The sequence below is a fragment of the Mytilus galloprovincialis genome, chromosome 2, assembly GCF_965363235.1.
Source record: "Mytilus galloprovincialis chromosome 2, xbMytGall1.hap1.1, whole genome shotgun sequence".
Taxonomy (NCBI): domain Eukaryota; kingdom Metazoa; phylum Mollusca; class Bivalvia; order Mytilida; family Mytilidae; genus Mytilus; species Mytilus galloprovincialis.
In genome coordinates this window covers 50174177-50230094 of record NC_134839.1, presented here as the reverse complement: position 1 = coordinate 50230094, position 55918 = coordinate 50174177, and the positions used below count along the sequence as shown (strand labels likewise).

General features: G+C 31.8%; 2 protein-coding genes across 6 annotated transcripts; both read right to left on the bottom strand.

Moving 5' to 3' along the window:
- Positions 1–524: 524 nt before the first annotated feature.
- LOC143063784 (3-oxoacyl-[acyl-carrier-protein] reductase FabG-like) lies at positions 525–15264 on the bottom strand. The gene is made up of 9 exons (XM_076236162.1): positions 15166–15264; positions 14557–14696; positions 13275–13367; positions 12404–12542; positions 9190–9230; positions 8442–8511; positions 5996–6032; positions 1490–1553; positions 525–718 (listed from the first exon to the last, which is right to left on the bottom strand). Exons 1-9 carry the CDS (start codon positions 15200–15202, stop codon positions 560–562), a joined length of 780 nt encoding a protein of 259 aa, XP_076092277.1. The 5' UTR covers positions 15203–15264; the 3' UTR covers positions 525–559.
- A 2742-nt stretch (positions 15265–18006) lies between these two features.
- LOC143063782 (70 kDa neurofilament protein-like) lies at positions 18007–40123 on the bottom strand. Of its 5 annotated transcripts, none has more exons than XM_076236158.1 (12): positions 39148–40123; positions 30606–30792; positions 29010–29105; positions 27672–27833; positions 26278–26403; positions 25457–25677; positions 24609–24623; positions 22104–22261; positions 20333–20478; positions 19942–20046; positions 19129–19245; positions 18007–18695 (listed from the first exon to the last, which is right to left on the bottom strand). In XM_076236158.1, exons 1-12 carry the CDS (start codon positions 39729–39731, stop codon positions 18657–18659), a joined length of 1956 nt encoding a protein of 651 aa, XP_076092273.1. In that variant the 5' UTR covers positions 39732–40123; the 3' UTR covers positions 18007–18656. The 5 variants fall into 5 exon arrangements, with proteins under 5 accessions (XP_076092273.1, XP_076092275.1, XP_076092274.1 ...); XM_076236160.1 differs by lacking the exon at positions 22104–22261 and adding an exon at positions 21925–22022 and having other exon boundaries at positions 39148–40113; XM_076236159.1 differs by lacking the exon at positions 24609–24623.
- Between the last annotated feature and the right edge of the window lie 15795 nt (positions 40124–55918).

The following is a 55918-nucleotide window of genomic DNA, read 5'->3' as shown; positions in this document are numbered from 1 at the left end:
TCAATAAACATCTAATAGAAAAAACATACTTGGCAACACGAACCCTACTAAAACGAGGGTGACCCAAGGTGCTCCGGGAAGGTAAATAACTCCTGCTGTATAATTATGTGACACGCGTCATGATGCTCATGATAAATACATTTGAATTACACCCAAATTTTATGGTTAATATTGTTTTTTCTGGTTGTTAACCTATTGGCTTTGTTGCAAGACAGTAAGTCCTAACCTTTTATTCATATGTTTACATTTTGCTTCAATGTTTTGCATTACATGTATATTTAAATGTGAAACACGAATCCAGATTTTTTTTTATAGATGACGGATGTTCAGTGGTTACCGATTCTTGGTGTGGTTCATTTATAGCTGTTTCTAGCTTTTTATATAAATTAGACCGTTGGTCCGTGCCATGATTATTTACCAGTACTTACAATACCTGGATTACTTTCATTGAAATCCATAACGTTACTACAGACAGGGATTTGTTCTGTAAAATTATGTGTAATTAAGATAAAAAAAAGTCAACATATTGGGAAGGCTTTTAATATACACATTCATATCATTATACTGGAAGTCCACAATGGCGTCCAGAATCGACAAAGAGTAAATGTCCGGTAGTAAATGATGCCTCATCAGATGCTAGAAATCGTATTGCCTTGGCAACGTCTTCGGGTTTGCCCGCACCACCAAGAGGTTGTAGCACTTTCAACCGCTCGAGATACTGAAAAAGAACATTAAAGAACTTGAAATATGTAGTTGAGTTTTACCATAAAACCCTGCCGGTAGAAAAGCACTTTCTACTAAGCGGGGTGCCATCGTGGACCAGTTCATAAGAAGCGGTTCAAACTCAAATGTAGAAAAAAAAATGTTCGGTACTGAATTTTATGCGGACGACACATTCATTGGCCATCTTTAATAAGATGGTCAAGTTTGGGACGAATACTTAAAATATTTAAAAGCATTGAAACCAACAGGCCCAAAAATGAATTTTAAAAAACTGAGAGACCTACAACTTTCAAGTTTTACTTGTAGTACACTTCGTTGGAATTTTATACGACTTCAATACAAGTAAGAGGTTTCTCTTGCTATAAAACCAGTTTTAACCCACCATTTTCTACATAGGTGCTAAGTCAGGAATATGACAGATGTAAAACCATTAGCTTGATGTGTTTGAACTTTAAATTTTGCCATTTAATTAGGGACTTTCCACTTTGATTTTGCCTCGGAGTTCGGTAATTTTTGTTATCTACCTTTTGCAGTCATAATATTAACAAACAACGGATACGCATTATAGATACTAGTAATTGATTGTTTACTGTATGCAAAGATTAAGAATCCATTTTGCAACAGTGTGCGCTTGAATTGTCATAGAATCCATGGTAGGTAAAATATCAAGGGGGAGCAGTCACAGCAGTATATTGCTTACTAGGAAATAGATGACATCAGTCGAATGATTATTATAGAATATGGTTTGTACGTGTATTGTACTTACATCTGTAGCCATGGAGCTTGGCCATCCAGCATTTTCGGCGAATGGTGTCAAAATGAATCCCGGGCTGCACAAAAAAATATAAATGAAGAAAAACAAATGAAAGTACAATTTACGTAATGCCGAGTTAACAATTATTTTGGTAACAAAAGATAATGTGGACAAATCCCTTTTGTTATTGTGATGTATTAGTACTCGCCGACGTCGCCGCTGAGTTTTTATGTGTATATGTTTGATTTCGTCTGATTTTTACATCAGAGGACCGTCAGGGCCTCGGGTGTATTTCCATCGCCTAATTTTCCACCTAATTTGAATATATCCTTATAAGGAATATGCATATATAATTAGTTTTGGAATGATAACCGAGTTTTAAAAATTATTGATCCGCACATTATAGGTGTGCAAAATAAAATTATTTATCGCTTCTTTTAAATTCATGTTTTCAATGGATACTTAGAAAATTTATGTTTATTCAATACCAATTAAAAATATGGAAATGTTTTGTCGTTAGAAATATTAGATTATTAGTCAAACAATCTTTAATATTAATGACGTAGCAAAAAATTGTTGTTGCGGATGAATACCACCAATGTGCATTCATCATCAAGAGCGAGCTTGAAGAAACACGAGAGAGTCGATCAATACAGGAAATTCCCGATTTATACACAGAAAGGTAATTTATATATTTTAATTATTTGATTTTAAGTTAAACTTGTTTAAAACCGTTTGTAGAATATTTGTCTATCATATTATCGTAGCAAAACCAGGAATATTTAATCTGGCACAATATGAAAATAAGTTCTCTGTTTACGTTCCCTGTCGCCATTTTGAAAATACCAGCTGATTGAGTTGAAATAGAAGATATATTTTTCTATACTTCGTAATATGTGAATATGATTTTCGGAAATATAAATAACACATTTATACATTTTTTTAAATTTGTTCTTGACAATTTTTAGTTCATTAAAAAAAAATATAGGGACAACAGAGTTGGTGTATGTGGGTTCGATTCCCACCCTAGGCATTCATTTATATTGGCTGGTGCAAAGCGGACAGTTTAGCTTAGTGGCCCCACACGGACTCTGTTGTTCATATGTTACTTTAAAAAATCAGGCGGCCTCGTTCAGGTCTTGCCATCTTTATTTTTCTATTCGAAATTCAGACACAACAAAACCATTGAATAATTGTGAAAATTATACCACAGATAACTATGGTAAAACTTTAATTGTTTTTGGCATAATTAAACTTGGCTGCCATCCAAGATCCAAAAAGTTTTTATACTGATGAATTATATATATCAGATTTGGATTCTTTTGGTTACAAAACATTTTGGATGGTAGGTATAGCTAAAGGCTTAAAGCTTTCAGGTCTGAAAATTGCCCAAAATCATCACATTTTGACATATTTGGAACATAAAATGTACTTTTATGAAAAGAACTGATTTATTGAGTGTTAAGACTTTTGAAATAGACCCAAATTACGAACCAAATTGAGAACTTTTTGGAGTTTTATAGTTTAGGCCACTTTGGGCAATAAGTGAAACTTGTCCTTTGAATCAGTGGTTTCACAATAACCATAATACTAAGTATCTGTTAGAAGATAGCTCTTTTACAGTACATTGTTAAACTTAAAGATAAATATATACCAACAATGACCAATATTAATGATGGAATGATATTATACATGTATATATACTGTTTTATATTGTTACATGTACATGTACATTCATAAATGAAAATTAAAACCAAACTGTTGTTGACAACTTGAGACACCAGCTCTAGACAAAATGATGAAAAAGAAATAAAGCTTATAACCATACAACATTTTTACAATCAGAAAAAAACTATACATTTTAAAATCAGTTAGAAATAGCCATGAAATGTCAAATGTTAAACAATATATACAAGAAAACTAATGGCCACATCAATGTACAAACGGGAAATCAAGATATACACCAAAAAATCACAAGGCCTGTTTTACAGGCTTCTTACAAAGGACCGACACATTCATATGGTAGTTGTGTTCTATATGCATAGTGCAAAATTTTCTCATTGCTAAACCAGTGGTATCCAAAGTATTAAATCCAGAACAAAGTAAAAAAGACTAACAGTTGAAAAACTATCCAGATGTTGTGAAATTCAATTAACAAAAATACCATCATTAGCAAATGGCTATCTACATGTACATATAATACATTGTAATACATGTATTTACAATGAACCATTTAATAATTAGAAAACAGAACCTACAATGTACATGTATAGCTGCTGCTGATTTTTTTTTTTTTTTTTTTTTTTTTAAATATAATGGATAAATGATTGACTGTGTTACAATAAAACCAAGATAACTCAGTGAAGCTATTTATGAACATTTAAAGAGTTTGTGTTGACTGCAACAAAAATCTAGAATAAGGGATAGTAATCTTGCTGTGCTAACATCCATTTAATTAGCAATGATCCAAAAGCTAAATGTTTCAGAAAAAAGACCTTGATACTACATGTACAAACATTGTTAATAAATGCCATTTGTAGAGCAGGATCTGCTTACCCATCCGGAGCACCTGAGATCCCCCTCAAGTTTTGGTGTGGTTTATGTTGCTCAGTCTCTAGTTTTCTATGTTGTTTCTAGTGTACTTTTATTTGTATGCATGTCTTTTTCAGTTTTAGCCATGGAATTGTAAATTTATTTTCGATTTATGAGTTTGCTGTTCATCTGGTATCTTTAGACCCAGGGTTTCCCCTGGATCGATTATTTTTTTAGCCACCTCTTTCGCCAAAACAATATATTTTTCGCCACTTTATTTTTTAATTAACCACAATATTACAACTTATCTGTTTTGATATGATTGTTTTGAACCTCTTTTTCATAGTTTAGTGATGAGTGACTATATAGCTACTCGAAGAGTTGTTTGCTATGTTGATGCTCTATTATAAGTTATACTAGAACACACCCGTGATATCGCGGGTCCGTGACTGAATTAAAGTCTGTAACTATGCGCAAGCCTTATTTTAGTATTAGAATGGCCATCTGATAAAGTCATGCAGATTAAAAGATACAAAGTTTTCTCTGCTATCAGAGTCTTTCTGTTTGAACCCGTCGAACTGGAACTTATCAATTATTGGTAATATTAATTATTTAGAAAGCAAAAGTTCCTGGAATGGAATATTTTTTTAATCAACAGCATTGTCCTTTATTAGTTATAAATAAAGTTGAATTCTTTGATTCGCTGTTTAACGCCATGCCCGCTAACAAATTGTAAACTGTACCTATACGTCTTATTTTTTGTCACAGATTTTTAGTATTCGTATTGTTATCTTAGAAAGTCTTACTGATTAAAATACTACAATAGGTAACAATTTGATAATTTAGTAGTGTCAACCCTGTGATTATGACCCGTGTATATAGCATATTAATCATGAATACACCGTTTGGTGGTGCGCCTGATATGCGGAACGTACAGATAAGGTAAATAGGTAACAGGTGAATATACTATTGGTATCGATATCGGACTCGACCCGGAACTTCTTAATTATTGGCAATATTAATTACATGGAAAACAAAAGGGCCTAGAGTGGTGTTATTTTTAATCTACACCTTTGTACTATATTAGTTATATATAAAGTTGAATTCTTTGATTCGTCGTTTTTACGTGATGACGGCTGACAAATTGGACCTCGTAATTTTAGTATTATAGATGCTAACGATTTTTGTATGTGTGCAACTATGGTCATAATGCCAATCTAACAGTTCTCATTTGACCACGTAATCATTGATAATTCACAAAGTTAAGTTTCCTAGTTCAAGTCAGTATCTCAGATATGATAACAAATTATATTTAATATTTGTACTATATTGTATGGTGAACATATCTGTCTGGTAGGTATAATATAAACACCTGTCATTTATTAATAATTCAACATAACTTGAGGTCCTCTGATGTTCAGTACTTCAGTACTTTGATTATTGTTTGTTCCAATATTTTACTGTAACACCATTGTCCCAAGTTTGGAGAGGGTTGACGCCTTCAAACTAGTTTAACCCCGCCACATTCTTCTTATTTGTATAAATATTAAGAAGAGTCTAAAATATGTGAAACATCGTAATGCTATCCATGTGGTTGCAGTAATTGTAGCCTAGGATTAACGGCTCACTGCTCGACAGAAGACAGTCGCAAAGCAAAGATTGGAGCAGGTTACATGTACCAGACAAGCAGTAAAAGGTGAACAGACTTACGTTAGTCAACAATTGGAAAGAGTTTATACAATTACATAAAAAGCTATTATATATAAATCGCCCCTATTCTGGAAAAGTTGTGAAAATATTAACAGGTAATTTTATTTTACTATTAAAGATCAGCTGACCATGTAAAACTTCGTAATTAAAAATAAAATTAAAAAAAAACAACACTGAAATATGTGATGGGATGCAATCAATTTTGAAATCTCGCTTCACCTCATAATCTCGATCAGTTGAATAAAACAAATATAGATAAAAGAATAATATACCTACTTGACCGAGTTAACCCGTACTTTCTGAGGAGCCAATTCTGTAAAGAATACACCCATAATTAATAGATTAAAGCCGCACAATTTTGCAAAAATATGTGTTATCTTTATTGAATCATTGGTGTTAACAACATTCTATATTTTTGTACATTAAACATGCAAAAAAAAAATAATAATTAGGAATATGAGTGCACTGCACTATGGCATGGCACCTTAGGTTTGACGTCCATGTCGTGCATTGTCGTATTATGTATTTTAGTTACAGGAAAAATTGTTTTTTGTTATTGCAAAGAACCCCAAAGGTTTACTATGATATCTAAATATAGTCACATTGATCTTTATTCCGATGGTGCACTGATGCTCAAAAGACAGTTTGGTTACTGGTCGTATAAATACGCAGTCCTTTTTAACCTTTATTATCCTTTAAGTAAGCCCGCTGAGTACTTTGGTAATGCATACTATGTATGTGACTTCTCTTACTCAGAATCAAGATCATGGTTCATGGTATGCATACCATACATTTTTATTATCAATCGAGGAAATTTTATCAAACAAGAAAAGAAATGAGACAATCTTTCTTTTTAAAATGCTAAAGATACATTTATAGATATTCAAAGCTCTGACAATTCCATATTAAAAAACGTTATAAACGACTAAATCCATCACAGCCGTTAAACACATTACATAGAACATTTAAAATTGAGCATCATGAACCCAAAAGAAACCAAGAGGGTAGAGAGTGAGGCCTTTAGTAATAGTTAAAGTTCAATGATAAGTTAATATTGATATAAAAACCTCCGAACAAAAAGGGGTGTTCAGATCCCCGAGCCCGAAGGTCGAGGGGATTTGAACAGCCCTTTTTGTAAGGAGGTCTTTTAATATCAATATTAACTTAATCATTGAACTTTTACTGACTTACAAACTGGCAAAAATGTAAGAAAAGTACATGAAAAGCACCTGCAGAAACCTAATTCCCCTGAACTGGACGAGTCTAAATATGTTCAACTTGCATGATAGTTAAACAGTACTCAGACGGATATATACAAATAACAGTTACAAAATTGAAATGAAAACGGACGGATTTAATGGAATTACATCATATAATTATTTATTTATGATAAAAAAAAAAATAGCTTCTAAATAACACCAATTGATAGTTTTATAAAATTAGGGGGTAAATTTATACTTTTTTGCCAACTTTTCAAAATAACGATTTCTTATTTAATAAATCACGCAATCAAAACCCCATACAGACCTCATTCATAACTGACCAATGAATCATAGTATGCCCCACAACTTAATGCTATATATATACTTGATGTTTTTGATCTGTTAGTATTATAAAACAGTAAGTAAACTCTTCCAACAATTGGCTTTTTAAACAGCTTGTTTCAGAACTTCTAATCGAACCGACCTAGATGCATAATATTATCATAAATTTTAAATGCAATAGGTTGGTCGTACAATAGGAGGCCGACAGTGAGGTTGGACGTGAAACTTTAAAATACCACTGGAAAATGAGGGTAATTATATATTGAATAGGGGCAGAAATTTAGACTAGAAACAGCTGGCAATATTCGGACCACTCAAATAATAGGTGCAAGAGTTTTTAATTTGCCGAGAACGTTGATCCATAAAATCTACCCTGAAGTCGACCATAAATATAGGAAGATGTGGTGTGAGTGCCAATGAGAAAACTCTCCATCCAAATAACAATATGTAAAAGTAAACCATTATAGGTCAATGTACGGCCTTTAACACGGAGCCTTGGCTCACACCGAACACAAGCTACAATAAAGGGCCCCAAAATTACTAGTATAAACCCATTCAAACGGGAAAACCAACGTTCTAATCTATATAAAAAGCGAGAAACGAGAAACGCGTATAAATAACATAAACAAACGACAACTACTGTACATCAGATTCCTGACTTAGGACAGGTGCAAAAATTTGCAGCTCCATGTTTACGTGTAGGTTAACTTACAATATAATTTCACGCATCCAATTTAGGTTAGATACTTTTAGCTCGCTTTTGTAACTGTGAGAATTCTGTGAAGGTGAATTGTGTATTGTATTTTAGTTTTTGGTATGATATTCTGTACTACCGATCACTACTGTCTCCTGGTTGGTCTCGTGTGGGGGTGTTCGCCTCGAGAGCGAGAGGTCATTTGTTCGAATCCCAAACGGATTTGTAAGGTTTGTAACGTTCAGTAATTAAATAGCTTTCTCCTTAAGTTTGGAGAGTAGGGCCTTTACGTTCAGTAATTATATAGCTTTCTCCTTAAGTTTAGCTTCTTTCTGTTTATAATACCATTATAGAATTTGAGTACACTATATGTGTCTCTATATATATACATTGACCATTTTTATTTACTACGGCTCTTTTATTTATGAAAAAAATACAACAATCTTTTATGGGAAAATTAATTTCATACGTTTAAAAAACATACCTAATGCTAACAAGCGTGTAAACATATCCAATGCAGCTTTTGAGATACAATAGGCAGATAAGTTAGGACCCTGCAAAAGTAAAAAATCTATTTGTGAAAAAATAAGACTCCCATCTAAATTTTAGTACACTTTGTAACAATAAAAACATAACAATTATATTCAGCACAAATATCACATCATGATTGTAGTGCTGGAAGTAAAATGAATAAAACAAATTTAATTAAACAGCAATCCGGCAACAAAATAAAGCAGGAAAGGCATATAACGTTCTAAATAGATTGTTTTTTGTGAATTTAATTTGTTTTTTGTAAATTTAATTTGTTTTTTGTGAATTTTATTGATTCGTCTACTGTGAGATGTTTCCTCTCTCTCTGTTAGGTACCCGACATGTCTATGAATCGTCCACCAGACTTAATAATTGTTTTATTATATGTCTTGCCGTGACATAAATGCTACATGTAAATGCTATAAGCACCTGAAAAAAGTAAAATCACAAAAATACTGAACTCCGAGGAAAGTTCAAAACGGAAGGTCCCTAATTAAATGGCAAAAGCAAAAAATAAAATACAGCAAAAGAATGGTCAACAACTGTGATATTCCTGAGTGTACAGGCACTTTGGTCCAAACTTTTTGGTTATGTTTAATATGCAGCTCAGTTTTTAGATTTCTACGTTGTGTTTTATATGATTTAGTTTGTCTTCTGTTCGTTTTTTGTGTCTCTTGGGCAAACTTAAAATATGTACTTACTGCACGTTGTCCCGCTATACTCGAAACATTCACGATGGACCCTGAAAATCGTTAAATAAAATAAATTACAACAACTTCAAATGATATGATGTATACAAAAAAATAGACAAAGTGATGCCCCCGCACTCCACTCTGAAGTAACTGTATTATAACAAAGTCAGTGTGAGACTTTCTTTGTATTAGTATTGTGTCTTGGAGACACAATTGATGCCCCTGCAGATGTAAAGTTTTATTTAAAAAAACACAATGTTTAGCATGGGAGCGCATAGGTTTATGGATCACTGTAGGACTACCTCTTGTACAAATAAATACTCCAAAAAATGACAAACTCCAACTATCTCCCAAAAGAGCAAATATTAAACAGATATATCATGTTAAGGAGGGGTATTTGCGTAAAATACCAGTCGAGAGAATATTTAATTTCGCGAGTCGTAAGGCGAGGGAAATTCATTCTCAAGACTGGTATTTTTTGCAAACACCCCTCAAGAACATGCTATATCTGTGTAATTACACCGAATTTTAATGTTCAAAAACGCATTGATGATCGTGACGATACAAGCGTCCAGTCGGATAGAATATTTTTTGGCAAATACCACGGCAGATCTAGAGAGGGTATAAAAGGCATATCCTTTTTGCAAATACCCCGGCGGCGTTAAAAAAGGAACGATATTCATTTGATAACAGTAAATTGGTGAAAAATACATTGGCTATCAACCAATCAAAACGCAAGATTCTTACATAAGGTGTAATTAAAATAAAAATCCTAACGCTGACCACATGTACTACAACCTGCAATATATCATGTACAAACTGACAGCAAAGTGAAAACCTCCTAGAATTCAAACTATAGGAGGAGCTTACTCGAAAAAAATGACAAAGTTCAACAACCTCCCAAAAGAGCAAAATTAATAAAAATTAAAACCTTGACCACATGCACACCTTCAAGATATGTACAAACAGACAGCAAAGTGAAAACTTCCTAGGATTCAAACTGTAGGAAAGGTATGCGGAATAACTTATTCTATATACCCATAATGGGAGGGAGGGACGGACGGAAGGACGGTAGGACAGGGGTAAAACAATATGCCCTCAACTTTCAGTTGTGGGGCATAACAAACCCGTTCGTCCATAGAGATATTTGACTAATAGTTAATTGTGATATTGACGCAAGTTTATAATGTTGCAAATAATTTGACGCCTATGGTGTAATGAATATCGCGAAATATATAGCATTTAATTTATGAAGTCGGGTTAAAACGTCTATTTTCAATGTTCGTTTGTTGTATGCCGTTTAGATTTTTAAATGATTTTAACGGAATTAAACATGGTACGTTTGTTGTGGTTTTAGTGGTTAACATACAATTTTAAGGATTTGGAAGTTAGCTGCACATCGGTGGAAAATATTGAAAGAGTCAAAGTCCTAAGGAACGGAAAAAAAAAATCTTCAAAACAATTATGCCACTTTGCAATTTTTAGAGTAGCTCAAAAAAGTAAAAATCTAAATTACAAGTATTTATTTGTTAAAATTTTTCATGTTTCACATATTAATTTAATGCTTGATAAGTATGTATATGACAAGATTCAAAAGTTACGTTAACACTAAATAAAATAGATTAAAGAATCAAATGGCTGGATTGAATGGGATACAGTATGGTATATGATGTACATTAATACAATATATATAAGGATTATAAATTGAAAAATTTACAGAAAAATGGAGAAATTTGTTTAAAACACTCTGAAAAAGGTGCACAACCTCAAAAGGGTTTGCAGGCTGCATATCTTCAATAAGTGTGCAGTCTTTCTTTGAAATTCAGGGATCTTAGTTGACAACCATAGTTGGTTAAACCAAACATGGTACTAGCACTCATTTTCCAGTTGAAACCGCCCGCCATACCCCACCATACTTACACCCAGTTTTGCAAATACACCTAAAAATGAATGCATAGAAAACACACTGTGTCAAAGAATTACTAAGCTTGTTGTTTTCTAAAATTTGAAAAGTAGTTATCTCCCTTTGACTTGCTATTCCTCATTTAAAAACACAATTGTGTATCTATCTTTTTCACGTATTGATTCTCAAATGTAAAAGGAACTTTACGGGGAAATATTTCAGAATTTTACAGTAAGACAATTGAAATTTCGTTTGATAAAAACATTTTTTTAGATAAATATGTAAAATATAAAAGCTGGCCAACGTGCAATGCATGTGACGCGGCTCGAAAGATACTTGACATTGCGTGTTCATTAAGTACTGTAACATCGCAGTGGCGGATCAAGGGGAGGGGGGCTGGGTCCGGGGTTTTGACCCCTTTTTTTTGGACGATCAATGCATTTGAATGGGGACATGTAGTTGGAACCCCCCTTTTGTCCTGGGTTAGAAAACCCCCTGTTTAAAATGGCTGGATCCGTCCCTACATAGGTTCGGAAGGTAAAATAATGTATTAACTTTGGATTAAAGAAAGGATTGTAAGACTAAGTGGTAATCGTTTTCAGCTTATGACATGGCGCAATTACAAAATTAAAGCAAACACAACTAATAAAAAAAATACTGTTTGTCAACGCTCAGTTGTAATCCGTTATTTGTAAAAAAAAACTTCCAGTAACAATAAGCAAATACTGAAACCGTAAGAAAACATGTAAAAAAAATCAAAAAAAATCATAGATCTGAAAGAAAAATAATAAATGTTGAAACAATTATTTCGGGGCCAATATAGCCGACTATGCGGTATGGGCTTTGCTCATTCTTGAAGGCCGTGAGGTGACTCTATAGTTGTTAATTTTTTGTGTCATTTTTGGTCTACTGTGGAGAGTTGTCTCATTGGCAATTATACCACATCTTCTTTTTTTTTTATATCTAACAATTTTAAATGTTTCTTTGTGAATTGTTTCAGACATTATATATACTTGAACTTGTCAGAAGTTCCACATAATATACAATGTATACATTTGATTATTATGATTATTTTTTAAGGCAAAAGGAACAAATTATGGTATATGTTTGTGTTGATAAATATTAAGTGTACTGCCCGAACAAGGATTTACTGGCTGAATCTTTGACATATAAACGTTTTGGTCTCTAAAAGGATGCTATCACTTGAAGATATCAGGTGGTAAAAAGTTTCGTTGCAATATATATTTTTTGTTGTGCTGATTAGTGTGTTTAAGCAATGACAATTCAATCAATCTAAGATGTTTAATTTGTTCTACTTACCCTGGGTTTTAGTAAGATGAGGAACACACAGTCTTGACAAATTGTAAATAGATTTAAAGTTGACATTCATTATATCGTCTAGAGTAGCTTCAGGTGTTGCCATCACATTACCCAGGGTTCCTTTACCTGCGTTATTTATCTGAGAGAAAAAAAAATAGAAAACAGAAGACAGTTTGTTGTATAGCAGTTGTAGATGTGTTGTCATGGTTGTAGTGTTCTATCAAATCAGTTTTTATCTGAACCTTTTTCATTTTAATTTTCCCATATGAAGAATGCATATGGGAACTGCAACTGGTATGAAGCATTTTTAAAAACATATCATTTCTTTAAAGAGGTCACTGCTATTTGTTTGTACGTTTCTCTATTATGAATGTTCTTGTGTGTGTTTGTGCTGTATTTCTGTTTTAGCGATATGTTTTAACATTGTCATAAAGCGGGAGGTTTGGAATGCCATTAAACCAGGTTCAACCCACAATTAACTTTTTAAATGTCCTGTACCAAGTCAGGAATATGGCAGTTGTTTTCAGATTGTTCGTTTCTATATGCATTTGCGTTTGTTTTTGTTGCACTTCAGTGATCCTTTTGTTTCTGTGTTTTCCTGTTATTATTGATGCGTTTCTCTCGGTTTTGGTTTGTATCCTGGATTTGTTTTCTTTCTATCGATTTACGACTATATTGTCTTTATTTGTTCTTAATTGGTTTTCTTTTGTAAATGATTTAAATTTTGCAAACATTCACAAACATAGTGTTGTTCGAATCGATAATGTTTAACTCTGTCGATGGCTTTTTGACAAAAATAACTGTTATGTTTTACTTCTGTGGAGCTGTTTTTTTTTTTTGGTTTTCTATCCAAGATTAACATATAACATACCAACACATCTATTCTCCCAAATTTCTTTACTGTTTCATCGACTAATGTTTTCAAATTGTCCTCACTAGTGACGTCACACTGAATAACCAAAACCTGAAAAAGATGATACATTCGTGCTAAACCCAACACGCATTACGATTTAGTAATTTATTCAGACTAGTCACCAAAATAAAAGTCATACTTAATCAAATACATTCTTCATCATTTCAAAATGGAACACTTATATTTTCAAGATAAATCTCAACGATATTTTGAATGTGTAGCAGATAAACTTAATGTTCCTCGTAATCATCATCATCATCTTCATCTCACAATTAATTTCATCTTTAATGTCATAGATTTCTTAATATTGTACTAAGCGGCTAGACCTTTTTAAACTAATCAGTGCTTAATAATATACATTCGGCGAATAAGATTCGTAAGAACCATGTCATTATATATATATATGTGTACCAGTATTAAATTTTTCTATTAAAACTGCATAGCAAGTTTAAAAGCGCAAACATCATTAGCATTAATATGAGTTGTAATTTAATTTTATTGAGCAGTGTAGTTAAACGTCCAGTGGCAAATATTTAATATTTAACTTGGAAGAGAATAAATCAAATATTATTCGGTAGAAAGAAAAGTTTAAAATGCCTAGTATGAACAAAGGCAATATAATGTTTGATAGGGACAGACACTGTACCCGTTTCTGTTTCGGATGTATAAATACACAATAAAATCCGTTCGGCCGTTAAATCCGATGCCTTTATTGGTGAATACCATGGCCTCTGCACGCCAAAGAACACTAAGTCATTAAGTCATGAAAATGCGGAAATGTTTGCCACTGGACGTTATAATTGTACTTGTAAGTAAACAACAATGAGGCATTAACTGGTTTTATATCTTGTAATGATAATAATTATAGACTGTGTGTCTTTATATGTTGTGATGTAACACTAATGTTTCGGATAATAGTGAAGGTTGGTACCTATTAAAACGTTTAAACCCGCTGCATTTGTTTGCACTTGTCCTAAGTCAGGAATCGGATGTTTAGGAGTTGTCGTTTGTTGATGTGGTTCATAAGTGTTTCTCGTTTTATATATAGATTATAACTTTGATTTTTACGATTAAGTGGTTTTACACTAGTCATTTTTTGAGCCCTTTATAGCTTGCTGTTCGGTGTGAACCTAGGCTTCGTGTTGACCTATAGTAGTTTACTTTTACAAATTGTGACTTGGATGGAGAGTTGTCTCATTGGTACTCATATACACATCTTCTTATATCAAATGAAACTTACATCACTATCAGATAGTCCTTTAGTTTTACACAAGGATGCTACTTTCTCAAGATTCTCGACATTTCTAGCTGCTAGAACTACCTTTCCTTTGCTCTCAGCAAACAGTAAAGCAGTTGTTTCTCCAATACCCGAACTTGCACCTGTAGTACCAATGATTTATACACATACATGCATGTATAAAGTAATCGTTTGTTTCTTACACACATGTTGATTAATAAATATAAAAAAAAAAACAATATTTGATGTAAAATTGATGACCTTTCTTCAACATTTCGTCAGCAGCAATTAAAAGAATGACTGCTATTGAAGAGTATTGGAAAGGATATTTATAGGAGCAATAAGACAAATAATGTAAAGATCTTAGACCATAGATTTTTTTTTTGAAGAATTCTTCAAGGCCTTTTTCCACCGGCACTTGACTCAGAATTCCCCCCTATATAGTACCTTGATATAACAGTGTTATAATAAGGTATATAGGATAAAAAAAAAATCTGAGACAAGTGCCTGTGCCTTTTTCGCAAGAAAAACAATCCTTATTTTGTTAGACATCATCACGTAAATACAATTAATATATATATATATATATATAGTTTGAAAAAGAGATTTTACCTGTTATGATGGTGACTTTGTCCTGTAAAGACGCCATGTTTATAATATGATGTAGGTGTATATAGATAAAGTACTATAAAAGAAGCATATGTATATTTATATTCATACTTGTAACAGATTAGACGATAACAGTAGGTAAATTTGCATCCGTTTATGTAACGAAATGGCTATACAAATAAATTTTAAAACAAGTTACAACTTAAAATAAATTATATTTGATTCATGTTACAGTCAACAAACTTCAACCACAAAATATTATTAGACCGTGATCTTCTTATTTACCTTAATATATTAGAAATGTCTTTAGTGTTTTAAATAATTGACTGTTTTAAGATATATCTATAAATTTTACAAAATTTTGCACCTCATGTTTGCGGTATACCATATTTTCCGCAAGTTTATTGGTTATGTTTGGTAATAAATTAATAATAAGATATATTTTGTTACATCTGGTGATCCGTTTATTTGGCAATCGTCAATGGCAGTCAGCATGGTTAAAAATATCGGTTGTTCGACCTGATAGTCAGATGCGTTTTGTCAAAATATACTTTTTCACCTTTTTTGAATGTTGTTTGTACTGTATTTAGACCCCTCCACCAAGTTTGTTTTGCATGCACACGTATAAAAATTGCGATTTTTATCATGGCAACGCAATCATAGGTTTGAACGTTGTTTTCAATTGTAGACTTCTTAATTTTTGTCGAGCCTGCAACTTTTGTTGCAGAAAGCTCGACATAGGGATAGTGATCCGGCGGCGGCGGCGTTAGCTTACTTTTTAAAAGCTTTATATTTTAGAAGGTGGTAGACCTGGATGCTTCATACTTTATATATAGATGCCTCATGTTACGAAGTTTCCATCAGTCACATGTCCAATGTCCTTGACCTCATTTTCATGGTTCAGTGACCACTTGAAAAAAAAGTTCAGATTTTTTGTAATGTTAAATTCTCTCTTATTATAAGTAATAGGATAACTATATTTGGTATGTGCGTACCTTGCAAGGTCCTCATGCCTGTCAGACAGTTTTCACTTGACCTGGACCTCATTTCATGGATCAGTGAACAAGGTTACGTTTTGGTGGTCAAGTCCATATCTCGGATACTATAAGAAATAGGTCTAGTATATTCGGTGTATGGAAGGACTTTAAGGTGTACATGTCCAACTGGCAGGTGTCATCTGACCTTGACTTCATGTTCCTGGATCAGTGGATATAGTTAAGTTTTTGTGTTTTGGTCTGTTTTTCTCATACTTTATGCAATAGGTCTACTATATTTGTTGTATGGAATGATTGTAAGGTGTACATGTCTAGCGTGCAGATGTCATTTGACCTTGACCTTATTTTCATGGTTCAGTAGTCAAAGTTAAGTTTTTAAGTTTTGATCTTTTTATCTAATACTATATTCCATAGGTCAACCATATTTGGTGTATGGAACTATTTTATGATCTTTATGTCAGTTGCGCTGGTTTTATTTGTTTTATTATATTATTTCGATGGTGATGTCTGCCCTGCATGTGTAGACCTGGTTTATACGATTACAACGCCTCGGCTTTTTTGCCTTATTCCATCCATATTCTCATCCAGATAACTTTCCTTTTTTCCAAAAACGCTTCGTGCCTTTATGTTTATGTGGATGGTACCAGATACGGTTCGGACATGTTAAGGTTTTTATACTGTTGTTTTCATTTTGCATACTCTTGTGTTTACATTTTATCTGGAATGTGTATATGTCATTATGCTTTACCGTACTGACTTTATTATCAACTACAATCATTATTTATGGTGCCATAGTTTGATATAATTGTACATCTTAGAATGTTTATAGATATAGGAAGATGTGGTATGAGTGCCAACGAGACAACTCTCCATCCAAGTAACAATTCATAAAAGTAAACCAAAGGTCAAGGTACGGCCTTCAACACGGAGCCTTGGCTCACACTGGACAGCACGTTTCTGATTTAGTCACAGAATGTTTTATTTATTTGTGTTGTATGTCTGATGTGTATGCATGCTTACACAGTTTTGGCTGCGGGATCACAGTAATTGCTATGTTAACCAATTATGTCTGTGTGGGTTGCTCAACCAATTTGGCAATATTACTGAACATTATATAACATAGATAACATACAATTTTTTGAGTCAAAGGATTCATAATAATCATTGGTAACAGAGGATTTTGGATCCTAGTTTGCGGTTAAGGGTTTCCACAAGCCATTACGTCAATAAAATACATAAAATCATTATTTTAAGACAATATATCCCACATGTGCTGACTAAAAGCCTAGAATGTACTGTTATGAATAGATTTGTTCGACCTAGTAGTACGGCTATCAAAATAGATCGATTCAATAACTGAGTTATGCCCGTTTTGAAATTTTATGAAACAGCTGAAATTCAAGTCTATATTTAGTATAACCAAACTTTGTCTTTTTTGGTGTGTAAAACATCCGAATATGAAAATTCCATAAAGATGTCCGAGTATGACCCGCTGTAGGCTAAACTTATACTACCAAACATGCTTGAGTTTGATACTGGCAGTAGAGTATTAACCATGCTTCTTCTCGCAAATTTTTTGTCATTGTGTTTATCAGTAAATAGTTTTTTTATCACGTAAGTTTGAATTTACAGCGCTTTCTCTTATGCATTTTGTAAAACCTAATTTGTTAAGACTCGTTTGAGTTTAAAATGCTTTCAAACAGAACTTTGATCATAGCTGCACGCCACTAGCATTACTAAGGATGTTGTGCTTGCGTTACTGTTGGTATTTTTAGCCATATGATAGACTTTTGTTAAATGTACCTTGTGTTTTATAACGTATACTATATGTATATAAATAACGAGAACATAATTGTGAATAATTTATTAAAAAGGCAAGACAATTGGTGACAGCTCCATCTTAATTTTACAATATAAATAGTGAATTTCGTCTTCATCCGTCCGCGTACTATAACCATAGCAACAACATACTTTTTTTCTCAAGTGAACAAAACATGGTACCTTTACCAGGACCAACATAGAAAGCTTAGTACATAACATTGACAACAATTGGTAAATATTCCAAAAGCATGAAATATATATATATATAAACAAAATAATTGAGAAAATTTTGACGGAAAGACAAAATTGCATAAAAATTTAAAAAATAAAGGCAAATGTATATAAATGTAAAAAAAATCTCTAAAAGTTCTGTCACTCATTATATATATATTTATATATAAACCTCACATTCTCTCATTATCATTCCATAATATCACAAACCCTTTGATCTCAATAGAAGCGACTAATACACCTTGAAATAAAGCTAGGTTCCACTTGTTTTATGGTTTTACTACTGGCTGCAACTGCTCTATATAATTAAAATTTAAACAAATAAAATGAACAGTTTTACAATATTTTTATCCAAAACATTTTTCAGCAAATTCTGAATAAGGTTCAATAAGCAATATAAATCAAGCCAGATTATTATCTATTCACTGCGCCAGTCTGTTCTTTAATTTAATTGTAGGCTGTTTTCTGTCTGTGGGTTGCTTTTTCCTATAAAATAAAAGCATATTTATCAGTAAATACATTGAAATATAAATGTGTTTTAGATCAAACTGTTATCAAATATAAATGTATTGAAAATATGCAAATATAGGATGTTGGATAATTTGAAACTTTGTGATGTTATCTCATTGATGCTACCCCATATCTCCTTTGGTAAACTACCTTCTTTGAGTAAGTTGTTCGACATTCGAGAGTAAATACAAGATGCATTATAGTTAAATCAACACTAAAACTTATATGTTAAACTTTTGATCTCCGCTTATAACATGTCAACAAAGTTAAAAATTCTCAAAATAAATCATAACTGATGAAAGATCTCAACGCAAACAAAAAGATTCTGTGAAAATATGTTGGTTTTTCTTTTTATTGCTTTTTCCTATTCTAAAAATGATAAGCTAAAATATCATAAGCTGTTCATTACCTCTCTATTTTCGTTGATAAGTGATGTTTGGACATTTGATCCCACACCCCATGTTTCATAATCACGGAAGACAAGGTCGTTGATTCCAGCATCAGATGCAAATCCACGTGCGAAAATCTATAAATAGTCAAAAAATATTTTAATTAGTTCAAGTCAGTACATGGAATTAAATTATGTCACTTTTGTAGGATCAGGATTGGGTTCAATTACTTCAAGGGAGTAGATAAACTCATCATAGATTCTTGGACTGACACTTAATTTTTGCGCCAGACGCGCGTTTTGTCTACAAAGGAATCATCAGTGAAGCTTCAATAAAAAAAAATGTTAAAAAGGCAAAATAAAAAAGCCTGTGACTGTCCCTCTGGTATCTTTCGTCCCTCTTTTACATGTATGAGACCTGAACGTCCAGTTATAAGATTTGAACATCGATAAACTATTTTTGTCCTTAATTGATCATAAATGATGTTTATTTTAATCTTGCATGCTTTAATTATTAAATTGTTGGTTCGCCTGCATTGAAAATTGGTACCAAACAAGCAAATTATTCAATGTAGAAGTTCCAAAACCTACATACATATTAATAGTCTTTCATTCTTTGCAAAAAGAAAAAAAAATGTATTATGGTTGAAATAGATTTTTTTTTATATCTTTAGTATATAAGATATGTTATAAGATAAATGTCTTATTTCAAACATGTTATAAACCAATTTAGACTACCTCTGTTGTAGTTCAAATAATAATATAATGTATTGAGGTAAATATACTTAAATTTAGTACTATAATAGTTCTTCTGAACTAAATAATTAAACTTACCTTAACAGACTTGTTTGGTTTCAAAATAAAGTTTTTAAATGTGTAGACATATTCCTTTTGTCCATCAAGCTCTCGTTTCAACTTCCAGCCATCTAAATTGATCTCCTATAAGGGAATAATCAGCACTTATCAATACAATAAATATTTGAATGATAGTAAACATTATCCAATGCATTAAGAAAATGCATTGCAAAAAAATATTTAATTTTTTATGTTATTAAATATCTTTGTTATTTGAAAATAAATCTTATTTGATATATGCGTGATTTGTAAAGAAAACTTTTTAAATATCTTTGTAATTTGGAAAAAAAGATACAACTGTCTTTTGGAAAAATATGAATGCTACTTTTTATTGTCGTTTCTAATACTTTTTTCAGATTTTTCAACCTACCCGTCTTTGTGCACTGGTGTTTTCTAAAGTGATATATTTTCCTTCTGGGTGTACTTCAGCGATTGAGACTGGTCCTGTCGATGTTTTCTGGTATGTTGTCTTAGCTGATACTTCTCCCCTCATCATTTTCATGGAAGAGTGGGAATCTAGAAACAATAGCACACATTGTCTTTTAATACATAGTTCATTACGATTAACATAAGTAATAATAAGCCATTATGGGGAAAATATTCGCAAGCGTCATTGAAATATACAGAACACTTCTGAAACAACAAATATGACGATTATATGAAAATCAGTTATCCTCCAACATGACTTGAAAATATTAAACATGCAATACTACTGACTTAAAGCATTGTATTTAACTTTTGAGAATATTAAACTTGATATTTTAAAATTTTACACTAACAAATATTTTTACGGTTATGGCTCATATTGTAGCAATTTATATATAATTAAAAAAGCTATATAACGGTATAACATGTGAGTATAACAGCTATATCATAATTGTTACTACGTCTGGAAAGAAGTTTAAATTTGCAGAAACAATTGTCTTAAAACAAGCTATTACATAACGCAATAGTAAGCTGTAGAATAATAGCTTCTGAGTATATATGTAATACATGCATAAAAATTAACAAGAGATAGTTCGTCTAATGAAATGAAACTGTTTAAAGATTTCCAAATATCATTCAAAGTATTTTTAAACGTGTATACAAAGTTCTTGATTAAATGTAAACATGTAAGTAAAAATAAATCAAAGCACACGGAAGCAAACTAAAGCTCTCTGAAGTTAGAAAAATCAACGAACAAAAGATTAATGAGAATGAAATTATGTTTGAAATGAGAATCTTCCCTCTTCTTATATCGAGTGTAGTACTTCCATTTATGTTACATGTTTAGTAGTATAATAGTTTAAAACAAAATATGTGTTATACATGAAATCATTTTATAATTGCAAAAAAAAAGTGTGTCAAGCATTTCAAATTTTCCAGATTAATGAAAAGTTTCTTAAAATAAAACAATAAAATAAAATAACTATTAAACGGATGTAACATTCATGAAAGTAAACATGCATCTACCGATATGGAAGAGAGCAAAACTAGTCATAGTACTATCTATATGGCTAAAGCTTATGTACCCACCACCTAAGCTCCACCAACCATGGTAAAGTGGCATAAAATGAGGGATGGGGAATTGGATAAAGATTTTTCATTGATGACATAGATTACCCAGTAATTCAATATATAAAATCACATATTTAACTCTTATTTATATCTTCATGAAAAATTAAATATACTTAATTTCAATTGTTAGAAAGTGAAATTACTATTAAAACGGTACTAAGAATAGGTGCGTTTATTTAAAAAAAATATGATGGAAACGTGCATTCAATATGATTATTTGTATGTTAGTAAAATAAAACTAGACCGATATAATTCATTAGTTGTATATGAGAATATACATGTTTATCTTCCATAAATATAATAGACAAGTGCATTCAGTAGAATAATTTGACTGTTAGTAAAATCGACCGATATAATTCATTAGTAGATCCACTAGCTCCTCTATTCAGTGAAAAAATTACGAACCGCCCTTAGTTTCGTATTCTGAGATCATTTCAGAAAGTTGGGCTGCTCCTCTACTTTGTGTGTTCATGGATTGTTCAATTACATTCCTCATGCCTACTCTGTATGGAAGAAACAAAAAGTAAAAATGAACAAAAGGAAAGGAAAACAACATTCACCAATTGCAATGTGTCTGAAAGTACCTTCCGGATTATTATCAGGTGGGTCGTCCGGATCACATGCTTCCGGTTGGACGGTTGGATTTTCAATCTCTACAGTACCTATAATGTCTATAGGAAAATTTTCATCGTTGAAACGTCTATAATAACTTGCTCCTCGTATTCGTTCTAATATATGAGACCTGTTATGTGAACAAAATGAATGAAGACAATGAATATTAAATGGAACAATGACTCAACAAAATGCACAAACATGCAGCATCAAAGTTTGACAAATTGGCAGGTGAACAAAACAGTGTATACATAAAGCATAAGTAACCTTCATCATTGTCCATTTCATCGTTCTTTTGGTTCACATTTTGATTATTGTCTTCATCTAACGGTCCATCACCATTTACAGTTTTCTTATCATCATGACCAGATGTTTCTATAATATCTCTCGTTTTTTCGGCGATTGTTTGGCTTTCAGATTTTGATGTTTGATTCTCGTCTTGATTTTGGTTAGCACTGCTTATTTCTGAATGATTTGATTTTATCTCATCGATTTCATGAACATCGTTTTCATCTCTACTTTGTCCTAGTTCTTGTGGCTTATTTAATATGTTGCTTTTTGGTTCCTCGTTTAGATCTTTAATTTGCTCGGTCTGATCCTGAATTTCAATTCCATCATTGATTTTTCCTTCCTGTTTTATATCAACTGCATCTGCTGTTTGTTCTAGATTTTTATGTTCTATGGTTGTACTGGCTTCTGTTCCCTGTTTATCATGAGAAGAGACATCATTGCTTAAAACAACATCATGTCCTATGCTTTCGTTATTGATAGTTTCATCTACATTGATTTGTTTTGTGTCATCCATTTTATTCTGTTTTGATATGTCATCAAATTGTACTTTTTTATCAACATCAATCTCACCAGGAGAAGCTTTAACAGCAACAGTACAGTCATCAGATTGTCCTTTTGAATCACCATCGCAACCGACCTTTTCATTATTTTGTGTTTCTACTGTTTCCTTTGAAGACGCATCGGGACTTTTACTCAAATCATAAGTACCGACTTCATTATTTGGATTTTCAATGATATTGTCATTTGTTTTGTATGTTACCGAATTATCAGTGGTTTCTAGTTGAACTTCGTCCGATTTGTTACTTAGAACGGGATCTATTTTGGTTTCCTGTGGCTTTGGATCTGCTGATACATACTCCTTGGCAGATTGTACAACAACTTTACTGTCGTCAGTTTTGTCGGAAGTTTTATCATCAGTTACCGACTGTTTTTCTTCAGGCATATTATCGTTCATAACCTCATCATTAACTATTTGATCGGGCTGGTTAATCTCTGACTCAGATTGTTTGTTAATTGAATCACCATCCTCTACGTCTTTTCCAGAACTTTCCGTACAAATTTCTTTTTCTTTGTGATCTAAAGGGGACTCTAAGCTTTCAAGTTTAGATGCTATTTCCTTTTTGTCATCTAATCTATCACATTCGGCATCATTTGTACCTTTTACCAAAATTTCAGTGCGAATTTCATGTTCTTGACTCTTCTGGTTAAAAGGGGACTCTAAAATTTCAACTTTAGATTCTATTTCCTTTTTGTCTTCTAATATCTCACTTTCGTCATCCTTTGTATTTTTCTCGGAAATTTCCGTACGAATTTCATTTTCCTGCTGACTCTGATGATCCAAAGGGGACTCTACAATTTTAACTTTAGATTCTGTTTCCTTTTTGTCTTCTAGTATCTCACGTTCGTCATCATTTGTACTTTTCACAGAAATTTCGGTACGAATTTCATTATCTTGCTGTCTCTGATGATCCAAGGGGGACTCTATACTTTCAACTTTAGATTCTTTTGACGTTTTGTCTTCTGGTTCCACACATTCCCCATCAGTTGTACATTTTGAACTTTCTGTTGGATATTCTTGTTTGGACATTTCGTTAGGTTCAAGCGTCTCCTCTGGTGTAATGCATTTAACTGTTTCTTGGTCGCTATACGATTTCTGTTCTACTTCCGGTTCATTTAATTTCGATCCCATTCCATCATTCATTGTTGTTCCAATAGCAGGTGGAATTTCATCGTCTGGAGTTATGTCCCTTTCGGTCTGTTCATCGTCAGCAGAAACACCGGTGCTATATTCGTAAGACGGTTCTGGTTTATAGTTTACTGGTGAGCCACGAAAAACACTTCTGATATTATTAACATTTATTCCAAGTCGTCGTAACCGTTCCACTCTGATATTTTAAATCCAAATGCAGCAATAAAATTGAACAACCACTTGTCATTACAAATAGTAATTAGATCAGGTATATATTAAACAAAAATTCATATTATTATCTTTTCATATGATTAAGTTATGTGCCTGGTATGTAAAACAGGTACTTATTGATAATTTAAAGAAATCATTTTGCTCATTTGCAGTGATAAATCAATTGAAAAGCAAATTCTTGAAAATACCGTCACCTTTTGAAAAATCATTAGGTTGAAAAATCATTAGGCAGAGTTTGGTTAGTGCGAGTGCAAAGAGTTTTTACCTATTAAACAGGTCACTGTAAAACATCTTATACATAAAACAAAGCATCACAATATCTACATGTTAATATTATGTGAAAGAATAGTACAGTTGATTATGTATCTAAAGAGAATACTATCATTTAATGATAAACAAAATGTTCCATTACGTTTTGAAAAGATGCTATTAAATGGACAATATTAAAAAGCCAATATTTAAAATTTAATAATTCCATGACGTTGTTAAACCTTTTTTACGCTAAAACTTGCCTTTAAAAGTCTTTTTGTAATAAATAAACATGTTTTGTTCTCATCTCTCATTTAGATACTGGTATTGTGACTTAACTTTAACAATGTTTTTATACTCCGAGTAGTATTTTACATTCACATTTCTTTTTCCTTATAATTCATCAAATTGACTACTAGTATACTTAAAAGATTTATCTTGTAATTTATTTTTGAAAGTCAAAAATATATTTTTCAAATTAATATGAAACAGTTTTATACCATTTTTATCTTATTTCTTAATTTTGTTTATGTAATTTTTTAAAGAAAGATAATATATTGCAAAGTATTTTACTGTTTTCAAATCTTATAAACAAATTGTTCATGATAATCCTTCTTTTCGTTTTCCTTGTATACTCGACAACATGAAGAAAAAAGAACAAAAAGCGCTGCATTCTGCTTTCTAATTTTATCAAGTAGCGTTGATTAACTTTGATATGTACACTCATCATTATCTTATACTCATTATATTGAACCAAATGTGCAATAATTGAGCACTAAAGAAAATAATCATTAAACAAATTTATCTTGACTTTTAGAAGACATTAACGGAACAATAAAAGAACAGTTTTTGTTTATAACAAACCTGCTTTCTTCACTCTCCAACAGTTTTCTGTAAGCGGCGATCTCAAGCTCAAGTGACAATTTAGCATCCATCAATGACTGTAACTCGACTAAGATTGCTTCCATTTCTGATCTAAGGTTGGTGATTTCTTCCTTTAGTTTAACTGTCTCCATCGTGTGTTCACTCTGTATGCTCTCATATTCTCTAAGCAAGCTGTTGTATTGGGATTCTAATTGGGCATTCTGGTAAAAACATGCTTAGTTGAATCAGTTTCTCATAAATATTTGTATAACTTTCAGGCAACTGTGTATTGTATTTGTAACGTTTCAGGCTTATTTTACATTATTTTCACTATTTACACCTTTTTCAACTTTTCAATGAAAAAAATGAAGTTAAAAAATTGTTTTACGACCGAAAACCATGAAATAGAAATATTTAATGATGGTAGCTACAGAATCTTTCAGTATGTCGAATAGTTACATCTATAACTAGAATGACGGATTATAAAAGGATAATCGTTTATTTCTATCTTCAGAAACTAAGCTGAAGTATTAAACTAGAAAGTACTTTAACAGATAGTAAGCTGAAGTATTAAACTATAAAGTACTTTAACAGATAGTAATATGATCACAGACATTTTTATTGAATTAAAGCTTTCATTTGTCTTTGTGTTGGGGTTCTTTATTCAATGTACAAACATGCACCAATATATTGGTATGCCAACGTTAATCTAGGTAAATTAAAACCTTGAAGACTCCATCATAAGCATGTCTGGCATGTGTAATATCTAATTTGTATTTAAACAAATAAAATATGTTATAACTATTAAATTAATGACTTACTCTTCCTTCCAAATCGGCAAGTCTTCCCTTCAGGTCTGAAATGTTCTTTACTAATTTCTTGTTTTCTTCTTTAACATGTGTAACCTCCATGTTTTGCTTAGTGGCACCGGTACGGAATTCTTGGACCTGAAATGTCCAACAAAATAATTATGTGGCAACAAAGATTTGAATTTTAAACGATATGCTTTCGTATAATAAGGTTTCGCCCTTCCAGAAATAACACAACATACACTTGAACTTAGATTTACATTACCAGATGATCATCTTTTAGTATATATCATATAGCCAAACAAAAATATGCAGAACATTTTAGATATGTCTTAGCAGCAATAGAGTTATCGTTCGTTCTACAGAAATCCCACAACATTGAGTTACTTTGGTACACCCATGAATTAGAAAAGCAAATAAAAAATATCTAGCAAAATTCTTTAACATTCTTTTTCACATATATTGATGAATTCATATCTCAGATGTAGATGATGTCATATATCATATATTGATGATGTCATATTTCATTATCTTAAATTGTGAACTTTAAATTGGAGATATCGTAGAGACATATATTCTCATTCTTCCATATATAGAATAATTGCATTTTTTGTCTGATAATGACTATCGGCAAAATATCAAGCGATCCCGCTTGTTTTCCTTAAATGCTAAAAATTACTGATAAGCCATAAAGATTAAAACATTATCATATGGCTAACCTATCCTAGGTCGTCTCTGTTTACATCAAGACGTTTGGTCCTGTAAAATCGACTACTCTCGTAAAGAGGTAATTTTTGCTAATTTGGCAACAAACTCGGTTGTTCACTCTAGTCCAACTTGACATTTAACAGAAATTGAAATGTCCAAATGATGTACAAGAAAACGCAAAAATAAACCTCACAAACATATAAAAATCGAATCAATTTCGCAAAAATAATCAGTTACACATTAACTAAGAAAACATATGAATACTAACTTTAGGTATAGTTATCCTTCACATTTCTAAACTATGGAGAAATATGTCAAATCGATAGGGTATGGTGGGGGACGTACAAAACTCTAAGGGAATCAACGGAATCGATATTCCTATTTTTCTATTTTTGTTATCACATTTCAACATAAATTGTTGACCTTGATTCTGCTCTACAATAAAATTAACGGTACTAATTTTCTTGCACCAGATGCGCATTTCGACAATACATGTCTCTTCAGTGATGCTCGTGGTCAAAATATTTGAAATCCAAAGCTTATTTAAAAGATGAAGAGCTATAATCCAAAAGGTCCAAAAAGTGTAGCCAAATCCGTGAAAGGAATCAGAGCTTTTTGCATGAGGGAGATACATTCCTTAATTTATAATAATTCTATCATTTTGTAACAGCAAATTTAATAACACAAACAATCCTCACCTTAAGATTGTAGTAACTCTCCATATCACCTCTCAACTGATCGACCTTGTTGTCATATTCAGATTGAATATCTCGGATAGCTTGAGATAACTCGCTCTTCCAGAATTCTCTGTTTTCTTCTGTGGTGTCTCTGTATGCCAAAGCTGCCAATTCTTTGAGTTCCTATTTTCGAAAATATTTAATATAAATTTTATGTAAACGTTTTCAGACATTCATCGAAAGTATACTTTGTACATATACTAGTTGTGGGAAAAAAATCATTACAATAACAGCAATGTATTTCATATTCAATAATTTTTTTTATAAGTAACTCTTACAGGTAATGCTTATGGTATATCATAGCGCAACCTACTTCCTATAATGATTAGTTTATCTATTGTTAATAAAAAGAATGTATTGCTCAATAGAAAGCTGCCAATGAAAGATTACGTAATGTGATTATGTACAGAAAAGTTACATTAGGTTCACAGTTTTTCTGAGTATTGGAAACAGAATGGAATGTCTATCTAAAATGCCCTGGTTATGCACAGCTGTTTTCGGAACCAACGTGCAGATTCTTATTCTGCATTGTGTCCTTATTTATGATGTGATTATAAATTGTATCCAAAACCTTTTTTTTATAAAACCAAAGCAGACTTATTCTGACACCAATTGGATGAAATTGGCAGAAAATATTTATCGTTTATTGTATAGATGGTTATTTATTTATCTGCATGCTATTTTCGTTTTTTTATTTAGGCAAAGCAGATCTCCCTTATGTATTATACCATCGGATAGTTTCAGCTAGACATCCCATATTAATCAACAAATTCAATATAACTTGGCAGTATATATAGAAACTGCTGAATTGTTTAATATTTGGGTAGTTTATATGCAGTGTCAGCATATTGATTTGACTTAATGCTGACCTGGCAATATATATTACCAACAGCAAGTAATGGGGTATCTAAAATATAAGACTCCCATGTGGCCGATAGAAATTGTATATTCTTCACATTTGTTTATTTAATGACGTCTGTATGTTCTTCTGTAAAACAGTATGTCTGTCTACAATATGGACACATCATAAATTAATACTTTTATTTCATTAGATGTTCATGACGAGTTCGATTGTGTTTTGAAGTATCTATCAATTTCATCTGTCTAACCATTATTTTAAGGGAAAATATTATTATTATGTGAGGTGGTCTGATAAACGAATGACCTTTTCAAAACGATCTTTCAAAAAATGATGTTTGCTTACGTCGCATGTCATTGTGTTAATTAAGCTTGACTACAGTAAAGTGTTCAAGTTAAATATTTACAGCAACTTTTTCACGTTAATGCACTTCGCTTTACCTGTTCATGGACCTTCTTCAAGAACTCCATCTCTTCCTCAAGTGTCTGTCGTCTGTTCTCAGCATCTAAGTGGTTCAATGTTTCATTATTCAGGTCCTGTAAAATAAGATAACTGTTAATGCACTGAAACTAATTACTAAATGTACTAGGATACTTTAGGTTTCTTGGTGTAATGAAACATAACTGTGTTAAACAGCAATCTAAATGGTCTTATAAAATAACAACAAATCAATAATTGAAACATACTTAAGTCATATCAAATTGCTCTAATCAAACATCATGAATTAATAACTGGGAAATGTCCAAACTTATGTACGTAAATAAATGCAAGCCAAAAGCATATATTTTCATTAAGAAGATGTGATTTGTGTCACGTTTGTGCTAATTGTCTAAATTGTTGAGAAAATAAGAGATGGTGCGGTTGGGAACCCTCAAATGTCGAGTGGTTCTCCCACATTTAAATTGAAACAAATGCAAGTTTATTATGTTATATGCACTACTCTGGAAAAGGAAATAACTAACACAAATCAATAGCTATCTGAACGTTGATATTTGGACAATTGAAAAAATACTAAAGTAATTTGTTCCAAATATTACAAACGCATGAATCATTTATTGATAAAGGAAACAGATGGATAAAGCAACAAATCTGAATTATCAAGCGCACTCATGATCAAGTATTGTTGCAAAATTGCATTCCAATTTTTCGATTAAATTAATCACAAATATAACAGAATTATTTGTTCCTTTTAGTTGTGCTATTGTCAAGAATACTTGACTTAGCAGTTTGCAATTACTTTATATTCGACCGTTACATAATATTGTTATAATTTGCGTGAACGAATTGTTAATTCGACGTTCCGGAATACTAAAATGGCAGTTCCCCGTAATTGGTGGAGAATATAAGAAAGCTGCAAGTGGCGTAGATGTGTCTGGATAATAATACAATTGTCTTAGAGATATATGGCAAAGTAAATTATTGTAGATAACCAGACATTACAAAATAAGGAACGTGTCTAAGAATGTTAAATTGATGGTTCTTGCACGTTAACGAGTTCAATCAACTCCTGACTTTGTATGGGGTGTAATTTTGTGTAGACATTTCGGTGAGTTATCGCTCGAATATAAAACTTGACTACAAAATTGATGCACGAGATGTTGTGATACAAAATTATGAGGTATAGAAATGTATTTGATACATATTGTCTGAAGATTGTGATTTTTTTCTCTAGATAAGTCTTTCCTTTTTCGGCGTAAAATATGTTTTTAAGTGTTGTTCGTAGTATCTCAATCGACTTCATCAACTTTAACTTCTATAGAAATAGTGTTTGTACATTATAGATCTTGATAGCAAATTTACTCGATGCATAAATGATTTAAAAACTGGATTAATTATATATTCATAAAAATGCTTACATACATGTAGTAAATTAGATTGATCAAAATGAGAGAGCCGCAAACTGAACACACTTTATGTTAATACAAAGAACTATAGAAGGGTAAATAATTTCTGTCACCTGAAGTGGCATCATAACATACCCTCTAGAAAGTTTAAAAGAAAGGAAAAAATAATCAAACGTTATTTTTTCTACTTACTATTCTTAATCTGTCAACCTCGCTTTGGAGTTTGTTGATCCTTTCTTTGTCTCTTCCTCTTTCTGTCTCAAGTGAACTGATGGTTCTTCTGAGCATGTTAATCTCGCTTTCATAATCGGATAATTGTTGGTTCAGTTTATTTATCTGTTCTTGGTCAATTGCATGGTATTTCTTCAAATCGTCCATTCTATTAAAATAAGCATGTTTAGTGTAAATTTTCTATAATAAAAATATAGACCGGACATAACTTTTCTATGAGGAGCAAGTGCTTACATGTAGGTGTATATAAATTATTATTCAATTACAAGGCAAGTATTACTGTTGTTTATATGGCGTAAGCGTATTCATACATTACGCGCATATAGTCTGAAATTTTAACTTTATTTGTACGAGCTTCATGTACAAAAGGGAAAAAAAAACTTAAGATCGGCGTTAAAATGTTTGGTATTCTATTTATAAAGGTTGAATTTCTTTTCAAAGAAATTAACATTGCTTTGAGGACCACAAAGAAGCCTCCAAGTTTGAACTGCTACGAGAACAGAAATACATGTATTACCATTCGGTCAAAGCAGGGTACAAACAAACATTTATGTTCTACGAATATCGTGCACATTTTTGTATGATACAGCGATTAAAGTGCAGTTGCATCGTGGGTTCTCTGCAGTTTCTTTATTAACAATGCAAAACAGATTTTGAGAGAAATATTTCTTGATAAATATTTTGAAGTGTTATCACTTTAATCACCCAAACCATGCAGTATTGCAAAGAATGTCAACAAAAACTTATTTTTCATCATATTAATGTTATGAAAATCAATACAAGTTTTGCTTGGTTTAATTTTGTATTTTCAACATGTTTCCGACAAGCGATAATTCTGAGGTTAAGTCAAGCGAAGAATGAATAACAACAATACGATACAAGTCTATCAAATAGTCAATACGGTTTTGTTTGTGTTTTGTTATATAACAGAAATTTGAGTTTTTGATTCATTAATTGTGGATTGAAACGGCCATAAACTTTATATATATATTTATGATGAACGTCACACAAACCGCACTCACATCTGCCTATTGAAGTAGCATGCAGCTGATAATGGTGTTTACAAGCTACTTTATTTAGACTTATATGCATATAAATGTATCACTGAACTAGTATACATATTTGTTTAGGGGTCAGCTGAAGGACTCCTTCGGTGCGGGAGTTTCTCGCTGCATTGAAGACCAATTGGTGGCCTTCGTCGGCTCTATGGTCGGGTTGTTGTCTTTTTGACACATTCCCCATTTCCATTCTCAATTTTACTTTCAAATTAGATGGCATTCAAGAAAGTATGGTGAGCAAAACATTAACAAATGCTGACTAAACACAGGAAACTATAATATGTTATTGTTTTGGAGGACTCTCGGGATCTTTCCAATCTATTTTACACTACCATTGATAGATAGTAAAGCTACTTTGTATGTAATTGGTTCAAAATTATGAATGATCTTCGATCTTTTTAACATTTATCCTTGGTTAAAAGATTATTTGAATGAAATACTTCTTAACATATGTAAATATTGATTTGTTAACTTATTTGGCAATGTCATATTATGTATTATTAGGTTTAACTGGTGGAGTCGATTCGGGGTAGTCATTTGTACGGATCTATTCATCGCGACTGGTGTCGGCTCAATGCAGAGAAAATGGCGTTCAATGCAGATGTCAAGTTACATGTATTTTTTTTTACTTTTTAAGCTAAAAAGCAGGATAAACTCAAGATATGATAGGCTTTTGATAATTCAAACTTTAAGTATGACAAAGTGATAATAAAATTTGAAATATCAGCGTGGGTGTTTGTGTAATCTTCATGCATGTGTCCTTTATCTGACATCTGCATACATTAGTTTTCATTTGTAATCGATCCTTTATGTTGAATCTGCATACACAAGTTTTCGTTCGTACTACTGTAAATTTCTAACCACCAACTTATTATAGTTTAAAACTAATAATGAGATAATTCAAGGTGAAATATACTATATTAGTGTAGATTTAAATAGTATGGTCTACCGAACGTATTAGTTATGCCGTTTTAAATCATAGTATAGATTTTCTGGTTTTATGAATTAATAGTGACTGAAAATTTAAACTTGTTTTCAAAGGGTTTGTATGATAAATATTTTACGGTTGGTGTACTACAAATGTACAACTACGGCCTACTGAAAACATCATAAGTATTCTAAGTTATTAGAGTCCTTCACCTGTTCAACCTCCGTGTGCTTATATATTAATATTATAACAAAATATGGTGTTACTCATCAATTATTATTACTTGCATGGGTGTGAGAAAAAAAGTTGTGAATGCACCAATCGTTTGCCAATTTTGACAAAATGTAAGGTTAAAATGATTGAATGTTTCATATACAAGCAAGCCCAATATTATATTTCTACATGTGAATATTTCAGGTGCAATTAATGTTCATGAGTGACATTTGAAAGTGAATAGAAAGAGTATCAGAGTATAAGACTTAAATTTTAATGAATGGAAGACCTGTGAGATTTTGAGGACAGGTATGGGTGATATGAAACATGATATCCCAAGTCCCGTGTTGAAATTGTTCTGCTCGACCCATACTCCCTAACCTTATGCGACCTATTTGATCCATTATTTAAGAAGTTATCGTCCGGAATATGCTTGAGATATTAACAATAACAAACCAAACTATAAACTCTTTGCAGGAAATCTCATTTAAAAGTTTCACCAATTTTTCTTTTGAAAATATTTTTAAATGGTTTGTTCTGAAAAAGAAATGAGTTGAAAAACGTCGTTTGTACGATATAAACCCAAATTTAATTGGTCCAAATCTTTGGAGCTATTCCTAATTCCTTAAATACTTATACTACCCCAACAATTGCATAACGGATTAGAACAAACACCTGTGACCAGATTTGGGGTGTTATAATGTTACTTTTGTTCTACGTCTGCCTCGCCCGTCTCTTAGTCACTAACAAGAGTCGTTTTAATTATTGATTTTGTTTCTTGTACATTTGATCATTTTTTATGGAACTATATTCTGCAAAAGACGGACGATAGATACCATGAGAGGAACGTTCAAACTCACAAGTCGAAAATAAACTGACAACTGGCTTAACAAGAAAAAGGCAAACAGACAAAGAGTAGTACACAGAACACAGCGTAATAAACTAAAGCTGTTCAACACGAACCCCACCAAAAACTGCAAGTGTAGACCCCTTTTATATGAATTTTCTAGACCTTAAATAAATAAGTATTCATTGTTTATATCTATGACCTGATAAGTTATAATGTTCAACTGTAGACCCACCCCCGTTTATATAAATTTACTTAAGCTTAAATAAATAGGTATTTATTGTTTATATCTTTGACCTCATCTCTGATCAATGCTTTATGGATATATATATACGAAAAGTTAGAAATGTATATAGACAATGTATATCTCATTACAGTTACAGTTTCCATTGTGTAAATTAAAAGTGTATACGAGTTAAACACTAGACAGACGTTCTTCATCTGCATCGATATGTAAGTCTTGATATGTCGTTGAAGATGAGGTAATATTGACGTATACATATATATTGCATAGTGTTTAATGAACTGAAATGGTAATTACAGTTTATCAAATGGCTTGTTTATTTGAATGTGTCATTTAGTCTTTATGAACATTCATAAAGTTCTTAAATAAATAAGACTGCATGGCAATACTCAAATAATACAACAGCAGACGACATCTGATTCTGTTGTTATTACGCAATGCAAAAAGTCATGGAAGTCGTAAATTGTATAGGGAGTATAAAAAAACATTAACCCCACTCCATTACCGTCTTAACTTTTCAACCGATTGGCAATTTGTCTGTATTGATGATGATGGAACTTTTTAATGACCTTGACTGCTTAATCAGCCTTTGCACTATCGATAATCTGTGTTGGTCTCTTTATGTCACGTCAGGTCGTAATGACTAAGTCAGACATCAGGCCAGTTTGTTCCACATAGTTATAACGGGAAATATGACTATGCTTATTGTAGCTAGGCATATTATTATATGGTACAAACTCGTTTGATCTATAAGGCTAGATTGAGCATTTAACATGGAGTTGACAGTTTTTATTAACTCATTTATTTAAAGATTTCACATGTAGGCCGAGAAAACATTGGTATGGGAAAGACCTTTAGCAGAAAGTTTAAAAAAAACTTTAATAGGTTAAATTTTTACTTAAAAGAATTTAATATAGTGTACCATTCATTTGAATGGTCAAGAGCAAGAATATTCGTAAGAATGTAATGGGTCATATATAAAGTTTCAATGTATAGGATGTGCGGTTATGGTCTTCTGTTTTTTTTTTTTTAATTCAAAGTTACTTCCCACTAATTTGACCCCATATTTTAATCTAATAAAAGTTTGTATCTCAATTGAATATTAGCACTTGATTATTAAAAATTTAAACTGAGACGTACATGTATAGTATAGTTTTTACAATAAGCTTTTAGATGCAAAGCATAATAGAACATCTACCTAAAAGGCAATTACAATACATCTTTGTTGAAAGAATTATTAATAGTCCAAGTCAGATTAAAAACTCCTGGGGGTTTCCAAGTTACCAGTCGGTCATAAACTGAATGTTGCTGATTCAGTAAAATTTAGTTCTGATAATAAAACTACTTTAGACAGAATAGACAGACAGCTTAATGTTCACACAATTATATGTTTTAGTTTGTCATTTAACTTAAACTTGCATTGTAAAATGCTAGAAGCATTATATATTTATAGCATAGTTGTACGGTTATATTCAACGCTTAGCCAACTATCATGACTATAGATTAATAGTAGTAGTCATTTCGGTAAGAATGTAATCAAAGCTGTCTAGCAGCGATTTCGTGCAGCTTATAAATCAGACTTTATAAAACCTTCTTGAGAAGAACGACCTTTTATAGACTTGTTAAGATGTAAGTTAATATAAAAACAGAAGAATTAGTTGTGCCACAGTCTATGTTTCTAACTGAAGTACAAAACATTAACGTTTAAGATATTCTAGAACACAAATATAAACTTAAGCTTTGCTAATTATGGAAGACCGCAGAATTAACTATAGTGGTTAATTTCTGTGTCATTTGGTCTCCTGTGGAGGGTTGTCTCATTGGCAATCATACCACATCTTCTTTCTAACATTTATTATTCCCATTTTTTATTTAATTGAGCGATTTCGAGCTTAACATGTTGCATAGACATCTGTCTAGTGTTCTATACTTTATGTTTTTGTGTTGCTGTCTTAAAAATATATACCAACCAAACTAACTAACATGCCATTCCCCTTACGTGCCATTTTATTACATTTGAGATACTGTTGAGAAAACCCATACATTCTTACAGAAGCCTGAATTAACTAAATGTAAATTAACTATATATAAACATGACTGAAATCTCTTTCCATGTTTGTCGATATACCAGGGTTCTGTTAATCATCCTAATAAAAAACTAGAAGAGGTGATTATTTCTTTGGCCACGGATCAATATTTGATCAACAAAATATTAAATGTGACATTTGTTGCAATAAAAATAATATAAACTGCATGTGCAGGTGTCCAGAAATGCTCTGGTAATGACAATGATGTCATAGGAACAAGTTATGTTATACTTCTTTGTCGATAAAAATTCTGACCGGTCAAGGAGAACTTTCAATATTTGTCCTTTTAATGTGAAATGATTGCCTATTAGATGTATATCGAAACAAATTATAATTGAATTACTTTGTTAAAGTTATATGAAAGGTATTTATTTAATTTCAATTAAACTCAAAGCTTTCATCAAATATAGAATCGAAAGTTAAGCAAAGAATAGTAAACAATCTAAACAAACATTTGAAATTTATTTGGTTTGTTATAATAAAGTTAAACACTAGAATCGCGATGAGTACTTCTTTGATTTACAGCTATGAAATTGAAACTGTAAAATATTCTAAATTTAAAGCTAACGTTTGATCTTTCTTTAGTAATATACATAACAAGTGCTTTTGTAAGACAGTGTTCTTAGAAGTGAACACCAATTTCCTTTTAGTATTTGTTATATTAAATTATATTTGATTAAAAAATATATAAAACAAATACCAAACGACAATGCATCTTTTTTTCCTTCAGGTAAACATTCTGCAAGACAGCAGATACAAGATTGTTTATATGACAAATCGTGTAAAACCTTTGATATTGAAACACCTCCCAGTTTTCATACATGTAAGTCATTAATCTTAATAACAAACGGGCATGAACGAAAACAAGTGAAGTGATCTGTCCCTTGGGTATAAGTATACAGGTATACAAAACCGTACTTTTGCAACTTTTAGTTTGAAAATTTGAAATTCCTTAATTTGTGTTGTTCATCCCAATTCTTATATATATGCAAGACAAACTATAATAATTTATATATAACGATGATTCAATGAATAGATCTTCTTTCAATATTCAAAATCTTTCAGAGAAAAATCATCGTTAAAATCAAATTATCTTTCAATTTCTATCCTAATAAAGAAAGAAAGTTAATAAGCTTATTGAAATGTTTCATATCTTTTTGTTCTAGATCATCAGATCTAAAATGCATATTAATTCTTATGTATCAATTTTAAAAGAAATGTTTGCATAAACAGATATAAAGTATAGCTTTTGTTAAGAACTGAATATTTGGATAGTAAATATTTTATGTCTAAATAAATGCCCTGTTTGTGTACTGGAGGGTGAAACAAGGCTTGTTCGAGTTTGAAATCCCTTTCAAATTTGTAAAGTGGCTATCATAACTTAGCAATGGAGAGGTGATTATTCTAAATAGCTATCCTAAAGTTAGTTAATGAGGCGTTCGTTCCAAATCGTATACTAACATTCTATTATTTTGATGTATTCTAGTATAAATTAAACGTCAGTACTAAAATACTATATAAAAACACTTTGCATAGTATCACTTTGAATCTGCATAACCATCGTCGCAGCGTTTACAAATTGACATTTAACTTGAATGAAGTTACATCTTGCGCTTATTCAGTGAATTTTAAAAATGTCAACCATTTTCTGAACCAATGTCGTTGACCTTCTTGCCCTTTTAACAAATAAATGTCGATAAATTAAACACAAAAGGTAATAATTTGATTTAGGATAAATGGTAAGTAAACGTAAAGTCCATCATTTAATCACTTTTAATGGCCAATTTTGTTCGACATTGTCACTACACCATAATCTATTTTGTCTTGTGTACCGAACGTGATGAGATCGTCAGACAATTTGTTCGATCGTCTGCAAGGTACCAAAGAAGCAGAAGTTCCAGCGAGATTGTAGCATGGAATCAGAAGTTGTAGCAAGATCGTGTATGCAGCAGACTGCTATATTATGTAATTTATTATTCATGTAGTTGGCCAACAGCTAACCCTATAAAGGGATAAGTCAGATCTAATTTACTTCTATTATACTGAATTTTGAATGAAAAGTATAAGATCGTACTGTATTTAAGCAATAACTACTTTAGCCAGTTTCGATAAGTTCAAGATAGAAGGTAGATTATTTGAAAAGATACCCAAATACTGTTTTGTAAGGTCAGCTGCATTTTTTGAACTACATGTACTGTACTTTTTAAGAAACATGACGATTTATAGCTTAACATTTTGTGTATACACCTGACTATAATAGTTAACTAATGTATGTATGATTTCTTAGTCTACATATCTTTTTTTTTATCTGTGGCTTTTACGTCAAAAGGTAGATATTCGATTATGCACACTTTATGCACTAATGTAAATAAGAATTGAATGGAAAACAAAGCGGCCGAGGAACACAACAGTGCTAATACATTGTGACATGACCACGATAATATTAATTGTTGCTGAACTACTTGAATGGTGTAAACTACAAGCTGTTTAAGTTTAAAGACACCTTTTTAAAGATATTAATTTGCATAAGTCACAACACAGAGTAAAGTTTTCCTACTATAAATATGCTGACATGCAAAATTATGTAACATAACGGTAGACAGGTCAAATCAAGGTAATTATTGTGTTTTTATCATTCAGCTGTTGAATGACATGACAAGTGTACGTATTTACTCAAATGTTAAAATTCACCACAAACTATTTTACTATTAAAAAGTATGAAATACAAGTTTTATCTTTTTTTATTTGAATATTATCTTTAAAAATTGCATTACTACCTAAGGAATAAACATAGTGTAGGCGATGGGTCAGGGAGACTTAACTATTGAAACATATGCAGTGTAGACTAAGATAAACTAGAAGTATTTAGGCCAAAAACCTGAAGACCTCCTACTGACATAAATTCCAAGTAAAATGAAGAACTGTATTGCTAAATCGGTGTTTCTTGTATGTTATTGTTTACAACTCAAAGTAAAGTTTAAAAGACCAGTTGATCCTTTGTACTTAACAGGTTAAACCGGTGCAAAAAGTGTGAAATAACAGATTATGTTAAATAACTGATCACAATAAAGACTATAGGGTCCATTCATAAACATGTATCATATAAAGGTTTAGAATAGTACTTACTGTCGCCTCAAATTGTTCATATCTTCTTGTAAACTGCTGTTTTGGATTTCTAATTTGTTCTTGTCTCTTGTTAAATCGTCTATTAACTTTCTGGCTTCTGCTAATTCCTGTTCGTACATAGATTTGATAGCACTTGTTTCTTTTCCCCATTTTGTTTTCAAGTTTTCTAATTCAGATGCTAACTTCCTATTTTGGGCTTCCAAGAATCTCACTTTTTCGATATAATTTGCAAATCGCTCATTTAGATCTTGCATATCTTTCTTCTCCTTCTCTCGGCTTGATTTAACGGTCTGAACTCCGGAGTTCGATACTTTTTCATAGCCTCCTGGACTAAGACCCTGCATTCCAGATGATCGACCGATTCCATATTCAACAGTACGCGAGTAAACGGTACCACCGCTGCCACCACCTCCGATACTAGATCTCATACTAGGTCCTCCAACTGAAGAACGAGAAACTACGGTAGACTGTCGAGGTTGTATTCCAGACTTATAGTAAATAGAGTCATCGCCATCATCATAGGCAGAAGACGAGGATGTTATCACTGTCCTCTTCTCAGTAATCCTCTCGCTAGACTTAGACATCTTGGAAGGTTATTGCACACTAAACTTCTCTCTATTAGCTGAAGCGAAAATTGAAAGTGAAAGGACCGATTGATGAAGTCAGTCTCCTTATATATGAATGGGAAGAGCCTTCTAGCCGTTGTAACTACCTACAAAGCGCTGTCATTCGACGATAAACAACATCAAATTAATACGTTCACTTCCATATATATATTATGTTGAAAACAGTAGTAATTTATCAAACGATTCAGGATTGGTTTCTGTTGTCACGTGTTACAACACCCATGCCCGAAAACATTTAGTAAAATAAAAGTCTAAATGTGCTCTTGATATGATTCAACTGTAATTAATTCTTCACTGTGCAGGTACGATTGTCCAAAGTTACACGGGGATAGGAGACTCCCACTCTGAATATTCATATATGGCCTTGTATTGATCAAGAAGCAGCCGACCGTTTTCCTGTTCTATAAATATCGTCTGCTACACGTTTAAACAAACAAGAAAGGTCTTAATCATAAAAATGTTTGTGAGGTTCTTACTCCCAACCCCGGAGCTTCGCACAGGTGTGATCATAGTAACTGAAAAGTTAAGCAAATAAAATTTATACTGTTACAAACATAACTTTAAAATCCAGCCATTAACTCTTAAAATCTACAGGTATTCCCGTATTGTTCATTCAGTCATAAAAAATAAGATGTGTATTGATCTACTTTAAGTCATTGATATATTCATAGCCTTAATAACCGTGTAACGTTAGATTTAGCTTAAACATCATAGATTTTACTTTTCAAGCAAGAAGATTGTAGTTTTGATAAAAAAAAAAATTAAAATAATGCGTATCGTAATAACATTGTATGTGACTGACAAGTTGTTTTCCAATGATTTACAAATCATTTACTTATCATATTTAAAGAAGTCTATATCTACAAGCTGTCAAATAAAACAATTAAATTGATTTCTTTCTGTTTAAAAGAGATGTTCAAATGCATATACAGTTAATTGGTTTATAACTCTTAATTGAGTATACATTTGATTTAGCATAAAAAGAATATCGGTACAATAAATTCAATTCAATTCTTTATTACTTTAAGCACATTATGCTTATCAGTGCAAACAATACAAATACATTTTTTTTTATAGCAGAACATACATCAGAGAAGCAAATAAATATCAACGATTGACCACTTACAGTTCGGTCGTATGATTTAGTGCATTAAACAAGAACAAAACAGAAACCCAAAGACAATGAATTTCTCAAAACCGTGAAAAAAATAGTTCCTATTTTAAGAAAATAAAATATCATATACCCCACCCCCACCCCCAGGTAAAGTTAACCGTTTATGAATTCGGCTTTTCATTTGTTAACTCAGTAATCAGTGTTTTTGGTACTGACATAAACTACTACCATTTATTTAAATTATTTACGATTTATAATTGACAAATAAATAAACAATATATATTGTATTCCTTTTATTCCACATTTGGTGTGCACCATTGGTAACACCAGGCTTAGCGTTTGATATTTCATAAAAGGAACGTCTTTACCACTTCAAGCCCAAATACGTGACTGGGGAAATAGATATATGGTCAACTCGACATTTCTGACTGTGCGGGGGTGTTCATCAGCTGCCCCGTTCGGCATGCACAATTTAACGGTTTTAGATGCAAATCTTCTTGTTGGTAGAGTGTCACGCTGCTATACATTGCAAGAACGCTCTATTGCTGGTAACCAACATTCCCATTTCCGGTTGTAGTTTAAATGTAAGATTGTTCTTGTTCCCTCTTCAACCCGGTTTATCTTTTTTCAAAACCTACTTAATCTTACTATGGCTTATCATTTCATATTATTTCCTTGATTAAAATAAGGGAAAAATTCCACTGACCGTTGTTTTAAACAAAAATAATTCAATTTATTGTCGATTTGGATTTTTACTGTATTATGTCCAGCTTTACAATATGAAACTGTTATTAATAGATAATAGTTATAGGCTTCTCTTTTAATGTATAATATTCTTATAATTTCAGTAACATGTACAACTAAATTTTGAAATATCTCATTTTTTAGATACATATATTTTTGACAATGTTTGTCATAATCAAAATATTCTTTGTCAATATGATTAATTGAATTCCGAATTATTATGTGTTACTAATTTATTTGTTTTGTACCAGAAAATGTAGAAAGGAGTTCGTCATTAAAAATTGAATAATTTAAAAACGAAAAATAGTGTTAGTGAAATAAACCGAAACAAGAATAACAACAAACAAATATTAAAAGAAAACAGCAAAAGACATTCAAATTTAGTTGAAATATACCCAACAAACTGGACGTGGCTGGGTATTTATACATCCTGCACTGCAAAACAGATACATATTAGGGACGACATCAAAACTTCAATGAAGGATAAAAAACTTAATTCACATATTTTTTTCACTGACCCCCACCCCCCCCCCCCCTCCGCCCCCCTCTTAACTTAATTTTGGAAAAATTGATTGACCAATAGGGATATATGTAAAATCGATTTTAGATTAATAAAACTTGCAGCAATGTTGACCAAACTATTTGATTTAAGTTTTTTTTTATCCTACATCGATCTTTTGATGTCGTCCCTTAAAAAGAGCAGATTGAGGATACGCTACGCTGTATATTTCATGTCTACCAACAGTTTGTTGAACAGTTTAATTTTGCTCATTGTTGAAGGCTTTGCGGTGACCTATAATATAGTTGTTAATTTCTGTGTCCCATTTGGGGTATCTTTAGAAGAGTTATCAAGCATACCACACCTTTTTTTCATAATTACACAAAAATTAGAAATTCCATCTAATCAAGTTAGAAGATAATTGCGTTATGAACACGAGAAAACGCGAGTCTTTGAGAAAAATAAGAAACCGGTAGTTGAATTAGATAGAGATGAAGGCATGTCAAAAACATCATACATTAGAGACTAAAAATCTGTTTCAGTGAAAGACAAAAGTATAAACAAGGTCAAACCTTGTTGAAGTTATTGTTCGGAAGCTGTCCAGCCGCATTGATTTGTCGTCTTGATAAGAAATTGATTGCAGCATCTACAATTCCTAATTACAAAGGACACCTGATAAATCGATCAGTGAACCTCTTAGAAAACAGCTGAATCAGCCTTATAAAGCTTATTACCTTACGAGTTGTTTATTGTTATATCATGATAGATGTTCTGTTTTTCCTTGTAACATTTCCTTATATGATGCTTTGGTTTGTAGTAAAAGCAACTGGCACGTAGTACATTTTATTAATTTCTGGATGTGGAGCCTAAAACATGCACTGTTTAGAAGGCTGATAGAAGGTAACATTTCTAATACGAAACTTTGATTCATAGTTATAGCAACTTGAGAGTATTACATTTTATTTATTTTGTGGAGCCTAAAACATGCATTATTAATATGGCTAATATAATTGATCTTATAAATAAGGAATAACTTCCTTTACATCCAATTAAAAAAATAAGATAATACAAAGAGGAAATTAAAAATCATAATAATAATTTAATTGTGTTATCATTCTCATAATAGTGACTTTCGGGGGAAACCAAACTCAAAATAAAACAAATCAGTGTAACATATATCAAATATATGAAAAGTAGTATGTTCAATTTCTTCTTCATTTGTTTCACTCAGCAGAGCAAAATCTTAAATTTGTCAAATCTTTACTTAAAACAGCTTTTCAATTGTTTAGCCTTCTTCCCTAAAAATAGGAAAGTTATTCAGCGCAGCCTTTTGCTGTTGTCAGAAGCTATTTAAAAAAAAACCCGCTTATTTTGCGTGTTTTTGTATCTGAAAATCAAAACATAGCTTTACTTCTATTATCAATGACCTTGAACATTGTAGGGACGAATACTCGAAATTTGCAAAATCAATTAGAATTGCGGTTTTAAGCATTTTTCCTATGTTTAGTATTTGATTCCCTGTTTAGAAATAAGTTAAATATTGTTGGAAGCATAACTCACACTTGTTTGGCTGTGATACTATGTATATGTATTTATTGGAAAAAAAATGAAAATGGACATGGCGTGAAATAAATTCAGGGGAAATTTTCCCTAATCCTTTATTGGTATAATTATAATCTTAAAACACTATATAAATAGATTGACCTGTAAATACTATCTAGATGTGATATATAAAGCTATTGTCATTCATGGTAGTTAGCGATTATCTTGATGATACATTTATGATTTATTATAACTGCCAAAGGTCGCTGTCAATTGACTTATAATATGTATCTGTACTTTGTCTATATTCTGAACCTTAAGCGCTATTTCACACTTTCATTTAGCCTAGACAAACATGACTATCAATGAGCTAAACATGTCTACGATTAACAAAGTACAACAAAAGTTCTAAGCGGATTCATCTTTACATTTTCCTCCTAGGGTTGTTGTCTAGAGAAAGGGGAAGTTCATTTCTTGTTAGCTTTTTCGGTTTTGTATTTTTTTTTTTATAGATTTATCTTCCTAAACGTTTTGTATCAAGCCCACTAATAAGATATTACTCAATTTATTTCACTTGACTGGGCGGAGTTTATCGAGTTCGCTCATAATAAACCATTCCATCTATTATAGATAGGTGTTTTAGGATACACTCATCAATGCATTGTCCAGTCATTCTTTTGTAAATTCCTTTGAGGTCACTGTTAGGTGATTAGAAATCAGTAATAACTATAACGGCAATCATCGTTATCACACACATTTTCAAATCGACTGTCCTCATGCAAATTAAAACGTGAGCTCCGCCCCGATCAGTTGAAATTACATTGGTAATAATTACAGACTTTCCGTTTTGATTTTTTCTCGGAGTTTGGTATTTTGTTATTCTACTTATTTTCCAAAAATATGCGCATGACAATGCATTACGTTTCATAGCAAGTGGAATACATAGGAATATAAAAAATCTATAAAAAAAACAATTGTCTTCATTTTAAGCGCATTTCTTGATTTCATGAAGTACGGCCAAGTTTAAAAGTTAAAAAAAACACTTATTTTTCACCATAGACAGGGATCTTGCATATATGAAGACAGCCAGAACTGAAGGTCGGTAAGAAGGCAATACATCTTCAAAAAATATACATTAAAAAAATATATCTTGAGGTCAAGATATCAGCAATATAACAATATCTCTACAAACCGTTTATGTATTCTTTTTTCAAAATAGTATGTCCTGCGTTTTTTAACGATTTTTGTTTCTTCTGCTTAAGTTCATAATGTCCCGTTTGCTCCCAGATAATTCTTTATAATCATGTTAATTTGAACACGAAAATCAATAATATTGATACAAGACGCTCGTCAATCCTTCGCGAGATTTCTCGGGATCATCCATCAAGAGAGATTGATAATTGTTACGGTTTTGCTGTGTGTTCGTAGTGTTTATTAGATTGCTGTTCCATTGATATAAAGCCCACATCATATATTTTCAAAAAAAACTCCTATCATCCTTATGTCAAATACATAAGTATACGCCTGATTGTGTTCGTGTTCTTTTATGCCCCACCTACGATAGTAGAGGGGCATTATGTTTTCTGGTCTGTGGGTCCGTCTGTCCCGCTTCAGATTAACGTGTTTGGTCGAGGTATTTTTTGATGAAGCTGAAGTCCAATCAACTTGAAACTAAGTACACATGTTCCCTATGATATGATATTTCTAATTTTGATGCCAAATTAGAGTTTTGACCCAAATTTCACAGTCCAATGAACATAGAAAACGATAGTGCGAGTGGGGAATCCGTGTACTATGGACACATTTTGTTTTAATTTTGCAAATACATGCTGATAGTGGCGGCTCCAGTACTGTGAAAGGAGGGCATCATTACTAAAAACGGAATATAAACTGCCGAGCCGAGCGAGACGAAAAATATTTTGAATGAGTCAATGCTAAAAAAGATATATTTTCAAAACAATCAGAAGGCGGAGAAACTCTTCCCCTCCAAATCGGATAGTGGTCTCTTACATTTTTACGAAAATAACACAATGTTTTAATGTAACGAATATATAAATGCAATTTTACAGGTTATAATAAAAAAAAATCATATGGCTGAAGCATTATTTGTTAACAAAGTTCAAAACCAAAATATTTTAAGTAGATATTCAGCAAAAGTCTCCAATGTTATGTTCATTGTAATAATATGATGGCAAGAAAGATGCATTGGTTCCAAATCATTAATAAAACAGTAACATTCCTGGTATTTCCCGGTTAATTACGTAAGAATGATATTTGATCAACTTGATCACCTATAATATATTGCATGCTGCATTATTTTATGCCCTAAGGAATTGCTATATGGCCATTTATTTTAGACTGATGCATCTAGAACAGATTATCATTAGTGTCTGCACCTATAAAGATACATGTATTAATGGCTATAGTAGAAGTTCTCATATGGATCTCTACAAAACCGATGTTGCATCAGTCTATTTCATGAATAATTATACAATGTAATACAAACCACACAAAAATACATTGTAGAAATCTTATTTCAAACGGAATAGCACATTCTAAAATTTACGTTCATGTTGTTAACCGAGCCCGGAAATTTACTAACGATCCGGATAAACTTATCAATCCCTTGAATAAACTCATTATAAAAGTTTACTAATTCAATATGTAATTTGACATTTGAAAATTATTTTTTATTTGTAAAGATGTTGGTTTTGTTATCACTAAACTAAAGCAAAACTAGATATTTTTGTTATACACATATGGACTTTCACGGTACTACAATCTTGAAATGGCATTGCAATGTCGTGTTTTTTCTGTAACTGTTAATGACGTCTTTACACTCAATCAATTTAATGTTGAATGTGTGCGGTTTACTATTTTATGTCTAAGATGCATTATTTTTTTATTAGTTGTTATATGGCCTTGAACTAGCTGTCAGTAACTGTGAGTACTCTCAAATCTGTACTCGGTGTCTTTATATTGTTTGGGATGAGGGATTTATATATACCCTGCCACGTCCTGTCTGTGTTTTTGTACAACGTTTGTCTATGTATCAATCTAATGAGTTTAGCTTTTTCAACTGATTTTTATAGTGTGTACTTATGTTGTGCTCTTTCACCACTGTCTCGGGTTAGGAGAGGGTTTTTAGATCTGCATGTCCCAGGTCGATAACCTGTAGTTCAGTGGTTGTCTTTGGTTCATTTTTTGTAATAAATTAGGCCGTTAGTTTTCTCAATTTCAGTGTTTTGTATTTTTCGTGTCGCTTCCTTTTAAAGCCGACTATACATGGGGTTTTCTTATGGATTGCCTACAATTGCTTACATCCACTTCATTTGAACTATGGTTGATAGTTGACTCATTGACAATCATAAAACGTTTCCTTATTTTTATATTTGGATATATATATTCCGCCTCAAAAAAACGCATTTATAAACACATTTAACGTTTCTGATTACCTCTGTTTTTATAAAACATGTTTTTTTGCTCAAACATAATCGTTATATGCAAAAACAGCTTACTTTGTCAACGCAATAGAAAAATACTACTTTCGCCTCTTATATCTAGCAAGGACAAATATACCTCTAGATTTAAGGGAATTAATTGACAAATCACATCAGACACACCAGTTAACAAGGCAAGTCGTAAAAGCAACACACAAAATGGTTACGTATATGTGTTTGAACTATCACAAGAAATAGATAAGAAAATTAGGGGCAAGTTGTTGGCATTCGTTACTGTTCCCCGTCCATTTTCGAAATTACAAAAAGACTAATAATGCTATCTCGATTAGTTAAGCTGTAATTTGCTTTTCTCTCGTAAATGCCATACATGCACAAACCGCCACAGTATTCCAAATTGAGACAATCATTATAGCAAGATACATGGTAAAATCGATAACAATGTCAAATAGACATAATGAACAACAGGGATTTTCGAAAATGTTAGTGATGAAAAAAATACAGGTATTGTCACCGTAAATAAACGGCCTAAATAATCACATGACCTGATAACCTGCAAAGAAACAATTTCCTCTGAATGTCAGTTGTGAAGTAGTTTCGAGGTTAAGAGTATAACAATGTTAGTAAAATAGCTTTTATGATAATAATCTTTTGGGATATCTTACCAACCGAAATATATATTGAAACCATAAACCATGCTATAGCAATAGACAAGGCATGTAATAACTTGAGCGTGGGACATTGGCAGTGGAAAACTGAAATCATTATCGTACTGTATGGCTATCTGCAGAATCAATTTCAAGAACACCATCTAGATATAATGTTAACCGAAAACTCAAGAAACAGTTAGAAGTTAAAATACAAGAGAATTATACATGAACCATATAAAATCAAAAGCAATGAGAGTCAACTGAAAAGCATAGACAGGCGTTAAAGAACAGCGAACACGTAAACCGCAAAACTTTGGGAATTCTGAACTCCAATCAGACATGTGTATGACATCAGGTGCTTCAGGAAACATAATGATTCCAATATAAAAAAAAAGAATGAATATATAATTACAAAGATGTATTCGTCTGACGAAAAGAAACAAACTGGTATACCCCGCGATATACAGTACATTGGAAATGGTAGAAAAGCCCTATCAAATATGTAGTTCCAAACGTCTAAATTTATAACTAATGTAAATATATGAAGAAGTAGAGGTGACGGAGACTGTCTCTGAAAACATATATGTCCTACTTCACATGCAATTACAAATATAGAGCTAGCATCATAAATTAACGCAATTTTCTTAAGCAAACAGTTTTAATTTAGCTAAAACTTTAACGTTCATTCAACAGAAATGTTGTTCAAAAGCAACATGCATCATGAAAATACCATTATCATGGATAATTCTATAAATGTCAGAGGTTGAAAGAAATATCGCTGCTTCCGCAGAACATTTGCTTAAGTAATGTTCGCATGTTATGTAATTATTAATCGTTGTATCCCATTTCAGTGCTTGTAATTAAAGACGTAAAGGTCACAGAAAATAGAAATATAGCAAAATGGGAAGAAAGCAGATGGTTGACAAATCGGACTATAAAATATATATCAAGAGGTTGATTACAATCCTAATTGTAAACGTTGTAAGCAAAAGTTATTGTGAAGTAAAAAAAGTTACTTTCGGTACCAAATCACTGGAGCAACATTTGTTACCATATTTAACTAAAGGTCAAATAAAGGAAGGAAATTAAAGTAAAAACCATTAAATGATAAGAATGCAAGAAAACTTATAAGGTATAAGGTGAAACCCAAATAACCAAGTCTGGTTGTCTACTAACTGTGTAGAAATGAAAACAACACATGAAGAAGTTTATGCGTTCGGCGCGCTTTTCTTGATTTAAATTCAAGTTTACCAATGTTCATTAACTATGACCCCTAAACAAGTAAACGAACACAAGGCACACGAAAAGTTACTTCTGGTATTACTATTGGATATTATGATTTTTAAATCAAAATTTTAAACTAAAACGGACATCAGCCCCCTGTAAACGATGTGGCATCTATCAAATGGTTATTGAAACGTTGTGAAATTAAACGCGAGTACATGTCGGTATACGAACTATGAAAAGCGCAATTCTAACAAAAATATTGTCTTATATGAGTTGTGAGGAAGAAAGCTAAAACGTCGTTTTAAAAGTTATACTAATACGCACGCCATCTGTTGCCTAAGGCAGCAACCATTTGATTTTCTGGGGGGGGGGGGGGGGGGCTATGGTTTTTTTTGGAAAAAAAAGTTTGTTTCCAGTTTTTGGAGAAAAAAATAATTTGTTTTTGATTCTGAGAAAAAAAAAATGTTTGTTTCACCCTCAGCTGCCACTATATGTAATGCTAAAATTGAAAGAAAAAAATGTTTTCGACTTGTCGCGAAAAAAATAGATTGTTTTTCGCCGCAGGCGAAAAAAAAAGTTTGTACAGAAAAAAAAAACCATAGCCCCCCCCCCCCCAGAAAATCAAATGGTTGCTGCCTAATAGGACGTGTTTATGTCTACACACCAGCGACATTTTGGTGTCTTAGGATAGTCCAGTAATTTTATAATTTACCAACAGTTTCCTGTTGAAGTTATGAACATCAATAAACTATACTGATGTGTCTTATTTATCTTATTAATATCTTGCTCCGTTTTAGTTCATGTTATTTCTTTAGATTTCTAATTATGATTTGCACAGTCTTGTTCTGTTTGGAGTTCATATGATTTCTACAATTTTATAATCGTGATTTGTACAGTCTTGCTCCGTTAAGAGTACATGCGATTCCCCCACTGTTGATCATCTTATTTTGTTTATTTAAATTGATTTACCAGTTTTGAATATTGGTATGATATTGTTAACTCTTAGTTATGACAGCTCAGTTTTCATTTTATGATTTTATTTCATATTTTCTTTTTCTGAATCATGAAGATTTTGGTTTTATTTTCATAAATAATAATATTTCTCGATTTTATCTTTGATATATTTTTTGAAAAAAAGAAAGACTGTTTTATAAAACAAAGAATGAGAGTATACACCTAATAATCAAGAATAACAGTCATAAAGTAAAAGGGTTTTAAACACTTTCAACTTCATAAACTATTTGTGATTTAGATCTGGTTAAATCTGTACTTTTATGAAAACAAAATCAATGCATATCGATTCTGGGCAGTTCTAAATAAGATGATTCAGGAGGTTTCAAAAGCGTGATAATTATAAACAAATTACAGATTAATGTTGCGGTTAGTCAGAGTTGTAATGGACATGGGCCAACAATATACCTTTCATGGTCAAATAACACACATATTTTCCTCTAGGACACATGCATCAGAATAACTAAATGCATACTATATATACATTGAGAGAAAAATGGATGTAGGAAATTTTGATTGATATTGCAGATGTATCCATGTGAATTTATGATGCTTGTACCGATTTTCAGTGCTCATGACACTTTATTCTGGAATTATATGTATTAAATACGCTCCAGATCAAAGTTTGTTGTCCTTCTTTTATTTAAGGGTCACTGATCTTTAGGGTTAGGGCTAAGTTTACAATTTCGAGTAAGGTGAGGACTTGTCTTAGACAAGGGTTAAGGTTAGGTATGGGTTATGTGTATGCCTAGGAAAATTGTTTGTTTTGTTCAATTGTTTATTTGTTGTGGCTCTAAAAGGAATAAATCCATGTTTTGAAAGTCGAATTAGACGTCTTTAAAGTATAATAACAAAAATACGGAACTCAAAGGAAAATGAAAACGAAAAATCCTCTATCAGAAGGTAAAATTAAAAAGTTCAAACAGAACAACTGCCATATTCCATTATTTCCTTGTTTAAACCATGGTGAATTAAACCAGGTTTTATAGCTAGCTAAACCGCACACTTATATGACAGTCGCATAAGATTCATTTATAATTACATTGAAAATAATGTGTAAGGAAAATAAACGGACATAATAGGCAAAAATGTCCACAATTTGAGTACAGCAGTCAACATTGTGTCATAATCTTTATCATTATAAAAACAAACCTCCCATAAAGTGGGATATGATGAAATTTGTACTCAATCTGTCCCAAAGGGTATCATCAGCTCAGTTGTCAGTACTTCGGTACTAACATGAATAAAAATAAAACTTTCTAAAATTGTCTGAAAATAAATTAATAGATTATTAGGCAACTAATGCTTCAACTTCCTCGGGCAATGTGGCCATTAAGGAATTTGACAGAAATGTTTCAGTCTTTTTTATCATATAGCTTTTCTACAGTTTTGATTCTTAAATATATCCTTAGCTTTCAAAAATTCGGTTTTGGGCGTTGCTGGTGGAGGTAAACCAGAGTAGCGCTGCGAACGCGTGAAATTTATAAATTTTTGTTATATTTTTTCTACATCACTGGGTCGGTACTGCTGTTGGTGGATTATAAGTCCTCCATGATATTATCAGCTTACTAATCAAGATTTATAACAACCCTTTCTAAAATTGACCGTTTACGAATTTGTAAATTATATTTATTATTTACAAAACTTTGAATTTTTCGAAACACTAAGGATTTTCTTATCCCAGGCATAGATTACCTTAGCCGTATTTGACACAACTTTTTGGAATTTTGGATCCTCAATGCTCTTCTTCTTTGTACTTGTTTGGCTTTATAAATATTTTGATATGGGCGTCACTGATGAGTCTTATGTAGACGAAACTCGCGTCTGGCGTACTTAATTAAAATCCTGGTACCTTTGATAACTATGATAAGGAAACCAAGGTTCTAATTCTCTAATGCAAAGTTGGCCTTATATTAGATTGGCTATAATATGTATATCTTATTTGGTATAAAAGATCTTTGTATATTAACAAAACAAAATGTTTGTTTTATAGATATTTTAAGAGTTTGATACCTTTATTATTCCAAAATTTTAGTTTCCAACATTCCTGAATATGATTTCTACAACAGAAATTGTCATGCCAAACGGAAACAGGTATATGCAATCAATTGACCTTACTTTTATAATAAATGCAATGTCATCAAACATAATTTCAAAATCATAGACATTTTACTTTTTATCTTTTCAGATACATGTACTCCTTTTCAGATAATTCATTATGTAAACTCATTTCCTTAAATGGTTTAGCCATCACACACATGCGCGCAAGCATCTTATTTTGATGTTTAATTATCTTTGATTGTACCTTGATGTATTTTAAGCAAATAGACCTAGTCTCTATATTTCATCATTGCAGATTATTATTACATAATTATGTCCCATTTCTACCTTTGATCAGCTTTAAGTCTTCATAAACAATAATTGACTGTAGCTGCCTAGAGTGCCTGCAGATAATTTTTCTTCAATACTGGCATGGTAAAATTTACGGGAAAGCAATCTCAGTCTCAAGGAGTTGATTCACTAAACAATTGCCACTTAAAACCCAGACATTCCACAAATAGTATTTTGTGTCTAGGATAAGGAATTGGAGAGCAGAATAAAATCTTCGAGTAGAAAGCGTAAGAATTTCAGTTCGTGTTTATCTTAAACTTTACTTCCATAAATTGAAGTCTTATGTTAAACGAGTCATAACGAAGACCTTGCAAAATAATTTCCCCATATTCTCTTTGTAGATAGTTGAATTATCACTTATTTTGCTTTATTCAATTGTTTCCATCAATTTTCTGTTTATAATTTCAAATCCTAAAAAGGTTATAATAGTTATCAAAGGTACCAGGATTATAATTTAGTACGCCAGACGCGCGTTTCGTCTTCATAAGACTCATCAGTGACGCTCATATTAAAATATTTATATAGCCAAACTAGTACAAAGTTGAAGAGCATTGAGGATCCAAAATTCCAAAAAGTTGTGCCAAATTATAATAGATCAAAACATATTACTTTTATATATACTAGTATACCACTCTCTGATAAGAAACAAATTTGTGTTGATCCTTATAACCACATGTGCATTTCGAAAATATATTTCTCGTCGTTGGTGCTAATATCAAACACTGACTGAATTCGAAAGCTTAAAACCTTAAAAAGAAAAAAAAGTATACACAATAGGGGACAAAAGGGATGTTAAGCTAATTAAGGAACATGTATGATTTGAAAGGAAAACCATAGATTTTTAACTTCAAAGTATTTTCGAGATAGTAAGAAATTCAGAATCACTGAAGTAAATCAAAGTAAATGTCATACTGCCTGAATCTGCACATACAAGGAAATTGTTATATAAAATATTTAGCTCGTAGAAAACTGACCCAAAAAAATAAAATAATAATTGTACATGCAAGTGAATGTCTCAAATATGAAAAAGTAAAATAACTCAAAAATACCAAACTCCAATGAAAATTCCCAACGGAAAGTTTCAAATCAAATGGCAAAATAAAAAGCTCAAACACATCAAACGAATGGATAACAACTGTCATATTCCTGACTTGGCACAGACATTTTCTCATGGAGACAGTGGTGGATTGAACCTGGTTTTATAGCTATTTAAACCACTTACTTGTATGACAGTCGCATAAAATTCCATTATAATGACAGTCGCATAAAATTCCATTATAATGACAGTCGCATAAAATTCCATTATAATGACAGTCGCATAAAATTCCATTATAATGACAATGTGTGAACAAAACAAACAGACATGATAGGTAAAAATGTCAAAAATAAGGGATTAGCAGTCAACAATGTCCAATAATCTTAATCCCTATAAATACAAACAAATGTGTCAACAAAAAAACAAACAAAAAAAGACATGTAGACAAACACAGTATTTTCGAGACAATTAGAAATTCAGAATAATTCGTTAATAGAATAAGAAATAAAACAATAGCGATAAAAATGAATGTCATACTGCCTGCATTTGCACGTTCAAGGAAACTTATATAAAATATTTAACTCGTAGAAAACTGACAATAAATGAGTAAATGATTATTGTATATCCAAGTGAATGGCAAAAAAATATATACCGATAAAATTTGATTTAGCTAACAAATAAAAAAAAAATCAGTTGAAAGATCACTATTAAATATTGATTACATATCATAAATCTTATATATCATAAATTTAACATTATTAGGAGTTCTTCTATTTTCTGAAGATATGCTGAAATAGATAATTGCGTTACAAGACTTTTACTTGTTATCTAAAATATCTTTTATCCCTATCATCTAGAAGTAAGGTATTACGTTTTTCTATGCAGTGATAAATGGAATTCATCAAATTGTGGACTTTTCTCTTAAAATAATAATTCTCCATTTAAGTCTAACAGACTGATGTATCAGCAGACAATTGAATCAAATGCAGAGAGTTTGATTGCACCTTCAATCGAATATTGATTTGTCTATCTGTTCTGTTAATCATGTGGGCAAAAGCAATAGATACAGAGTGCAATAACATACGGAAGGACAAAGACAACAAGCAATGAAAAAAAATTATCTAGATGTTCTAATCAATTAACATATCGTTTTTCCTTCACACCAACAGAGAAAAGATAGAAGATATCATGAAGTAAAATCATTATACTAGTACCAGAAGGAAGACATCAGCGAAAAAAACAAACCCAAAAGGTCTCCAGAGTAAATATTTCTTCACATAATATCAGATCAAGATAAAAAAAAAATGATTCAAAAAAGAAGTTGAATGTAGTTGAATCAGGAAAAAGCATTTCCAGCACCAATTGCAACATAACCCGTGTTTTTTGTGACTTAAATAAACTCTGTGAGAAATAGTTTGGCTCTAGCGGTATACTACTGTTGTCTTTATCTTCATATGACATCCAGTCTAATTCGTTATCAAATCTTGAGAGCCTCTTGTTATTGATTCAGGGTACAACATAACGGTCAAGCAACTCATGGGAGCATCAGTAAATTTTCGAAGTGATGATTTCAACTTAGCCACTAGGAAATCTTGTTTTAAAAGCTTTCGTATAAGCAGCATGCTTAATGATTGGAAATGCAAACTCTGGAATATCGTATCGACCTGGAGATGAATAGTTTGTATGCAGGTGCTTCTGGAATGTTACCATATAGAAATGCAACTGGAAAGCTGAAATCGTCTTTTTTGTTATGAAGTTTGTTTACATCCGACTCTCGTTATCAATTTCTAGAAATTTTTAAGTGTGTTTTATGTGGTATGGCGAATTGTAGAAATTTTGACGGTATATGTCAATAATAATTTTATAATAACTGTGCAATCTTTGAATGAAAGAGTTACTGAATGAATAGCGATAGCAAGAAGCTAGCCAGAGTTTAGATTTTTCAAACTGTGTTGAAGAAACTGCCAATCTGTTGACGAATTTCAAAAAGGTACAAATAATGTACTATAGTCCCCTACTAAATCTATTGTATTGCTCGGTTTTTATTTATTCTACTTCCATTTACTGTCTTTTTCTTTAACATAAACTACAATTCTTAATATAGTTACTGTAAAGTATAAACTATTTAACTTTACTTAACGTTACGTTATAATGAAATTAATGTAGTTTATAAAACATTTTACAAACTTTAACCACTATTCCTCAAATATACTGTGCTCTGAACTATAGTTCTAAGCACTGCCTTTGACGTTGATAACTTTATCATCGTGTAGAACGATTTTGATTGGTCGGACGCGATTGCCCTGAACAGAAGTTGATATACTTATATTCTATTACATAAAAAATGTATCGCATTACATTTATTATATAATCAATACGCACTGCTTGTTTTCAAGATAAATTATACATGTAACATACCACGAGACAAATGCTGAGCTTTATAATAGGAGCTGTCAAGCATGTGAGTGACAAA

Coding starts and splice junctions, on each gene's coding strand:
- LOC143063784 (XM_076236162.1), bottom strand. CDS start 15,202: ATGGCGTCTTTACAGGACAAAGTCACCATCATAACAG. Junction 13,368..14,556: donor AAGGACTATCTGATAGTGAT/GTAAGTTTCATT, acceptor CATCTTTTTCAG/GTTTTGGTTATTCAGTGTGA. Junction 12,543..13,274: donor TTGGGAGAATAGATGTGTTG/GTATGTTATATG, acceptor TTTTTCTCTCAG/ATAAATAACGCAGGTAAAGG.
- LOC143063782 (XM_076236157.1), bottom strand. CDS start 24,124: ATGAATGATGGAATGGGATCGAAATTAAATGAACCGGAAGTAGAACAG. Junction 20,047..20,332: donor ACACCAGTGCACAAAGACGG/GTAGGTTGAAAA, acceptor ATTCCCTTATAG/GAGATCAATTTAGATGGCTG. Junction 18,696..19,128: donor TTATCAACGAAAATAGAGAG/GTAATGAACAGC, acceptor TTTATTTTATAG/GAAAAAGCAACCCACAGACA.